This window comes from Moschus berezovskii, chromosome 10 (assembly GCF_049115385.1).
Source record: "Moschus berezovskii isolate FMDL1 chromosome 10, NW_MosBer_1.0, whole genome shotgun sequence".
NCBI lineage: Eukaryota > Metazoa > Chordata > Mammalia > Artiodactyla > Moschidae > Moschus > Moschus berezovskii.
In genome coordinates this window covers 111,129,722-111,200,542 of record NC_142469.1, presented here as the reverse complement: position 1 = coordinate 111,200,542, position 70,821 = coordinate 111,129,722, and the positions used below count along the sequence as shown (strand labels likewise).

General features: G+C 43.0%; 3 protein-coding genes and 1 pseudogene across 8 annotated transcripts; 3 read left to right on the top strand and 1 right to left on the bottom strand.

The window, feature by feature from the left end:
• Window positions 1–14,165: 14,165 nt before the first annotated feature.
• On the top strand, window positions 14,166–20,955 carry PDCD2 (programmed cell death 2). Of its 2 annotated transcripts, XM_055433099.1 has the most exons (6): window positions 14,166–14,499; window positions 15,090–15,332; window positions 15,696–15,827; window positions 17,127–17,230; window positions 19,113–19,226; window positions 20,797–20,955. In XM_055433099.1, exons 1-6 carry the CDS (start codon window positions 14,217–14,219, stop codon window positions 20,953–20,955), a joined length of 1,035 nt encoding a protein of 344 aa, XP_055289074.1. In that variant the 5' UTR covers window positions 14,166–14,216. The 2 variants fall into 2 exon arrangements, with proteins under 2 accessions (XP_055289074.1, XP_055289075.1); XM_055433100.1 differs by lacking the exon at window positions 19,113–19,226.
• A 638-nt stretch (window positions 20,956–21,593) lies between these two features.
• LOC129560867 (ribonuclease H2 subunit B pseudogene) lies at window positions 21,594–22,888 on the top strand (annotated as a pseudogene).
• A 3,471-nt stretch (window positions 22,889–26,359) lies between these two features.
• On the bottom strand, window positions 26,360–44,604 carry TBP (TATA-box binding protein). 4 transcript variants are annotated; one of them, XM_055433105.2, is made up of 8 exons: window positions 44,311–44,604; window positions 36,078–36,306; window positions 34,187–34,560; window positions 31,886–31,973; window positions 30,434–30,525; window positions 29,583–29,750; window positions 28,349–28,443; window positions 26,360–27,669 (listed from the first exon to the last, which is right to left on the bottom strand). In XM_055433105.2, the coding sequence occupies exons 2-8, from the start codon at window positions 36,129–36,131 to the stop codon at window positions 27,590–27,592; spliced, it is 951 nt and encodes a 316-aa protein (XP_055289080.1). In that variant the 5' UTR covers window positions 36,132–36,306; window positions 44,311–44,604; the 3' UTR covers window positions 26,360–27,589. The 4 variants fall into 4 exon arrangements, with proteins under 4 accessions (XP_055289080.1, XP_055289081.1, XP_055289077.1 ...); XM_055433106.2 differs by having other exon boundaries at window positions 36,078–36,303; XM_055433102.2 differs by lacking the exon at window positions 44,311–44,604 and adding an exon at window positions 39,156–39,373.
• A 56-nt stretch (window positions 44,605–44,660) lies between these two features.
• Window positions 44,661–63,164, top strand: PSMB1 (proteasome 20S subunit beta 1). 2 transcript variants are annotated; one of them, XM_055433108.2, is made up of 6 exons: window positions 44,665–44,830; window positions 48,159–48,266; window positions 52,194–52,275; window positions 56,034–56,163; window positions 61,766–61,872; window positions 62,877–63,164. In XM_055433108.2, exons 1-6 carry the CDS (start codon window positions 44,718–44,720, stop codon window positions 63,060–63,062), a joined length of 726 nt encoding a protein of 241 aa, XP_055289083.1. In that variant the 5' UTR covers window positions 44,665–44,717; the 3' UTR covers window positions 63,063–63,164. The 2 variants fall into 2 exon arrangements, with proteins under 2 accessions (XP_088697043.1, XP_055289083.1); XM_088840917.1 differs by lacking the exon at window positions 48,159–48,266 and having other exon boundaries at window positions 44,661–44,830.
• Window positions 63,165–70,821: the final 7,657 nt, after the last annotated feature.

Below are 70,821 nucleotides of genomic sequence, written 5' to 3'. Positions count from 1 at the left end.
AGCTGAAGCCCCAATGGGTCCTCAGTGGCCAGACTCCCATCTCCGTGAACTGAACCCCACAATGTCCCAAAACTGAAATCCCAGTGGGTCCTGAAAAGACCAGACTCCTGTCAGCCTGAACTGAACCCCACAACGTCCCGCAGCTGAAGCCCCAATGGGTCCTGAGGCGACTAGACTCCCGGCGGCAGCCACACGCAGCCAGGTGCTCGGTCAGAGCTGGAACTCCGCTTGGGGTGGGGGCGGGGCGGGAGGCGGCTCCGCGCTCCTGCCAGCCAATGAGAACCGCAGATCTAGCCTCCCTCACTGCGCAGGCGCAGTCAAGCGGAAACTCCGCCCCTCTGGGCAGTTCTGCTAGGTCCATTAAACTATGGAAATTCGAACTGAAATATTGCCAATATCCAAAACTTCTCCAAAATAGTTAAAGAATAATTAACCTGAAACTGTATAGAATGAAATGTAGTCACCAAATTCACTCAAATTTATTAACAGACATTTAAATTTTGAAACTATCAAAATTGTGGACGTAAACATAGAAAATCTACAAGACCCTGGGTTAGGCCTGTATATTATGAACTTTAGCACACAAGGTGTCAGTCCACAAAAGAAAAATATCGTGGACTTTATACAAATAAAGATGTCTATTCTGAAAGACCTCATTCAGAATATCAAAATACAAGCCACAAACTGGGAGAAAAATATTTGCAAAATTCATATCTGATACAGGATGTGGACACAAAATAGACAAAGACCTCTTGAACAACCTTATAAACAATAAGTGAAGATTGAACAGACACCCAGCCAAAAAAAAGTTATACAGATAGTACAAGATAAAAACACGCTCAACACCATACACCATTAGGGAATTACAAATTAAAGTCACGAGCTATCACACTACACACATTAGGCTGCTAAACTCTAAATATATGACAATACCCATTACTGGAGGCTGAGGAATAGCAGGAACGCTCCCTCACTGCTGGTGGGATGCATGCACAGCCACCTTGTAACACAGTTGGGCAGTTTTCTCCAAAGCTAAACAAACTTCACCTTGGGATCCAACAACAGTACTTCCAGTATTTAGGAAACTGCTTTGAAAAATCCATGCCCAAATGCAAACAAAGATGAACTTAGGCACAGAGCACTATCCATAATAGTTAAAAGCTTGAGTAATCAGGGTATCCTTCAATACATGAATGCATAATCAAGTTGGGGTATATCCATGTCAAAGCAAGTAAAACATGCCATTCCAAAATATGCCTCTCTGCTGTGAGGATTGCTTAAGTCCACTTCCATGAAAAGAAAAAAAAAAAAAAAAAGAGGACTGTCAGTAAACTAAGTAGCAATTGCCGTTTTGTGATGGACATTTACAACAGAGAAATCTCTGCATTTAAGGGTTGTCTCTGTTTGCACCAGAAATAAAAGGATAATTAAAACTCAAGTAACTTATCAATGGAGAGGTCCCGATTTAAATCTATAAACAATCATACCCTTCTTTACTGTGTTTTGTGTAATTAACTTCCATAACGGGCTTCTCCCATTCTTCAGGGTCTTGTTTTTAGCTGAAGATGGCATTTAAGGTGATGACTTTGGACATTTCAGGGAGTGACTCAGGTTTCTTTGGTAGCTCCCCTGTATACAGAAGCAATTTGTTGTTTTAGTCAGTAAGTCATTTTCGCCTCTTTGCGACCCCACGGACTGTAGCCCACCAGGCTCCTCTGTCCATGGGATTCCCCAGGCAAGAATACTGGAGTGGGTTGCCATTTCCTTCGCCAGGAGATCTTCCCAGCCCAGGGATTGAGCCCAGGTCTCCTGCATTATAGGCAGATTCTTAACCACAAAGCCACCAGGGAAGGATACAGGAGGTATGCTTCTGTTTTTTCTCCTGGTAATTTTTCTTTTGTTATGGAAGGGCAGAGTGAAAATTGTTTTCCTACCATACACATGCAATGGAGTATTACTCATCAGTAGTAAGGAATGAACCACCAAACCTTGAGAAGCAGGGTTAACTCTCATGTGCACGTCTCTCAGTGAAAGGATACAGTCTGGAGAGACAGCCCACAATGTGACCTCATTCATGACCTTCTAGGAAAAGCAGAGCCACACAGTGTGACCTTAGCCATGACCTTCTAGGAAAAGCAGAGCTGCACAGATGATAAGCAGATCGTCTGCTGTAGGGGGTTCTAGTATTCCCTGTGATGTTTTAGGATGGACATCTGTCACTATGCATTTGTCTACGCTCATCGATTTGTATAGCCCAAGGGATCAAACAATCTATTCAAGTCTAGTTATATAGAGTGTAGGAGAGTCGCAGGACAGAATACACAATGCAACAAAACCTAACCACACTAGAAATGCACGAAAAAGATATCTCACTGTAGGAGATGGGGGGAAATGTGTTGACTTTGGAAATGAATGAACTGATACACAAAAGGCAAAATGGCTTGCACATAAACACTGGGCTTCATTTTATAGATATCTTTCCAGATTGCAGTAGCTAGCAATTCTGAGGCCACTGTACATGTAATCTGAAGAGAAGAAAAGAGTTGACAAATGCAAATGGTGGGGGCCAGGCTCCTCACTGCAGGAGTGGGAAGTTACAGATAATCAAAGAACAAGAGGATGAAGCTGAGCCCCTGACCACCACTCCTTGGGGCTCTGAGTTGTGTCCAACAGGACCACCATCACCTGCATGTAGGTGCTGTAACCCTCCTGGCCCCTCCTGGCCTTTCCCCTTCCTCCCTCTGATGAGTCCAGTGACATTTCCAGCCTGCATCCCTCTCCCAGGCCAGGTGCATCTGTCCATCCATAGCCTCCCCATCTCATCCTGTGGACTAACAGGCCCCTCAAAGACTGCAATCCTGCTGGTTCCCACGTCCAGGAGGCAGCCCCAACTTCTCCTGCTGCTGAGCCCAGACATCTGGTGTAACCGAGCAGGAGCCTATGGGGCCCTCCCAGGACAGACCCCTTCCTGAATCCTTTGCTATAGCTCCTCTCTGAAGTATGGAGATAACAGTATCTGAGGCACACTCAGGGAGTTGTTTTACAGCTGCTAAAAGCCCCACTGAGTGGCAGAAGTTAACTACTTGATGAGCATGAACACATCACCCCCAGAGTGTCCAGTGCCTGAGGATTTGTGAGGTTGGCCGCCTGTTACCTCACCAACCAGAGAACCGTGCACCAGTGAATCACATACTCGGTGACCCCCTCCCTCACGTGGCCTGAAAAACTGCTTTCCTAAGACCCTGAGGGATTTCAGGGTTTAGAGCACGAGTTACCTGTCTCCACGTATCGGTGCCCTTACAAGTAATGCCGCACTTTTCTTTACTGCAACTGGCGTCAGGCGACTGGCTTCACTGCACTTAGGTGTGTGGACTCAAGTTTCCCAGGTTCCCAGTTCTTTGTGCCCCAGGGACTGTCAGCTCCTTCTCCAGGGCATATGGCCAACCCCCACGCTAATTCCCATCTACACCCACGGCCCTTGCCCAAGCCTAATCCCTCCATCAGGCCCCACAAAGCTCCCTGCCCTTACAGTGCGTCTCACATCCCACCCAACATGGTCTTTCTGAAGCCTGAACAAGACCATGCCCCGCTCCTCCCTGTGATTCCCCTCACCTGATGTAGTGAGGCCTTGATCCGTTCCAGGTGACTCCAGGATCCTCATTCTCTCCAGACTCCACGTGACCACTGTCTGTGCCCGTCTATATGGGCCTGTGGTGATCTCCTAAAATAAGGGTTATTTTATATACAGATAATGGGCTGAATGGTGGCCCTAAAAAATGTGTCCCCCCATAACACGGGAACAGGGCCGTATCTGGGAAAAGGGTCTTTGTAGATGGTAGTTAAGGATATCAAGGTGAGGTCATCTAGGGTTAGGGTGACCTTCAATCCATGACAGAGTCCTTATAAGATATGAAAGAGGACACAGACAAGAAGCCTCGTGAAGATGGAGGCAGAGGTGGGAGGGAGGGGCCACAAGCCCCGGGACCCCTGGAGCCCCAAAGCTGGAGAATGCAGGAAGGACCCTATCCTGGAGCCTCTGGAGGGACCTCAGCCCTGCGCCATCTTGATCTCAGGTGTCGGGTCTCCAGGAATGGGGAGGATGAACTCCTGTTGCTTTAAACCACCCAACATGTGGTCGTTTGTTAGAGAAGCCACAGAGAACTCACGCAGGCCCTGCTCTGTAGGATCCTAGAAGTGGGGGTCTCACTAAAGGAAGATGGAGGCTGGATTACAGAACCCTTAGAGTCAGCACTGGGCCCTCAGAAATGCTAAAGCAGTGGCTGGAACCCAAAATGTTGAGGGATCAAGTCTGAACTCTGTCCCTAGGGGTACTGGCTGCACACACCTCCCCGGTTCTTACACCTGTATGTGGCATAGTAAGTTCTAGTCCTGACTGAGGACATTCAATGTCACTGTTCACTTTGCTCATTAAGAACCCACCAGCTACACAGGTGAAAACCCAATTAGGATGCTTGCTACACCAGTGAGCAATTCTGAAGATGGTTGGAGGTGGGGACTTAACGTGCAGACAGCAGCCCTTCCACTCTCCCACCCCTCCTTCACAATCCTGACCCCCTCCTCCACACTCCTGATCCCCCACCCCCACTCCCACAAGGAGGCTCCTCAGGGGGAATCTGGGGGACCACGCAGAGACATCTTGAAGTAAATGCTGCCTGACCCCTAGGCTAGCTGCTCCTGAACATTCTCCACCCATCCCAGTTAAAATACTCGAATATGTGCAAAAATAATTAGAGATACCAAGGGAACAGTTCATGCAAAGATGGTCTCAATAAAGGGCAGAAATGGTATGGACCTAAGGGAATCAGAAGATATTAAGAAGAGGCAGCAAGAATACACAGAACTATACAAAAAAGATCTTAATGACCCAGATAACGATGATGATTTGATAATTCACCTAGAGCCAGACATCCAAGAGTGTGAAGTCAACTGGACCTTAGAAAGCATCGCTAAAAACAAAGCTAGTGAAGGTGATGGAATTCCAGCTGAGCTATTTGAAATCCTGAAAGATGATGCTGTTAAAGGGCTGCACTCAATATACCAGGAAATTTGGAAAACTCTGCAGTGGCCACAGGACTGGAAAAGGTCAGTTTTCATTCCAGTCCCAAAGAAGGGCAATGCCAAAAATGTTCAAACTACCACACAGCTGCACTGATTTCACATGCTAGCAAAGTAATGCTCAAAATTCTCCAAGCAAGGCTTCAACAGTCCATGAACCAAGAACTCCCAGATGTTCAAGCTGGATTTAGAAAACGCAAAGGTACCAGATATCAAATTGCCAACATCTGCTGGATCATAAAAAAAAAAAAAGAGCATTCCAGAAAAACATCTACTTCTGCTTCATTGACTATGCTAAAGCCTTTGACTGTGTAAATCACAACAAACTGTGGAAAATTCTTAAGCAGATGGGAATATGAGACCACCTAATCTGCCTCCTGCAAAACTTTATCCTGGTCAATAAGCAACAGTTAGAACTGGACATGGATCACTGGACTGATTCCAAATTGGGAAAGAAGTATGTCAAGACTGTATATTGCTGCTGCTACCCTACTTATTTAATTTACATGCAGAGTACATCACGAGAAATGCCGGGCTGGATGAAGCACAAGCTGGAATCAAGATTGCCAGCAGACATATCAATAAACTCAGAGATGCAGAAGACACCACCCTTATAGCAGAAAGTGAAGAGGAACTAAAGAGCCTCTTGATGAATGTGAAAGAGGAGAGTGGAAAAGTTGGCTTAAAACTCAACATTCAAAAAACTAAGATCATGGCATCCAGTCCCATCACTTCATGGCAAATAGATGGGGAAACAATGGAAACAGTGAGAGACTTTATTTTCTTGGGCTCCAAAATCACCGCACATGGTGACTGCAGCCATGAAATTAAAAGACGCATGTTCCTTGAAAGAAAAGCTATGACCAACCTAGACAGCATATTAAAAAGCAGAGACATCACTTTGCTGACCAAGGTCCATCTAGTAAAAGCTATGGTTTTTCCAGTAGTCACGTATGAATGTGAGAGTTGGGCAATAAAGAAAGCTGACTGCCAAATAATTGATGCTTTTGAACTGTGGTGTTGGAGAAGACTCTTGAGAGTCCCTTGGACTGCAAGGAGATCCAACCAATCCATCCTAAATGAAATCAGTCCTGACTATTCATTGGAAGGACTGATGCTGAAGCTGAAACTCCAACACATTGGCCACCTGATGCAAAGAATTGACTCATTTAAAAAACCCTGATGCTGGGAAAGATTGAAGGCAGAAGGGGATGACAGAGGATCAGATGGTTGGATGGCACCACTGACTCGATGGACATTAGTTTGAGCCAGCTCTGGAAGTTGGTGATGGACAGGGAAGCCTGGTGTGCTGCAGTCCTTGGGGTCACAAAGAGTTGGACACAACTGAGTGACTGAAGTGAACTAATCTCAAACCACATTAAAAAAAAATAACTTTCCCTCAAAATAAATATAACACAGTCCTTCATATACATAGCTTCTGCAACTATGAAGTCATATAATTATGTATGTAAAATATTGCAAAAAAATTCCAAAATTTCAAATCTGTAAATATTGAATTTCACTTGCAGGCACTTTACATGCCATCTACATTATTTTAGCTATTACAGCTAATCACGTGCTGTGCTAAGTCCTTTCAGTCCTGTCTGACTCTTTGTGACCCTGTGGACTGTAGCCCACCACGCTCCTCTGTCCATGAGTTTCTCCAGGCAAGGACACTGGAGTGGGTTGCCATGCCCTCCTACAGAGGGTCTTCGCAGTCCAGGGACTGAACCTGCATCTCTTGCATCTCCTACACAGGCAGGCACATTCTGTACCAACCTGCTGCTGCTGCGTCACTTCAGTCGTGTCCGACTCTGTGTGACCCCATAGACGGAAGCCCACCAGGCTCCCCCGTCCCTGGGATTCTCCAGGCAAGGACACTGGAGTGGGTTGCCATGCCCTCCTACAGAGGTCTTCGCAGCCCAGGGACTGAACCCGCATCTCTTGCATCTCCTACATAGGCAGGCACATTCTGTACCAACCTAGGAATCAGTATACATTGCACAAACTGCTGCCATCAGCCTCTACTCTTCATGACAGAAGCAGGAGTAAGAATATCAGGAGCAGTTCTCAAAAGCATCTATTGCTTAGTCAAGGCAATGTTATACTAGATATTCCAATTGTTACTGGGACAAGTGAGTTTCCAAGTCCTCCAATTATGATGGGTATAACTAAAAATTATTACAAATTCATGGGATGTGATGGCTACATTATAAATTTGTTCATATTATGGTACTGCTTCAGGTATGTCTACTTCAGCATGAATTAATGGACTTAAAATGATGCCTACTATTCCAGCTCAAGCAACAAATAGTAAATATAAAGTGCTGATCATTGTCATTTGTTGAAAATAATCAACAACTTGTCGATACATAGAAAATGCTGGAGCAAGCCTTGGAATGTCCGTAAAAACCGGTTAGGCCCTCTTTCTCCAAGCCCTGTGATAAAATGCAAATCGAAAAAAAAAAAAAAAACAGCATGAATTTTAACATGGCTTTCTCACTGTTTCTTTCTGGAAGGCAGCAAACATTGACTAAAGCCAGGTGACTGCAGGATTTACCTGTGAACTAAAATATGATGGGATGGAAGCACATCATTCTAGTAAGAATATGGCTTAATTACAGTGTTTGACTTCCATTCACTTCATGTACATAGAGTTCTATAATCCTTTATTAAGGAATCATATAAATCATACTTCCTTACACCTTTGAAATCTCTTGGTCTATATTGACTTCAAAAAAGACATTTAGCCTCATTGTAACAGGTAACATATAAGTGCTGTGGCTATTAAAGAAATAGTTAGATGCTTCTACTGTTTCATACTTCTAATAACATGTAAAATCCTCACTGCAGGCCTCTTGCTAGAAGAATAACTAAATAAAGAATATGGAACTTAATTTACAACAGGGAAATCTCCATTTGTATAGATAAGTCCCTCTCCAAACCAGGAATAGGCAGATAATTAAATCTCAAGTAACTCTTATCAAAGGAGAAATTCTGACTTAAATCTGCAAACAATAATGCCCTTTCTCACTATGTTTTGCATTATAACCTGTCATAATCAGCTCCCCCTTCCCCCAAGGTCTTTCTTTGGTTTCTGAGGATGGCATTTAAGGTGGTGGCTTTGGATATTTCAGCAACTAACTCAGTTTTCCTGCTCCCTGTTATACAGGAGGAATACATGTTATTTAATGTCTGGTTTTCTCCTGATAATCTGTTTTTAGTTTTTCTTTTAAGGGGGATGTCTCAACTAAGAATCTAGAAGAGTAGAGGGAAATTGCTTTTCCTCCCGTACACATGCAATGGAATACCACTCAGCAATAGAAAAGAATGATCCACCAACCCATGGAAAGACAAAGATAGACCTTACATATATATATTGTTAAGTGAAAGAATCCAATCTGAGGGAGCTGCCCACAATATGACCCCATCTATGACATTCTGGGAAAGGCACAGATGATAAGCAGAAGATGGGGTGGGGCAGTTTGAAGGGTCCCATGTGATACTTTAGGATGCATATGTGTCACTATGCATTTGTCTAAGCCCACAGATTTGTGTAGCACAAGGTGTTAATCATAATCTACTCTGATTTCATTATTTTGGACGTAGCAGTGGAATATACAATATGACATTGCATCTAACTGTAATAGAAATACATAGAAAAACCTCACTGTAGGGGATGGGGCAAAAAGTGCTAAGTTAACATTGGAAAATAACAGAATCTGTAGACTAAAGGCAAAATGGAGCTTCCAGAAACAAAGGCTTGATTTTACAGGGTTCTTCCCAGGGTGTAGTAGCTAAGGAAGCTGAAACCTCTGCACATGTCGTCTGGAAAGGAGCAACACACAGACGAAGGGCATATGGTGGGAGCTACGTTCCTCACTGTGAGAGTGAGGGTTACACAAGGGGAGGACCTCTGCCCTGGTGATCCTCAATCTCAGCTTCCTGGGAAAATGGCATGGGGAGTTGACTGGCCAGGGGACATGCACAGATCTTTGCAATGTGAAGGTCCTGCAGATGTAGGAACCTCATGTAAGGTCGAACCCTGGTGGCCTTCTTGGCTTCCCCTTCCTGGTGGCTATCTTGGCTCCTTCTTCCCCTCTCCATCCCCCGCCAGAGGGAAAAAGTCCCGCCAAACCGCTGAGGTATTTCTGACGTAATTACCCTCTGCCAAGATCTATCCCCCTCTTCCTGACCTCCAGAGTGACCAACCCGGTCTAGCTGACCACTCACAATCTCGCATTCCCGAGCTTTACCTTATCTTAGGCCTGTCCAGGTTATATGATGCCACTTCCTGCCCCGAAGGCATAAAAATCGCACCCTGCCTTTGTTCAGGGCAGAACTCCTCATGGCCATTCTTGCAGTCAGTGGGTTCTGCCAGGGAGTGCACTGCCAATAAAGCCTGTTACTTTCCCATGGTGTCTGGGTTATTTCCTTATAGCTTGAGACGCCTGTTTCCGCGACCTTACACCTCACACCTCATCTTTCCACTCATGCCAACTAGAAACACTCAACTCTCAATGATCTGCCAGGTGCAGATTTTAGGCCAGCTGATGCGAAGAACTGATGCTTTTCCCTGATGGAAAAGATTGAATACAGGAGGAGAAGAGGACAGCAGACGGAGAGATGATTGGATGGTGTCACCAACTCGATTGACATGAGTTTGAGCAGGCTCCAGGAGCTGGTGATGGACAGTGAAGCCTGGGGTGCTGCAGTCCCTGGGGTCACAAAGAGTCAGACACAACTGAGCAACTGAACTGACTGAGCCCCCAGGCAGCAACAGGGGTGTAAAGGTCTTGCTTACCCCTAAGTTGTCCCAGAATCCCGGTCTTGGAAGTTGAAATCAGGATTGGGGTGCCTGGGCCTCTGACAAGCAGCTGGTTGGAAAAAAGACCAGTCCTGAGGGCAGGGGTGCCCTGAAGTCTCTGGGCTCTGATGCCCTGCTGGGATTCATCCCTGGTGGGGACACAGGTGGGGCCTACAGTGGTTCCCAGGTGGCACTAGCAATAAAGAACCTGCCTTGAACAGCAAGGAGATCAAACCAATCAATCCTAAAGGAAATCAACCCTGAGTATTCATCGGAACGACTGATGCTGAACCTCCAATACTTTGGCCACCTGATGTGGCGAGCTGACTCATTGGAAAAGACCTTGATGCTGGGAAAGACTGAGGGAAGGAGGAGAAGGGTTACAGAAGATGAGACGGTTGAACGGCAACATCGACTCAGTGGACATGAGTTTGAGCAAACTCCAGGAGATAGTGAAGGACAGGGAAGCCTGGGGAGTTGCAGTCCATGGGGTCACAAAAAGTCAGACATAACTAAATGACTAACACTTACACTTTCTGAAGAACAAATGTATACCTTAATCTGGTTGCTGTATACCTGCAACAAAGACAACATTGGAAATGAACTATATTCCAAATAAAATAACCATTGTTTTGACAAATAAATTGAAATGCCTACTATATTCCTGTCAAGCATTGGTGACAACAAATGTTGGAGACAGCCTGGAGAAAAGGCAAACCTTCTACACTGCTGGTAGGCAAACCACCTCCTTCCAATAATGCTTGGTTTCAGATTTGAATCAATTACCACAGTATGAATTTACATGGACTATGAACTAAGGGTCTGACTATAGCAGACAATATGTGAAGACAATTGTGGTATTCCATGTGTGAGAGTGAATGTTTCTTGTCAGATCTGTAGCTCAATATTTTTTAGATTAGCTACAATGATTGTAGCTAAGTCCTGTTGAGTATGAATGAAATTTGTGAATCAGAAGGTGATCTACATTTCTTTGAACAGTCTGTAAAACTTCTAAGTAATAAACTCTAAATTTCAAATAATGAAACATTTATCTGAAATTTATAGGCTCTTTGAAGGGTGTATTCTACCATGAAAACTTTTCCTCTGTCCTTTTTGTAAGAAATTTTTCATGATAACACTTTTAACTCCTCCATTGTGAATGTTATCATCAAGATAAGCTTGTTCACATTTGTGATGGAGGTGGATTGATCCACTGTGATCGCTCTCTGGTCACATGCCATTCCCAATTTTTACTAATGTCCCTCCATTCAAGATTTTTTTCCTTTTGTACTCATCAAATTCTACCTCTCAGATCTGCATTTACACAGAATGAGAAATTCCTGGCAAGTTCAGATTATGTTAAAACACTGCTTCCAAAGCTTTTTTCATATCAAAGAAATCTGAAAGTGATGAAGCAGGAAGAATGGTTGAGATTTTAAATGATTTCTAAGCCCCCCCCCCCCCACCGAAAGAAACCCATTGAACTAAGACATCCTAGTATATTTTACTGGTCTATATAAATTCATTAAGTTTCTAGCCTTCTGTTATAAAATTGAGAAAAATGACTGGACAAAGTTGCAGCAGATTGGAGGGCTATTTTTGGAATGACTGAAGATGAAAAAGGCTACATGAGTTCAAAGGAGTATGTGTAGGTTGATACAAGGTATCAACAAGTATGTATCAATGCATTGATAAAGTATGCCTTTTCCATATCTGCATGGGAAATAGATGGAAAGACAGTGGAAACAGTGTCAGACTTTATATTTTTGGGCTCCAAAATCACTGCGGATGCTGATTGCAGCCATGAAATTAAAAGACGCTTGCTCCTTGGAAGGAAAGTTATGACCAACCTTGATAGTATATTAAAAAGCAGAGACATTACTTTGCCAACCAAGGTCCGTCTAGTCAAGGCAATGTTTTTTCCCGTGGTCGTGTATGGATGTGAGAGTTGGACTGTGAAGAAAGCTGATCGCCGAAGAATCTATGCTTTTGAACTGTGGTGTTGGAGAAGACTCTTGAGAGTTCCTTATACTGCAAGGAGATCCAACCAGTCCATTCTAAAGGAGATCAATCCTGGATGTTCATTGGAGGGACTGATGCTAAAGCTGAAACTGCAATACTTTGGCCACCTCATGCGACGAGTTGACTCACTGGAAAAGACTCTGATGCTGGGAAAGGTTGGGGGCGGGAGGAGAAGGGGACGACAGAGAATGAGATGGCTGGATGGCATCACCGACTCTGTGGACATGAATTTGAGTGTACTCCGGGGGTTGGTGATGGACAGGGAGGCCTGGCGTGCTGTGATTCATGGGGTCGCGGAGAGTCGGACACGACTGAGCGACTGAACTGAACTGAACTGAAAGTATGCCTCTGTAAACAAAGATAAAACATTTATCTTTTCCTCTTTAACTGAACGTTCCAGAATTTAACTTCAGCTGGTTCCCCTGTGGACTTGATGGTTTATTGTAACCAGATTTCAAGTAATTATACTAATCATTGCTTTGATGTGTTCTCTTTGTTTTAAAATTGTTTATGCTTTCTATCTCTCTGTGTTGTAGTATGATCTTATTATGTTCTAGCAGTATGATGTGTTTTGTCTATTTAATAAGATTGTTGCTTGCATTATTTACTGTGTAAGCAGGTCTCCAACAAATGAATGATGGCTTAAGGTCTTGAAGCAGTTAATATATCAATATGTATACAGATATTTATAATTATATGTACATAGATCATTATAATTATATGTATAGAGACATTTCTAATTATATGTATAGAGATCTTTGTATTTAGATAAGAGATATTTATAGTTACATGTATAGAGACATTAAGGAGTTCAGTCCCGTAGTTTGAACGTTCTTTGGCATTGCCCATCTTTGGGACTGGCATGAAAACAGACCTTTTCCAGTCCTGTGGTCACTGCTGAGTTTTCCAAATTTGCTGGCATATGAGTGCAGCACTTAACAGCATCATTTTAAGATTAGGATTAAGATGTTAAGCACTTAACCAAATCTTAAGATTTGGAATAGCTCAGCTGGAATTCCATCAACTCTATTACCTTTGTTCATAATGATGCTTCCTAAGGTCCACTTGACTTCAGACTCCAGCATGTCTGCCTGTAGGCAAGTGATTACACCACCATAATTATCCCAGTCATTAAGACTTTTTTGTACAGCTCTTCTGTGTATTCTTGCCACCTCTTCTTAATATCTTCTCCTTAGATCCATACCACTTCTGTACTTTATTGTGTCCATCTTTTCATGAAATGTTCCTTGGTATCTCTAATTTTCCTGAAGAGATCTCTAGTCTTTCATGGACCTAACATTCCAGGTTCCTAGGTAATATTGGGAAAGGAGTATGTCAAGGCTGTATATTGTCAACCTAAGAAGAACTAAAGAGCTTCTTGGTGAAAGTGAAAGAGGAGAGTGAAAAAGTTGGCTTAAAACTCAACATTCAGAAAACTAAGATCATGGCATCCAGTCCCATCACTTCATGGCAAATAGATGAGGAAACGGTGGAAACAGTGACAGACGTCATTTGGTGGGGGGGGGGGGCTCTAAAATCAATTCAGATAGTGACTGCAGCCATGAAATTAAAAGACGTTTGCTCCTTGGAAGAAAAGCTATGACCAACCTAGACAGCATATGAAAAAACAGAGACATTACTTTGCCAACAAACGTCCCTCTAGTCAAAGAAACTGTTTTTCCAGTAGTCGTGTGTATGGATGTGAGAATTGAACTAAGCTGAGAGTCAAAGAATTGATGCTTTAGAACTGTAATGTTGGAGAAGACTCTTGAGTCCCTTGGACAGCAAGGAGATCAAACCAGTCAATCGTAAAGGAAATCAGTCCTTAATATTCACTGGAAGGACTGATGCTGAAGCTGAAGTTCCAATACTTTGGCCTCCTGATGCAAAGAACTGACTCATTTGAAGAGACTCTGAAGCTGGGAAAGATTGAAGGTGGGAGAAGGGGACGACAGAGGAGGAGATGATTGGATTGCATCACCAACTCGATGGACATGAGTTTGAGCTCAACTCTCTCCGGGCGTTGGTGATGGACAGGGAAGCCTGGCGTGCTGCAATCCATGGGGTCGCAAGGAGTCGGACCCGACTGAACCACTGAATGGAACTTAACAAAACACCTGACATTTTCTGTTCAGCCCCAGGCAGAGACCGGAAACCGGGTATAAGTGAGCCCGCCCAATCCGGCCCCCCGTGGTCCCGCCCCCTCTGCGCTCTAGTCCAATCACGTCTGGCCCGCCGTCCGCATTTCCGGCGCCAACTTCCGGCGGCGGCGGCGGCGGTTCAGCGGCACGAGTAGCCTGCACACCACGCCATGGCGTCTCCAAGCGCCGCGCCGGCGGAGCTGGGCTTCGTGGAGGCGGCGCCGTCTTGGCGGCTGCGCAGCGAGCAGTTCCCCAGCAAGGTGGGCGGCCGGCCGGCGTGGCTGAGTGCGGCCGGGCTGCCCGGGCCCCCGGAGCTGGCCTGCCCGCTGTGTGGCCGCCCGATGGCCTTCCTGCTGCAGGTGTACGCGCCGCTGTCGGGCCGCGCCGACGCCTTCCACCGCTGTCTCTTCCTCTTCTGCTGCCGGACGCCGCCGTGCTGCTGCGGCCTGCGCGGTGAGCGGCCGCGGCCTCTGCTCGGGGTCGGGCCCCGGAAGCCCTCGGCCTGCCCCGTACCCCGCCGGCCTCTCCCCCGGAAACCGCCCGGCTTCCCCCGTACCCCGCCGGCCTCTGCCCCGGAAGCCGCCCGGCTTCCCCCGTACCCCGCCGGCCTCTCCCCCGGAACCCCGCGAGCACTTGCGGGTGTGGGGGCGTCGCGGGTGGTCGCTCACTGCTAGCCGCCAGCCTCCTGGTTAATTAGTAGGTAATAGGTGTGGTAGGTTACTTTCAGGCAGTAGAAATTGTCACTTTCCGGAAAGGTGGATCCCAACAGGTTTTTCATGTTTCTGTAGTCTGACTTTACCTATTATTCTTAATTTGAATAAACTGTAAGAGCGTACTTAGGTGTGTGAACTGTAAAAGTTTCTCGTTTCTCGTTCTTTTCTCCGTTTCCAAAAAATAAGCTCTTTGCACGGTAAAACTGTCTTCAGTTTTTCTTTTTAAAAAATGAATGTGTTTTTCAGTCCCCCTGTGAAGGCTCAAATACTTGAATTGCTATATTGTTTTATTTAAATCATTCATTAACAGTTCTCCTTCTCTCCCCTTAGTTTTCAGAAATCAGCTGCCCAGGAGAAATGACTTCTACTCCTATGAGCCACCTTCTGAGGATCCTCCGTCCGAGACAGGAGAGTCTGTGTATCTCCAGCTCAAGTCTGGTGCACAGCTCTGCAGAGTTTGTGGCTGTTCAGGCCCCAAAAGATGCTCCAGATGTCACAAGGCACATTACTGCAGTAAGGAGCATCAGAGCCTGGACTGGAGATTAGGACATAAGCAGGCTTGTGCACAGACAGGTCAGTCGATTCTGTTTTTACTTTTAAATATCAGCTCAGTTTCCTCGTGTCTATAGGCCAAATCTTTCATTTTGAGGATAAAGGTTAACATTAGAAAAGGTGTAATAATTTTCAGTGTTTTGGTTAACTAGTGACATGAACATCTTTATAAAGAAGGAGCTGTGAGTTCTCACCCACTCACATCCCAACCATGCCTTAATATAGTCATTTAATGTATGAACCATAATCTAAAATGCTGAAGCTACATATGTTAGTTTCTAAGGAAGACTGTTATGACATGGAATACATTTCAGAAAAAGGAAATTATTTGATTTTCAAAACTAAATGATCACTAATGATGCTAGTTACCTTTTTTTGTTTCAGACAATTTGGACAATACAGTTCCAGATCACGACTTCCTTTTTCCAGAATTTGAAATTGTAATAGAAACAGAAGATGAGATTATGCCTGAAGTTGTGGAAAGAGATGATGAATCAGAGACTATAGGAAGCATGGGTAAGAAATCTGTTTCAAAACTCATTCGTTAAGTGAGTGAATGAATATAACACTTAAAAGGAAGGGCTCAATATGCCAAGAAGAGAAGCACTGAATAACTCACTGGGGAGGCTTCAACCTGTACTTTTAAAATACTGCCTCATTTCAAGATATCCTTTCTGTACTTCCCTTCTTGGCATATATAATGTATATTTTGATTCCTGTGAAGTGTCGCAGGGTGTATCCAGGTGGTCAGTTGGGTGGGGCTGCACAAGATGCTGGAAACTTGGAAAGTTTATCTGGTTCCAAGATTTGTTTCTCAAATTGAGAAACATGAGAGTGCCTTGCAGTGTTTGGTGGGTGGCAGGCGTCCTCTTCCCTGGCAAGCTTCAGTTCCATGATTCTGTCAGTTACTTTACAGTGGTCACGTGCTAGAGCAGTGCCTGTGCTGAGACTCACTAGGAGCCAGCATTTCTCCAACACGTACTGTGTTGTACAGCACATACCATGGGCCTTCTGTGCATGATCTCACTGAGACTTTGGCATCAGAACAATACATTGAAAACAGTACCTCATCTTGCAGTGAGGAATTTGAGGTTTTGGGTATAACTTGTTTGGGCATGTAACTGACCAAAGTCAAGTTTTAGAACTGGAGTTTGAGCTCACATCTTATTGACTTTAGAACTTGATCTCTTAACCACCACAGAATGTAGACTTTTAGAATCTAAATTAAATTTTACATTAGAATGTCAGCTTACTGGCTTATGGTTCACATTCAGGATATCAGAAATACCCTGAGTTACAGAGACTCGCCTGTTCAGGACAGGGTGAGTCAGGTAGCTGGGGTCCAGAGGTGAGAGTGAAAGTGTGAGCTGACCAGTCCAGTGAGCCTGCGACGACTGAGTGAGTGTGCCAGCTGGGACAGCAGCGATGGGGCAGAAGGGAACTGGAGATGGAGTCCGGACAAGTGAAAGACAGTAGGGATTAGAAGGGCTTATGATTTGGGGGTATCCTTTTCAGTGCTGGCTACAGCAGTTCTGAGCCTGGGGGTCTATTCTTAATTTGAAGGTTTAAGGAGAAGCTCTTTAAAGAACCAGCAGAATAATAATGCTTCATGGAGTACCTGGAAAGTCAGGTAGTCTTAAAGCACAGATGTTAATGAACCAAAACAGGGAAAGCCTATAAAAAAACATCAGGCCTTCACTGTCTGATTTAACACTAAGTTGGTTGTTTAAAAACTGGCTTTCCTCAGCATGTGTTTATTGTTAAGACATGTGGGTTATTCCTGTTGCCATAATAGTAATGTTGATGATTTTTCAGATGAAGCACATGAGGAAGAATTGGAATCCATGGCAAAACATGAATCTAGGGAAGATAGAATTTTCCAGAAGTTTAAAAATAAAATATCCCTTGAACCAGAACAGGTAAAATGGAACTTATATAGCTCCTTCTTCTGTTCTTTTCAAGTGGTGTAGGGGTTTGAATCTTAAGTTGGGAATTCCCTGGTGGTCTGGTGGTTAGGACTCTGCACTCCCACTATTGGGGGCCCAGGTTCGATCTCTGGTGGGGGGACTAAGATCCCAAAAGTCATGGTGTGCACCACCTCCCGCCCCCCCAAAAAAACCACACCAGTGTAGAAGTAACTCTTTCTAATAAAGTTAGTCTCTTGTCTATAGGATTCCTTCAAACAGGTGGTCCGTAAGGAAAGATGTTTGCCGTGCTGATCCTTTTAATAGTTACGGAAAGACTGAAGGTTACATTGTGTATCATATAGTCATTTTCTAAAACTGTCAGCAATCAGAGATAAACATCTTTGTTGCCTGTAACACATGGAGTTCAGACAATAATAGGAAGACAGAAAGGAAATTTTTGCCCATATTTCCAACAGGGACCTTTGACTTATAAAAATTAACCTGACACATTAGTAGAGAAATCACTGGCTTTGTGGAAAGAATTATGGGTTTGGTGTTGTGAGGATTCTTGGCTCCTTGAGTTACATTTTGGCCCTCTGATGTAGTTGTATCTACAGTGTAGGGAGAAAAAAAGTGGTTTGAGGGTTAAGGTAGATCATAGACTTACGGTAAATGTGCAGCAGATGTTTCGCTCTGCCTGTTTTCCTCCATTAACTCTATTCCCTTAACTTCCCTCACCATGAATATAAACCACTAAAGACTTTGGAAAATTCCCATAAGCCAGTCACTGGAGCAAATAAATACTCAGGAGCTTATAGGAGAAGGAAATGGCAACCCACTCCAGTGTTCTTGCCTGGAGACCCAGGGACGGCGAAGCCTGGTCTGCTGCCGTCTATGGGGTTGCACAGAGTCGGACACAACTGAAGCGACTTAGCAGCAGCAGCTTATAGGAAGAATAGATCTAGGTCCTAAATACTGAGAAGGTGGTTTTTCAGTTCAGTTCAGTCGCTCAGTTGTGTCCAACTCTTTGCAACCCCATGAATCACAGCACGCCAGGCCTCCCTGTCCATCACCAACTCCCGGAGTTCACTCAAACTCATGTCCGTCGAGTCAGTGATGCCATCCAGCCATCTCACTCTCTGTCATCCCCTTCTCCTCCCGCCCCCAATCTTTCCCAGCATCAGAGTCTTTACCAGTGAGTCAACTCTTTGCATGAGGTGGCCAAAGTATTAGAGTTTCAGTTTAGCATCAGTCCCTCCAATGAACACCCAGGATTGATCTCCTTTAGAATGGACTGGTTGGATCTCCTTGCAGTCCAAGGGACGCTCAAGAGTCTTCTTCTGAGAAGGCAGTTTTTAGCAATGTGTATTTCTTTTTTAACAAGAAACATCTAGGAAAATCACTCAGTTGTTACATAAGATCTTATTATAGTGAAATTTACTTCTGTTGTATTTAAAACTGTATCTCATTTGGTATTTGTTCTTTTCAAAATTGGCAACTAAGGTTCCTTATCTGTGTGAAGGTAAGCAGAGACACTGGGCTGCATTTTGTATTCACAACCTGGTAATAGGGAAATAGAATTATTGTTAGTCTCTTTACAAAATAACTATAGAATTCAGAGTCTAACCATATTGTCATCTAAGAAAAATACTTTTGATAACCTGAATCAGATGAGCTGAAAGCATCACTTTGACGATACTGAGGCAGGCATTGATGGTGCCCAGTGTGTGTGTGTGCGCGCGCGCGTGCGTGCCAGGAGTGGGGGAGGGGCAGACAGGAAACTGGTTTTCAGATAAGCGTTTCATCAATTGTCAGAGTATGTACAAAGTTTCTCGAGATGATCCTCAGGTCACATGAGGTGTTGGTGAGTTAAACTGATCCTAATTGATTTTAGGTTCTCAGATACGGCAGAGGGATTGTCCCGCTCTGGATCTCTGGTGAAAATATCCCTCAAGAAAAGGATATTCCAGATTGCCCCTGTGGTGCTAAGAGATTATTTGAATTCCAGGTAGGATCTTAAAAAGGAATATTTTAGTATATATTTACCCGATTAAATATTAAAAAACTTTGTCAAAGTAATCTATGTGCAAGAGTTCCTATGGGTACTATGTATGGAAGGTGCCCTTTAAGGACAAAGTAGTTTCTGCCCCACCTTACAGTTTGTTCCAAGGAGGGAATTATCCTTTACTGGTTAATCTGGAAGTTATTTCTGCCTCTAACTTGCTTGCTTTTTCTGAGATTTATCAGTTTGCTAGTTTTTAGACATTATCTGCTGACCGACTTCTGCAGTAGTGAGGATTTAAATGTCACCTGTGCCACCTGGACTGTCCCCTGCTTCCCAGTGTGGTTATATCGTTATTTTTAGTGCCTCTGTTGTTACCTTTATAATTTAAAATAGCTTCAGTCTTTGTGAGAGGAGTGTTTTAGAACCCTTGCTCTGTTTAGTCTTGGTTTGTGGATTTGTTAGAACAGATGAATGTGATCATTAAAATAAAATTTTTCTTGCCAGAAAGATTATTAGCATCAGGATCCATTTGAGTTGGGTGGAAACGACTCTTGAACTGTCGATTCACTAACATTATAACGTCATAGTTGTTCTTACAGTTGAAAGGGTAATTTGAGGACTGACCCCAGACAGACTGGAGGGAGCGCGTGTACAGCAGTCTGATCGCAGTGGTGGCAGCACTGCCTCGGACTCATCCCAGGAGACCACGGACCCCTCAGACCCCTTTCTAGTCTAAACAAATGCGTCAATGGATTATCTTTTTGTATTCTACTACAGTAGTGTTTTTCAGAGTCATAGTAACGGCATCTGCTATTCAGGTTGTAAATAACACAAAATAAAAGTTGCCCAGATAGAAGCCTCTGCCCTATTTTTGTGGCATTATTATTAATAAAAAATAATTGGGTTAACAGCCAGGTTAAACAGATTAGCCGATATTATACTTGGGAACTTCTTTCTCAGATAAGAGGACACGAAATAGAAAGAGGGGCTGTAAAGAAACACAGAGCTGCAAAGTATTTTTAGATTGTTCGTAAGTTACCAGTGTAATGTCTGCAACCTCGCTGTGGAACGTGGAGACAGAGCTGGGCGATCAGGACCCCTGCAGCCGCCCTGGCAGGGAGGCCTGGTCTGTTTTTACCAGTGTAGTGTCTGCAGCCTCGCTGTGGAAGGTGGAGACAGAGCTGAGCGATCAGGACCCCTGCGGCCGCCCTGGCAGGGAGGCCTGGTCTGTGGAGACGGCTCTGGTCTGTTTTTACCAGTGTAGTGTCTGCAGCCTCGCTGTGGAACGTGGAGACTGGGAGCTGGCGATCAGGACCCTGCGGCCGCCCTGGCAGGGAGGCCTGGTCTGTTTTTACCAGTGTAGTGTCTGCAGCCTCGCTGTGGAAGGTGGAGACAGAGCTGGGCGATCAGGGCCCTGCGGCCGCCCTGGCAGGGAGGCCTGGTCTGTTTTTACCAGTGTAGTGTCTGCAGCCTCGCTGTGGAAGGTGGAGACAGAGCTGGGCGATCAGGACCCTGCGGCCGCCCTGGCAGGGAGGCCTGGTCTGTGGCTCTGACTGTGCTGTCCTTTTCTCAGGTCATGCCTCAGCTTCTCAACCACCTGAAGGCCGACAGACGGGGCCGCAGTGTCGACTGGGGTGTCCTGGCCATCTTCACTTGTGCCGAAAGCTGTGAACTGGGCATTGGCTACACAGAGGAATTTGTTTGGAAGCAAGATGTAACAGATGCAGCCTAAAGACAATGGTGTAAAGCCTTAAAATATTCATAATCTCTTGTACCTTGCAGTTCCATTTCCAGAACTTTATCCTAAGGAAACAGTTGTACCAGAGATACACAGAGATGTTGTTTTAGGTGTTGTTTACATTGTCTGAATGTTAGACAGAAATGTCCAGTGGCAGGGAATTCAATAAATTCTGGTGTATCTATCTAGCAGGAGGCTGTGATCTTAATGATACAGACCTATATGCAGATCAAGTAAAATACACAGCACCATCTATAATGCCGTCATAGATGGTATTCATAGTGTGAAGTTTTTGTAAAAATATACATGTGTATGTGTATCAAAAATTGGAAAGATTCTAGATGTGAACTCAGCGGTGGAACCAAGAACTTTTTACTTATATTTAAAATGATTTTGGCCGGCGGGCGGCGAGCCAGGGGGCCGGCGGCCTGGGCCCGGCGCTCAATTTAAACTCTGAAATCCGGGCCGCTGGCGGACTCCGGAAGCGAAACGACGTTCGCCCGGCCGGCCGCGCGCCCCGGGCCCCGCCGCATTCCCGGAATCGACCCTTCTCCCGCCATTTGCCACCCGCCTGTTGCCGAGCCCGCGCTCCGAGGGCTGAGGCCCGCGGCCGCCGGGAGCGGACGAGCGGCATGGCGCGCGGCGCGGACGGCGGGGACGGCGCTCGCGTCTGGCAGCACGTGTTCCTGCTCCCAGAATATTTAAAGGATGCTTCAAAGAAGATGAAAAGTGGGCTTGTGTTTGTAAAACTGGCTAACCCATGTTCAGGGGAAGGGAACCATTTACTTGTTCAACATGTGTCTGCCGCAGCTGTTTGAAATAAAAGTTTTCAAGGAAAAAAACCATTCTTGGTTTATAAATGAATCAGTTCAATCAGGAGGTCTTCTTCACTTTGCCACACCTATGGACCCTCTGTTTCTGCTTCTCTACTACCTTATAAAGGCCGATAAAGAGGGGAAGTTTCAACCCCTGGATCAAGTTGTGATGGATGCCATGTTCCCGGATTGCATCTTGTTGCTGAAACTTCCTGAACTTGAGAAGTTACTTCGACACGTGACAGAGGAGAAAGAAATAGACAAGAAATACTACAAGTACAGTAAAGAGAAGACATTAAAATGGCTAGAAAAAAAGGTTAATCAAACTGTGGCAGCATTGAAAACCAATAAGGTGAATGTCAGTGCCCGGGTGCAGTCTACTGCATTTTTCTGTGGTGGCCAGGTTTCCAGCGACAAGGACGAGGATTATGTTCGTTATGCCCATGGTCTGATATCTGATTACATCCCTAAGCAATTAAGTGATGACTTATCTAAATATTTAAAGCTTCCAGAACCTCCAGCTTCAGTGCGAAACCCTCCATCAAAGAAAGCCAAGTTATCAGATGAGCCCGTAAATGCAAAAGAAGATTATACTAAGTTTAACTCCAAAGATATAAAGACTGTAAAGAAAAATAGCAAAATGACTGCAGCTCAGAAGGCTTTGGCTAAAGTTGACAAGAGTGGAATGAAAAATACTGATTCCTTTTTTGGTGCAAAACGTTAAAAAAAAATAGGAAAGATTCGAACCTTTGAAAGTGAAATTGAGCAAAACTATCTGCCTTCTTCATGTCCCACTTTCATCCTTCCTCCTTGCCACCGTACTTCCAAACCCTTAATTACCACCTTTTGAAAAAAGGTAGGATGAGGGCAATTTTCAGATTCACTCGAACACTTCTTTGTATTTGAATTTTGTGTTTCCTGAACAAAATATGGGAAAGTAATTGTGAAACATCATGGCTTATAGCCTTTGGAGTTTTCTTTAGCTTCACAAATTCTTCAATAAACTGACATGTGACAATGAAAAAAAAATAATTAAAAAAATGATTTTTTACTTTTGACTTATATTGAAAAAGAACGAAGATCTTTTTACTTATATTTCTTTTTACAATAAAAATGGGTTACGTGCCTAATTAAGTCAAACTATCAGCATTTTCCCTCTAAAATTTGCAAAATTCAAGAGAAAAATATTTGGGTAAAATCCCAAGAGACATGTATAATAATCAGATGATTGTCACAGGCTCCAGTTTACATGGAAGCCCAGAAGGTGAGAAAATTCTGAACCCCATTTACTAATTGGACTTTCCTGGTGGCTAAGATGGTAAAGCGTCTGCCTACAATGTTGGAGACCTGGGTTCGATCCCTGGGTTGGGAACATCCCCTGGAGAAGGAAATAGCAACCCACTCCAGTACTCTTGCCTGGAAAATCATTCACTAATCACTAATCATTCACTAATTAATACGATGAATGGGATACCCACAAATTCTGAAAGCAGGATCAGAAAAACCAGTAGATTTGTGATCAGAAGAGCTGACTTTGAAAAGCTCTACCTCAAAACTGACCTTAGTCAGCCAGTGGCACTGCTTACAGACCACAGACTGATGGTCTTCTCTTTCCTTCTGCCTGTCTCATAGCATTGCCCACGTGGCAGGTAAACCCAAGTAATGATTTGGAATCAGCCACTGGAATTAATCTGGGTTGGGCCCCAGGGACTGTTGGGCCTAAGGGAGGCCCTGAAGTGGCTTTCAAGTGAGGGATATTGTTTACACAAGTGGTTCCTAAATTAGTGCTAAGGCTCCTTCCCACCCCAAGCAATATACACTTACATTGAGATAATTCCCAGTTCTCTTAGCAGCAGTGAAGCTTGCCCAGCACTAAGGCAAACCTGGAGACATCGCTGTTGATCACTGCTTGAAGACCAACAGCTAATTCTGGTTAACGGCCCTGCTAACCCTGAAATGCACTGCTGCCATAAACACAACTTAGAATGGCGTGGTATCACTTGCTAACGTCACTGACTTGATTACCTCATTATACTTTGATCAGGAAGTCCTAGCCTTTTACTTGGCATCATGTGTATAGTGGTGTTACTACTGCAGTGGTACTAGTCGCTCAGTCGTGTCCAGCTCTGCAACCCCATGTACTGTAGCCCGCCAGGCTCCTCTGTCCATGAAATTCTCCAGGTAAGAATATTGGAGTGGGTGGCCATCCCCTTCTCCAAGGGATCTTCCCAACCCTAGGATCAGACCCAGGTCTCCCGCATTGCTGGATTCCTTACTGTCTTGAACCATCAGGTATGAGTATGTAATACAAAGACGTGTATATAAAACAGTACACGTAGCACTATTTGGGAAACTGCAGTATGGAATCCCATGGAGAGATTGTTAAATACAACTTTCAGAGGGAGAGAATGGCGTTGCAGTCCTGAAGCTAGGAGTGCTAAGTCAGCGAGACTCACCCATAATTAAGGGGACATAGCCTGTGGCTACTGAGAGACAGTATGGCAAGGGTCACACACTTGGCAGGAAGCTCACTGGAGAACTGATCTAGTGGGACCCTCATAGTCCAAACTGTAACTCAGATGTAAGTTTGCCAAAATAGGACAGCACCCTGACTGCTAAGGACTTTTTAAGTGAATTCACTATGATCTATTTAGAGACATCCCTGGATGTCTACATAAGACATTCTTGCAGGTGTGTGGTAATCAGCCAAGCTATTCTTTAGGTGTATATTCCTGCCATGGTCTGGAGATGACAGTTCACAGGGCATTTCCACTTGGACACAGACATCCAAATCATAGCACTGGCTTGGCAGCCATGTCCAATAAAAACAACTAGTTGAAATAACTGAAAAATTTTAAAACAGTAAAAAATTTTTAAAAAGTAACTCAGTTTTCTCTAGAAATGTGAAGCCACAATTAAAAACCTTAATGTTGACCATGCAATGACTGATGCAAGACCCAGCAACTGCTCCTGCAGAGGACATCAAACTGCCACACCTGGGCTTGGCCTGGACACCGCCTGACTAGGCAGCTCACCCCACTGTAGAAAGCAGTGCGTCCACCTCCTTATTCCAGACACAGTGCTGGTCTCATCCTTCAACAATTCAGATTATAGTGAAGAAAAAACCTTTCAGTGCTTCTGATAATCATATTGGTGGTAGTACTCTGTTAGTCTAACTCATCATCCCGTGTCTTTCAAAATTAAGGATTCTCAGCATAAAATACATTAATACAGAGCTGATGGGGGGACACGTGTATACCTGTGGCTGATTCATGTTAATGTATGGCAAGAACCATTATAACATTGTAAAGTAATTCTTCTCCAATTATATTAAAAAAAAATACAGAGCTGACTAAAAGCCCTGTAGTCTGGATTGGATGTATTAATATGAACTCATGAGGCATTTTTATCTTCAGAAGTTTTAAAGGGAAAGAAGTAAGCACTTATCCTGCTATGTGAAGTATATCACTATAAAAAATTTTCCAACAAATAATGAAAAAGTGATTAAAATTTCATCTTTTACAACCTAACGAATTAATGGATCAATGAGGAGACAGTCAGACATTCAGTTCCTAAAACCACTACTTACAGTCTCTACAAAGGGTCAAGCCTTCAGATGCAGCCACCCACCTGCAGGAAACAGAACAGGGGCGTGCTGACTGCACCATCTGGAGTTTGCAGACAGCAAGACAGACTGTAAGAAACTACTCGCCAAACAAGCCTGTAAATCTTAAGTGAGATGGTGGGGGACTTCAGGCATAAAACACTTAAAAACATACCCATTTATTAAAATGGAAGACTAGTCACTATTGGTGTCTGGTAATTACTGTGAAAGGATGATGGTTATAGGGGTGTGTGTCTGGACTGGACCATGAGAAGGAGCTTCTGGGATGGCTCGCAGGGTCTGGGAGGTGGCTGCTGGGGTGTCTGCCTCTGGATAATACGTTATGCGAAACATGTGGTGGAGCATTTTACAACTGTAAGGTGAAGAATTCAGTCAAGTGACTGGAAACATAAATACGTCAATAATAATTTTAAAGTATTCTGAAAAATACCATTAATAAACTATAAAATACTTAGGAATTAACTTTTATGAAATGTAAAAGCCCTAAATAAAAAAAAAAAAGTATGAAACTTTACTGAAGGATCTAAGAGAAGATCTACAGGTGAGGAGGCAATTCTTTCTTGGATAGGAGATACTATTGGAATGATGTCTTTCAGATAAATTCATACATTACTGACATCACTAATGACCTTCTGGACTATAATCTGGCATGGATCTAATAAAACCTAGGATGTATATGTGACTCCTAGAAATGCTGTTACAGAAACACCTGTACTCACAAGTAGACATAAAAGGACGTTCCCTGCTGCACTGTTCATAACAATGAAACACCGCAGATAACGTAAATGATCATAACTTAGGAGATGGTTAAATACAGAAAGGTATGTAAGAGATGATATGACACCATTGAGTTCCATATCATGGAAGTATGTCTGTCATCCAAATACGTGTATGATATAGTGATTACAAAAAGGAGGCTATAAAATCAAACATGCTTTACTGTATTCTCCAAATATAGAGAAAAGCACCCCCAAGGGAAAGAATCTGAACAGAAGGGAGCTGAGGAGACACCAGTCTGTAGTTAACCAGGGAAAACAGAAGGAAGAGGAAGGAAGAAACTTAATCTATAATCTTTCTGATTACATACCTCTGAGCTGTGTGAAAAATAAATTTTACAATTAAAATCACACACATCACATATGATGAAACCCCAAAACTTATACATGTTAACCTGATATTCACGAGCACAACAGACACCCATTTGTTAGTCTGTTGGGCTAATCCAGCTCTAACCACGAAAGCCTCTGGCTTAGAACGCATGTTTGCCACTTAACCTGCTCTGAAACCTGGGGCAGATCCTCAGGTGGGACCCAGCTTGCCCGCCTTGTGTAAGAGCGACAAACCCTGATTACAGGTTTTGTGAGGATTAAGGCATGTGGGAAGTGGAAGGTGCTCAATATGCAGGATGCAATAAACACGTTCTGTGAGCAACTGTGAATTTCACACTTCTGCCATTTTCATCTCAACAGTGAAATGTTGACTGAAGCGAGCAAGCAAACACACTGAGATGGTTTCAGGCATTGTATCTAAAATACAATTTTTTTAACAGTATGATCACATGAATCTTACAAAGTTTCATTTACAACATCAATCTAACACTTTTATAAACAGCATTTATTGTACAGAGTACTCTGAAGGAAGAAAAATATGTACAGCCATTTGTTTTCATTAATACATTTCTATTCTGTCCTGCAATACTGAAAAGGCGGAATGTGTCTGGCACAAAAATAACCCTCAGGAGTTACAAATTAGAAAACAACACTTTTAAAAAAGAGTTTTACTTTTCTGGTAGAAATATAAAAACTGTGGTTTATGGGGAAGAAATTAAACAAAATACAGTCCAATCAATTGTTGAGGTGGCTTTAACACTTAGTTTTGTCCCTTAAACCAACTTGTCAACAGCAGTAAGTGTTTAAAATCTAAATATAAATAACAGGCAGCACTGCCCGTATAGCAGCACAGTTTGAGCCTCCTACAGTGACGCTCCGGTGCTCTCCGTGCAGAAACAACACCCCTTCTGGCACCCCACGGGGGTACACGCGGAGGAGAGCTTCACCTGGTGCTGCACCCTACAACCAGACGTCCATCCTCTACCACATGGGGCCGTCCACAACACCACTGAGTGTACCAAAACTGACTGGTTCAAAAAAAAAAAATGGGTGGGGGAGGCAGGAGTGCACAGCAGCCATTACGTTGTCTTCCTGAAACCCTTCAGAATAGGGTAGATGTTCTCAAAGGCTTCATAAATCTCTGCTCTGACTTTAGCACCTACGAAGACAAGTGGAGTACGAAAGAGTCTGAAATGGCGTTTCTTAACAAAACCACAAAAGCACAATTCTCTCCTTATCCAGAAAGACAGATGCAGCCATTCCATTAACAATGGAATCCCTTGTCACAACCCTATTTTTGTTTTTAAAGTGGTGTTTTCGTAATTTGGCTTTAAAAAAAAATTACCAAAGCAACACCACAGATGACTCCACCTTCCATACCTACAGTCGGCCCATGTGACAGCTGCTGGTCTCTGCACCAGGTCAGAGCCCAGCAGGCCAGCAACTGAGAGTGACGGGGTCTTATTCTCTCAATTGCTGCTTTCAACCAAGCTCTTTTGAATCTTCCTTTGTTGACACAAAATGATAATGCTGAGGAAAACCAAAGTTTTAGACAACTTAAAATACCATCTGTTATGCAATGTAATGCTCACCTCCACCCCTCCCCACTAAGGTGATGCTTCAGTTGAAGGATCAGCAAGGCTGTGATCTGACTTTCCTCAGCTCACTGCCTCTGGTGGATGTTTCCCATCAGTGTTGGGGAAGAGAGAAAACGGGCAAGGCTTCTCCGTAAGTCACCAGTTAACTGTCCCAACACTGTGATATTACTTCTAAGTACTGACAAAATGCCATTCTCAACACTTTCAAAACTTCAACCACTACTTTCTGTTACAACTTACCTGTTAATACAACTTTTCCAGAAACAAAAATAAGGAGAACAATTCTCGGTTTGATCATTCTGTAGATTAAACCAGGAAATAACTCTGGCTCATAACTAGAAGGAAAATAGCAAAAACAATTTAAATTAACAGCTGCTCATGGCTTTAGAAAAAATAAGGACCTGAGCAAGGGAAAGCACTGTGTTAGCCACAAACTAATGAGAGGTGAAGTCCAATTCTGCAAGCAGTATTTGGTCAGTGAGGCTGACTTGTCACTAGCACTTGATTCTGTTTCTAATGAATCTGGATTTCCTGACATAAGAACAAGAGTTTGATAAATATGTTCTGTAGTCTCTGATCTTTATGAAGTTTCATTCTGGACAAGTTTTTATCAACTTAAAAGAGCCCAGTAAATATCCATCTATAAGATCTGCTAGTCACACAGTTTATTTTCTAATCATTCACATCTCATCTCCTTAAAGTGAAATATCTTCTAGCTGCTACGTTTGCTCAGGCAATTTAACCAAAATGACAGAGAAGATACTGGTTGGAGACTGAACCTTGCCCCGTATTATCTGATTAAATGCACTATTGGCATAGTTTTGTTCTAGTCCTAGTAATCTCATTTTGTTAGATTGAAAACAGGATGTATGACCATGTTTAACTTACTGGAAAATTCAAGGCAGGCTTCTCTGAGAAATGGAGATGCTGGGATGGACACATGAAATGTCAGTGGGAATTTCTTAGGTAAAAAGTGACAGAAGAGTGTGCCAGGGATAAAAGTGGGATGTGCAAGGGCCCTGGTGCAAGAGGGGCATGATAAGCCGTGGGGCTGCTGTGAGCAAAGAGGCTGGAGAGGTGGTCAGGGACCACCTGCCTTTGCAGTCTTCTTCAGGAAGTAGAACAAAAGACTCAAACAACTAGGGGAAAAATTGATACAAGAGGTTGTAGGTTTTATTTATTCATTTAAAATGTATTTATTGAGCAATAAAATGATGAAACATACAGAAGGGAATCAATTTCATGCCAGTAAAGGGGAGTTTTGGGTGTCACTGAGTTAAAAGAGAAGTAGGAGGCTGGTGAGAATGGTAGGATTAAAGAAATCAGGAAGACACTCAACAGTAAGTATCCCTATCAGTATATCATTTGTTCTTTCACACTAATTATTTTGCTTAAGTTTTATCATGAACAATGTTTCAATACATTATAAATTAAAATTGTTGCCAAAAACAACCACCATGTATTTCAGACTTACCTACTGAACTGTTGGTGGGTAAGCACAAGGCCTTCTAACCTTATAGGGAACTTCACATCACAGCTCCCCACCATGTTCTGAATCTTGAAGTCCAAGAATTTAGCTGGAAAACCCAATTTCTGTACAACTCTGGCATATTTTCTTGCTGCTAGTCTAGACTGTTCTTCACTAGGAAAGAAAAAGTGAGCTATTCATACTCAAAGACAGCTAACACAATCATTTAGATGAGTAACTTTCCCACGTCCTTGACAGAAAACTGTAGGCCTACCAAAACGAATACCTTTCAATTCAACAAAATTATTGATAGCACCAGATTTCATGAAGTATAATATCAGCATCGCTATTATCATTACTATTGCTGTATTTAAGCCCACAAATTTCTACTGAGATAAAAACCAACAAGTGTTATTTTGATAGATAAATACTGATGAGATTTATACTCAAAGAATGCATACACTAATTCCTCTTTTATGTCATGACTTTCTTTATCCATTCCTAGAACTTATTTGTTGGATAAAATATGACTTAGAGTGCAGGGCTTATGCAACAAAAGCAGAATCAAAGCAGTAACATCACTGTTGACAAAAGGCTCTCAAGTGCAGGGTTACGAATGACAAAACTCTGGCACGCACACATGCTGAATTGTACAGAAATAAGGTCGGAACACACATCCTAAACTAATGCTATTTTTAAGAAATGAAGCTACCACTGTCTAAGGTGATGAGGATCAACTGCTTTAATGAGAAAGCAGCAACAACACTGTATTACAGCAGTGGCCGACCATCGCGCTGCCGTGGCACGGCCGTCTCCCCATGGCACACAGACCAGGACAGTGGACCCGTTGAACGCACCTCTTGGCTCCCGTGCACACCATCTTCCCGGAGCTGAAGATCAGCGCAGTGGTCCGGGGCTCCCTTATTCTCATGATTACAGCAGCAAAACGCTAAAACAGCCAGAGACAACAGTTAAGGAGGTCAGACTGCTAACTTCCATCAGAACTCCACAACAACAAAGAACATCCCAAATAACGAGAAGGACCTGGTACTGAGACAGTTACGACACCTATCATGTATTTCCTTACAGGACTCCCTTCCATCGCCACGTGGCACACATGCTTTTGCATAGGAAACAAATACGTAAACTGTGACGACAGAGGCAGCTGGACTGAGATTTTTGTTTTCTGTCATGCACATCCCAACAACTGAAGATAAATAATATTTGCAAAACTTTAACCGTAAATTTTGTTTTATTAATTACTTTTTAGGCACATCAACTTACAAACCTTTCTACCTCCAGAAGGAATAAATCAGATTACAAGCCTATCAACACACAGTGAAGTGACCTCCCTGTTCCCGTAGACTTTTAGAAACTGCACTGATATATTGGCATTTATATAAATGCAATGGCCTTTCTAAAAATGTAGTATCTGCTACTTAATTACACACAAAAAAATTCACATATTTCTAATGAAGATGACTCTGACAAGTTAGATAGCTTTAACAATTTAAAAACTACCATCTGTCTTCCTTCTAACTTTATCACCATGTAAAAATGCTAGCATTATATTCTAGTTTATACAAGTCCCAGGAAATGTCTAATTATTTTTCATTTCCTAAATTCCTTCTATAGCTTTTTACATTTCCTAATTCCTTTAACTAGTTTTACTGGTTGGATAACTACTATCATTTCATTAGGAAAAAAATATGTAAAATTATGTATTCAACTTAATAAAATTATGATAGACAAAAGGTTAATTCTTATAAGGCTACACTCATACGGATTTGCTATATGCATTAGGCTGCTATCTTAAAATCTGAAAATTTGTAGGTATTTTCTTCTTAATCTTTTTATTATAAAAAAAAACTTGGCAGTTATACAAAGGTAGAAAAATTATTAAACTTCCTCATACTTATTATCCAACTTTAACAATTACTAGTTTTTGGCTAATCTAGTCTCATTCATATGCCCCTTTCCCAATTCTCCAACTGGATTATTCTGAAGTAAATTCCAAGAAGCCTGGCATTCTATTCTATATAGTTTCCAAAACATAAATGGGACCAGACTACGTATTTTGTTCAGTAACTTTACATGAGCCCCGTAAATTAAGTATACTAAGCTTCATCCTGTGGATTGCTATATTCTCAGTCTCTTACTTGGCAGTTCTTCAACAAAAATGCTACACATTTTGCTTTAAATTCTTGTTTTGTTGGTGTCAACAAACTTAAACACAACATATTCTTTTTAATCTAGAGACCTTTGGAAGAAAATATCACTATGGTTTGATACATTACAATTGTTCTGACCTTGGGATTATATTCAGCATTTCGGGCACGAAGTGCAATGGTCTTTAGGTCAAGTTTACAACCAAGATTCACTGTGGATACAATATTTCTGTAAGAAATTTGAAAAAAAAAACATGATTATTTACTGTTGATTATCTAAAAAACACAATCTTTCCTAATTTTTAAAAATTTTTAAATTGCTGACATTAAGTGTTTAAACAAGTACCAAACACCATGCCAACATAATACACAGATAACCTCACTTAGTACTCATAATAAACTATGAAGTAATAACTATTAATATTGCCATCTTCAGATGAAGAAACTGCTCTGTACATACATGGCTCCTAAGTGAGGTATGACTTTCTCACTTCTTTCAAAATAAGTATCTTGGACAAACAAAAATTAAATTATCTCTGACAAAGGAAGGAAACCTTTTTCCTCCAATTAACTCTCAGTAGATCAAGAAAACCAGACGTCGATATTTATTTTGTAGGTCCAATGAACTCTTTTAACTTTCTCTTCTCTCTTTGGGGGCCCCCCACCCTGCCCTCTGCCCCCTCTGATGTCAGGGGGCAACTGGGATTCTGGAGCAGCGCCTCTGTAACTTTGGCTGAGGCGCCTGCACCTCACAGCATGGCAGGCGGGAGACAAAAACTCCCTTTTCATTTCTTAATATTCTTATACATCTGTTTTCTTCTAATCAATTTTACATACACAAGTTCATATAACTTTATCTATTTACTTCATAGAATCGGTAGCAACACCCCGACTACCCTTTCTGATTTTAGTGCTCTGAGTCTTCAATTTTTGTTAGTCTAACTCAGTGTTGATCTTTTTCAAAGAACAAATCTTTTGTTTCATTGATTTTCTCTATTGTTTTCTTTTTCTCTATTTCATCTATCTCTGCTCTAATCTTCATTATTTCCTTCCTTCTTACAGCTTTGGGTTTAGTTTGCTTGTTTTCTAGTTGTAATGTTATTGTTTTGAAATATTTCTTATTTTTTAATGTGATCATTTACAGCTATAAATTTCACCCTTAGTAGCATATTTGCTGCATCCAAATATGTTTTGTGCTCCATGAGGCTTCTGTTAAGTCTATCAGGTTTCTCTGCCCATGGAATTTTCCAAGCAAGAATACTGGAGTGGGTTGCATTTCTTACTCCAGAGGATCTTCCTGACCCAGGGATCCAACCGCATCTCTTGCACCTCTTGCATTGGCAGGCAATTCTTTATACTACTAGTGCCACCTGGGAAGCCCTACATAGTATTTTCATTTTCATTTTTCTTAACTATTTTCTAACTGCCCCTGTGATCTCTGATCCATTGGCTGTTTAAAAGTATGTTATTTAATTTCCACAAATCTGTGAATTTTTGGGGATGCTTTGTGGAATACCAGAAATATTAAGGTGCTGGCAAGAAATGAACACCCCATCTGAACTGGGTATAAATTACAATTTAAACCAAAGGTGCAAACTTAAATAGGCATAGGAGCCAGGTAACTGTGCAAGACAAGAGCATATGGTGTTTACAAAGGTGAACTAATAAGTGCTTATCTTTCTAAAATCATTAAGATTAAAGGTCTCTGTGTAACAGTCAGGATTCATGATTAAATATTACTCAGTTCTAAAAATGATGAGGGATGACTTGCATGAAAACGGAGTGATGCGTTTATTACAAATAACCCTTCATGTGGTTATAAGCTTCCTAAAGGCAGCAGCTATATAATTCTTACTGGCACATATGAGGATATCTGTTTTTCAGGGAGGAGACATTTTCCCTACCTGTCCCTCTACCCCTTATCTGTTACATACAGGACCGGCTTCACATAGGTAGAAAAATCCACTTAGGGCAAGAACAGCCCTCCTCAGCTTGTAGGAAGCTCTTCAAAGGTTTATATGCAGCCCTTATAATAAACAATGAAGAAAAACAAAGGCCACTGTGAATGATGATGAATCTGTGACTTTGCAATTAATCTTTCCAAAGACTTAAAATACCACAAGGGAGAGAGAATATATAAGGCTTGATCTGGTTAATCAGCTACAGCGAATGCTGACAATAATGCAATCAAACCAGACTTCACCGGCCCAAGCATATAAGCACAGCTACCAAATTTCTGAAGATGTTATGAGGGACCTTTACTGGGGGCACTGACTCACTAAGACAGCTTTCCTTCCCTTTCTCAAGTAAGATAAAGCAAGTTTTGATGCAAGATCACCATTAACACCACACAAATAAGTCAATCTCTCTGAGAACAAAGAATAGCAGTGCAGTTGCGGGGGGGGTCCCTCCAGGGCAGGGACAGGACACGCAAGAACTCACTGCAGCTGCGGCACGATCCCGGAGCTCTCTGAGGCTGGCGTGGCAGGGGTGATGGGGGTCATGGGGGTCATGGGGGAGGGATACAGGGGAGTGGTGCCCGGCAAGGGTGCAGTCGTAAGAGTCTGTGAATGGAAGAGCTGTGGCGTCTGGCCCGAGGGCCCCTGGGTTGCCTGCTGGGACGTCGACTGCTGGACGGCTGCCACTGCCGCCTGCTGCTGTTGCTGCTGCTGCTGCTGCTGTTGCTGCTGCTGCTGCTGCCTTTGCTGCTCCTCCAAAATAGACAGACTGTTGGTGTTCTGAATAGGCTGTGGAGTCAGTCCTGTGCCATAAGGCATCATTGGACTAAAGATAGGGATTCCAGGAGTCATGGCACCCTGTGGACAGTTAGAGAACAATGGGTTAGGTTGGCTGGTGTCAAGTGTCTGCAGAACTTGGCTGGTAGAACTGCAGGTGAGATGGGCGAAGACAGGTACCATCAAAGAACAAACGGGGCTAAGCTGTCATCTCACACACCACTTTCTTCTTCGCCACAGCACAGCAGCATAGTAGTTAAGAGCTTAGGATGTGGAAGCAGACCTAGCTGTGAAATTCAACGAACAACACATGAGAATTTAGGAAGATGCTTAACCCTTCAGGCTCTAGAGGGTAACAATGGTCTAAGACTTTGAAAAGCTTGAGAATTTCTATTCTTTGAAAGATACCATTAAGAAAATTAAAAAGTAAGCCACAGATTAGGAGAAAACATCTACCATACATACATCTGAGAAAGAACACGTATCCAGAATAAAGAAGAATCAAAATGCAATAAAACATGAACAAACAGACCAATAAAAAATGGGCAAAAGATGTGAAGGACATTTTACAAATGAAGACACATAAACAGTTAATAAGCAGTTGACAAAATGCTCAAGATCCTAAGTCAACAGGAAAATGCTTTTACTTTTAGACTCAAGTGAAAACAGAAGTGCTGCTGAGGGTGTGGAGCAACGAGAACTCTCACACGCTGCTGGCGGGACTTGAGAACATGCAGGGTACTTTCTTATAAAGTTAAACACACACTTACACAATGACCCAGCCATCCCACTCCTAAGTATCTACCCAAGAGAAATAAAAACATACCAAACATGAAGAATATACACATACAGCACCTTTATTCATAATTGCTTCAACCTAGAAACAACCCTAATATCAGCAACTGGAAAACAAACTGTGGTATATCCACACAAGAGGTCCACTTGGCAATAAAAAGGAATTTGCTGATATATGCAAACATTATGCTGGGCTAAGATGACAGACACACAAAAAGCACATACCAACCGGTATGATGCCACCTGGACGATATTCCAGCATAGACAAAACTATCTCTAAGTCTGGAAAGTGGATCAACTGTTGCCTGGGGTAGGGGCGTAACTGTAAAGGGGCAGAAAGGGATTTGGAGGCTAACTGAAACGTTCCAGGACTTCCACAGGTGCATACACTTTTCAAATCACACACTTAAAATGGGTATTTTTATTTAACACACGTTATTTAAAAATTTTAAAAGCAGATATGTTATTTGTAACCTTAAACATAAAAAGGAAAAGATAAAGCTAGAAAATAAATTAGGTTACTTCCGAAATCAAACACTATAATCACTTGGACCATTTTCATAAGTGTTTATCAAAAGATTAAGTCTTATAGACAAATATATATTTTAGCTTCCAAACTTCCCAAATTACACGCTATCACGCCTATTAAAAATCTAAAGGAAATTCTCAATGAAATAAAGAAGACTTAAAAAATTGTAAGTCCATTTCCAACAACAGATGGCTTAATTCCCTTCCTTCCCTTGCACAACATCTCTAACAATGCAGATTCTGTCCTATGTGTGCCCTCCCTCCAGCTGCATTACCTGAGGGGAGGCCAGGCCCTGGGCATAAGGTGGGAGGCTATTGTTCTGATCCATGATGTTCACCTTCTTGGCAAATCAAAAACCTCTGGACTGGAAATTGCCTCAGCATTCAGTCTTTTCCTAGAGCATCCCCAGCACACTCTTCTTGGTGACTTCCTCAGCTCTATGGGTTATCTTCGTGCACAGCTCTATGGGTTATCTTCGGGCACACAAAGAAACAGTGGTGCTGCTTTGAAAAGATGTGAAGTTTAATGTAAGAATACAGGTAAGGTATACAGCCTTATAAATCAGTTTCGTGGTTATACAAAAAACAAATTTAAAAACCCAATCAAGCTATTCTGGAATCCATTTCCTTTTACCTTACAAAGCTGAAATCTTATTCCTTCCATGTTTTTCATGACTGCGTGCAAAACAGTCAACAGGACAAAAACTTTGTGTGTTCAATTTATAGTCTTATAATGTTAAATGTTAAGGTACATAACCAGCATTCAAAAGTTTTGGGGAAAAATATCCAAGGAAAATGAATTCCTAAGGAAACTGTCATATCTGAGTAGAAATATTTATTATGCACTGTATACATGGTACTATAAGGCTGAATTTAAGTTTTTAAATATTTCATTCAGTTTTCTATCCTCTATAATGTCTTGGGCATTAAGTTTAATAAATTTTGAATTGTATCCAATACACTTTAGCATGATCATTTATTGAGAAACTACCTTAAATAAATAACATATTGTGATAGAAGCTGTACAGACATAAAAATAAGACATCATGTTTTTATATATGTAATACATTTATCTCTTCAGAGTACACAAATACTAATATGCCTGTACCCGGCTTTCCTTAAATCTTCTCTTTACTGGCTACATATCTGAAATTCCTTTTAGGTTAAAGAACTGAGTGACTAATGAAAGACCTTTTATTCAGTTTAGTTCATATGGACTCCTACTGTGCTCAAGGTTGCTGTGACAACTGACTGATTCAAACAGGACTGATTAATACCTGAAGAACAGCATCCAGTTATAACACAGTAAGCACAGGATAAATGCCAGCTATTACTATTAGATTTCAGTTTAAATGTTACCAATCCAGTAAGATTTTCTCACACAGAACACATAGATCTTAAAGTTATAAATTACATGTCAAAGACGCGCATGTACCTCAAGCACCTACTTGTATAAAAAAGCACTCAGAATCTGGCGGTGACTCTGAAAGGACAAAGGACTCTGAAGACTATATATCCTACATACCCATCAGTGGAAAGCAGACCAAACACAGAGAAAGATGCTTCCGAAAACAGACATAAGAAAATTATACTCTTTTGAACACTGTTATTCTATTACAACAGAGTGCTTCAAATATAAAAATTAAGAGTATATATATATATATATAGTCCCTGGCATCAAACGGTTCAATTTGTATAGGATGTGCAAATTATCACTGCAAAACTTAAATGCTATAATAGCAGATACACACTATGCCAAACCCCTTGAGTGAAGAAACCAGGAATATATGTTTTTGAAATCTCTATACTTAGTACAGTGTCTGACATATAATATGTTGATAATGAATGAACGCATGCTTTCGTTTAGTAGCTAGGTCATGTCCGACTCTTTTGCAACCACATGGACTATATAGTCCACCAAGCTTCTCTGTCTGTGGGATCTTCCAGGCAAGAATACTGGACTGGGTTGCCACTTCCTTCTCCAAAAGATCTTCCCAACCCAGGTATCGAACTGGTGTCTCCTGCAAATGCAGGTGGATTCCTTACTACTGAGCCACCGGGGAGGCCCCAAATGAATGCATACACGCTACAGAAAAGAAGGCAATGTTAACTGCCAAGTGTTCAGAAGAGTATGTTTATAAAGTAAGGACCATCTAACTTGGGTCTAGCAAGGTGAGCAGGAATTTACATTCAGCATTTCAGGCAGAAGAAAGGTCAAGCACAAAGAGACAAAAATTGAAAGAGCATGCAAGCAACAAACCAAGGTTGACTGCATGGAATGTTCCTGCAGGGAATGAGACAGCAAATATAAGTGGGGCCACGTTATATTACATAAGCAATACAAGCAGTGACAAAGTTTTGAAGTGCACCATGAGTAGATCTACTGTGGCAAGAGTACGAATGAACTCTAAAAGAGAAAACTGGAGGCTGGAAGTTCGCTTTAAGAGTCACTGCTATGGCTGAGGCAAGAGATAATGAGGGCAGGATTGAAACCACTCATTTATACAAACAGTTTGATCCAGAAACTGGTGGCTCCTGACCCCGTTCTGCAAACTAAGTCTAGAGAAAAACTCTGAGGAGGTAGCTGAGGCCTAATGTTACCACTGTTTAGAGCTCATCTCTAATTCGAAGTGATGGTACGGACCATCCTTCCTCCCCTGTGTCCTTAAAGCCGCACAGTTATTACTGCACTAACTTATGCTCAGAAAAGAGAGTTGTTTGCAACATCTCCTCATCTTTTGGTAACTGAAGCGTCAAATTTGATATTTTGGGGAGATAATCACTGATAAGGGAAAAGAATCAATAAATTCTGCATAGTCTCCTCGTGTCTGCCTACCTCAATCAAGAATAATCTCTTCAGAGACGCCTACCTAGAGTATTACATGCTAAAACCACACTGTGCAGGGCCTAGAGAGGGACACCTTTGTATTTGTGTATTATGCTCTAACGTGCCTGAAGTCTCCGGCCTCTGACAAAACGTTAAAAAGTCTCAAGCGCAACTTTATTATAAAACTACCCCTGTTGGTAGCAAAACAGGTGGGCACAGGCCAGGGTGAGTATGGGTTTCAATGCAGAGAATCAGGGACGGCAGGGCCCGGGGTGAGCGGGACCGCGCAGCCGCAGCCCCCACCCGCACGCGGCGCCCGCGCTCGGGCAGGGAGGCCGCCCTGGAACCGCCGCGGAGCGCGCCGGGAGGGAGCCCGGCCGGGACAGGGCGAGCGGCGGACAGAGCCAGAGGAACGGCCCCGCGGTCTCCGGACCCACCCCGCGCCTCTCCGCTCCACCGCCCCCGGGGAGTCGCTGCAGCGACCGCTCTGCAGCGATTCTCAGAGAGACGCTAACAGGGTGGTTACCTGGAGTCCCTGCAGAGACGACTACCGGTCAGAGAACGCAGCTCCGCACCCAGCGGCCCAGCGCCCGCCACGGCGACCCTCCCAGGTCCCGCGGGGCTCCGGCGCGCGATGATGACGCCACTTCCGCCCGGGGCGCCCGCGGCGTCAGCACGCTGCCCACGAGGGGCGCCGGCCGTGTGAGTGTGGGCGCCGTGCGACTGCCTCTGACTCCCTCGGATACTCGACTGTAGAGAAGCAAGAGGCGGGGCGGGGCGCATCTGGCTTCCGGGAGAGGCCACCCTGCCAGAATATGTTGATTGGTCGCTGCTGGATGTAGACAAGATACTGACTTTTAAATATTGACTGTTTAAACCAACTAGAGGTGTGACACTGAGCAAGTTACCAGACCGCTCCACCTCAGTTTCTTCATGTATAGGATGGATTGATAATAGCGCTTGTCCTTTAAGAACAATGTGAGAAGAATTAAGGAAATGCATGAGCAGTGCCTGGCGCGCGGAAAGCGGTGTTAGCTATTCTCAAACATGTGGAATGATAAAAAAAAAAAAGATAGCCTGCTGCCATCTTATGAAGTCTTTTCACATCTGTCACAAGAACTGTAGGTCAAGTTAGACCCCAGCGGACCTCTCCTAAGGTTCAGTTCAGTTCAGTCGCTCAGTCGTGTCAGACTCTGTGACTCCATGGACTGCAGCACACCAGGCTTTCCTGCCCATCACCAACTCCCAGAGCTTGCTCAAACTCATGTTGATCGAGTCGGTGATGCCATCCAACCATGTCATCCTCTGCCGTCCCCTTCTCCTGCCTTCAATCTTTCCCCGAATCAGGGTCTTTTCCAATGAGTCAGTTCTTCCCATCAGGTGGCCAAAGGATTGGAGCTTCAGCATCAGTCCTTCCAATGAATATTCAGGACTGATTTCCTTTAGGATTGACTGGTTTAATCTCCTTGGAGTCCAAGGGACTGTCAAGAGTCTTCTCCAACACCACAGTTCAAAAGCATCAATTCTTCGACGATCAGCTTTCTTCACAGTCCAACTCTCACATCCATACGTGACTACTGGAAAAACCATAGCTTTGACTAGACAGGCCTTTGTTGGCAAAGTTATGTCTCTGCTTTTTAATACACTGTCTAGGTTGGTCATAGCTTTTCTTCCGAGGAGCAAACGTCTTTTAATTTCATGGCTGCAGTCACCATCTGCAGTGATTTTGGAGCCCAAGGAGATAAAGTCTGTCACTGTTTCCACTGTTTCCCCATCTATTTGCCATGCAGTGGTGGGACCAGATGCCATGCTCTTAAGTTTTTTGAATGTTGAATTTTAAGCCAGCTTTTTCACTCTCCTCTTTCACTTTCATCAAGAGGCCCTTCAGTTCCTCTGCACTTTCTGCCATAAGGGTGCTGTCATCTGCATATCTGAGGCTATGTATATTTCTCCCAGCAATCTTGATTCCAGCTTGTGCTTCATCCAGCCCAGCGTTCCTCATGATGTACTCTGCATATAAGTTAAATAAGCAGAGTGACAACATACAGCCCTGACATACTCCTTTCCCTATTTGGAACCAGTTCATTGTTCCATGTCCGGTTCTAACTGTAGCTTCTTGACTCGCATACAGACTTCTCAGGAGGCAGGTAAGTTGGTCTGCTATTGCTATCTCTTTAAGAATTTTCCACAGTTTGTTGTGATCCACACAGTCAAAGGCTTTGGCCTAGTCAATAAAGTAGAAATTGATGTTTTTCTTTAACTTTCTTGCTTTCTCTATGATCCAACAGATGTTGGCAATTTGATCTCTGGTTCCTCTGCCTTTTCTAAATCCAGCTTGAACATCTGGAAGTTCTCAGTTCAAGTACTATTGAAGCCTGGTTGGGAGAATTTTGAGTATTACTTTGCTAGCATGTGAGATGAGTGCAATTGTGCAGTAGTTTGAACACTCTTTGGCATTGCCTTTCTTTGGGATTGGAATGAAAACTGACTTTTTTTCAGTCCTGTGGCCACTGCCGAGTTTTCCAAATATGGTGGCATATTGAGTGCAGCACTTTCACAATAGCATCTTTTAGGACTTGAAATAGCTCAGCTGAAATTCCATCACCTCCACTAGCTTTGTCCGTAGTGATGGTTCCTAAGACCCACTTGACTTCACTTTCCAGGATGTCTGGCTCTAGGTGAGTGATCACACCACTGTGGTTATCTGGGTTGTGAAGATCTTTTTTGTACAGTTCTTCTGTGTATTCTTGCCACCTTTTCTTAATATCTTCTGCTTCTGTTAGGGTCATACCGTTTCTGTCCTTTATCGAGCCCATCTTTGCATGAAGTGCTCCCTGGCATCCCTAATATCCTATGGTTCATTTAGGCATAATCGCAGGTTGTAATGCTTGTTAGCTTGCTTCCTTTGTACTTCACATCGTCAATGAGGTTGTGAGCTCCTTAAGGATAGTAAAGATTTTACAGAATTTTTGTATCCAAGACAGTGCCTGAATAAATACAATACTTCTCTGTCCATAAGCATCAAAGAAAACCCTTTTTTTTACCCTTTGTTTACAGTAAAGGATAGGAAAAGTTTCACTTAGAAAAGTCCTTTTCAAAAATATTTTTCTGCTTCCAGAATTGCATGTATATTATCAGGCAGTGAAGAGGAACTAAAAAGCCTCTTGACGAAAGTGAAAGAGGAGAGTGAAAAGGTTGGCTTGAAGCTCAACATTCAGAAAACAAAGATCATGGCATCTGGTCCCATCACTTCATGGGAAATAGATGGGGAAATAGATGGGGAAACAGTGGAAACAGTTTCAGACTTTATTTTTTGGGGCTCCAAAATCACTGTGGATGCTGATTGCAGCCATGAAATGAAAAGATGCTTACTCCTTGGAAGGAAAGTTATGACCAACCTAGACAGTATACTAAAAAGCAGAGACATTACTTTGCCAACCAAGCTCCGTCTAGTCAAAACTATGGTTTATCCAGTGGTCATGTATGGATGTGAGAGTTGGACTGTGAAGAAAGCTGACCGTCGAAGAATTGATGCTTTTGAACTGTGGTGCTGGAGAAGACTCTTGAGAGTCCCTTGGACTGCAAGGAGATCCAACCAGTCCATTCTAAAGGAGATCAATCCTGGGTGTTCATTGGAAGGACTGATGCTGAAGCTCCAATATTTTGGCCACCTCATGCGAAGAGTTGACTCACTGGAAAGGACTCTGATGCTGGGAAGGATTGGGGGCGGGAGGAGAAGGGGACGACAGAGAATGAGATGGCTGGATGGCATCACTGACTCGATGGATATGATTTTGAGTGAACTCCGGGAGTTGGTGATGGACAGGTAGGCCTGGCGTGCTGTGATTCATGGGGTCGCAAAGAGTCGGACACGACTGAGCGACTGAACTGAACTGAACTGATCAGGCAGTCCATTCTATAGTCAAAGGCTTGCTTGCTTTTTTAATTAACATTTTAAAATTGTAAAATATTATATTAATATAAAGAAGTATATAAACGTGTACAGATTAATAGATGGTATTAAATCAAGTAAGGGCAGTACATGAACCAAGAACTTCCAGATGTACAAGCTGGATTTAGAAAAGGCAGAGGACCAGAGATCAAATTGCCAACATCCATTGGATCATAGAGAAAGCAAGGGAATTCCAGAAAAACATCTACTTCTGCTTCATTGACTTCGCTAAAGCCTTTGACTGTGTGGATCACAACAAATACCAGACCAGCTTATCTATCACCTGAGAAACTTGTATGCAGGTCAAGAAGCAACAGAACCAGACATGTAACAATGGACGGGTTCAAAATTGGGAAAGGAGTACATCAAGGCCATACACTGTCACCCTGCTTATTTAACTTATATGCAGAGTACATCATGCAAAATATGGGGCTGGATGAACCTCAAGCTGGAATCAAGATTTCCTGGAGAAATATCAACAACCTAATATATGCAGATGATACCACTTTATGGCAGAAAGCGAAAAGGAACTAAAGAGCCTCTTGATGAGGATGAAACAGAATGAAAAAGCTGGCTTAAAACTCAACATTCAGAAAATGAAGATCATGGCATCCAGTCCCATCACTTCATGGCAAAGAGATGGGGAAAAAGTGGAGACAGTGACAGATTTGATCTTCTTGGGCTCCTAAATCACTGCAGTGACTGCAGCCATGAAATTCAAAGACACCTGCTCCTTGGAAGGAAAGCTATGAACAACCAAGACAGTGTATTAAAAAGCAGAGACATCACTTTGCCGGTAAAGTCTGTATAGGCAAAGCTGTGATTTTTCCAGCAGTCATGTACATATGTGAGAGTTGGACCATAAAGAAGGCTGAGTGCCAAAGAATTGATGCTTTTGAACTGTGGTGTTGGAGGGACTCTTGAGCATCCCTTGGACAGCAAGGAGATCAAACCAATCAATCCTAAAAGAAATCAACCCTAAATATTAATTGGAAAGACTGATGCTGAAGCTGAAGCTCCAATACTTTGGCCACTTGATGCAAACAGATTCATTAGAAAAGACCCTGATGCTGGGAAAGAATGAGGGCAGGAGGAGAAAGCGGGGGTGGGTGGGGGCGACAGAAGATGAGATGGTTGGATGTGACTGACACAATATACATGGGTTTGAGCAAATTCTGGGAGACAGTGAGGAACAGGGAAGCCTATCGTGCTGCAGTTTACGGGGTTGCAAAGAATTGGACACGACTTAGCGACTGAACAACAGCAACAAAGGGTTCCCCTGGTGGCTCGGTGGTCAAATCCGCCTGCCAATACAAGTGACACAGGAGATGGGTGTTCGACCCCTGGGTGAGGAAGCTCCCTTGGAGGAGGAAATGTCAACCTACTCCAGTATTCTTGCCTGTAAATACCCCATGGACAGAGGAGCCTGGTGGGCTACAGTCCATGTGGTCGGCAAAGAGTCGGACACGCCTGATGGACTGAGTAGGCGCACATTAAATCAAGTAAAGAAACCCAGCATTGCACTGCATAGCACTACGACCTCCAACCCATCCCGAGCCAAGCAGAGCCTTTCCCTCTAGCCAAAGTCAGTTAATTTTCTTGCTTTGGCACATCCCTCAGTTGCTTTATCCACTCTGCAATTTATGGACATTTAGCTCATTTCCAGTTTGGGGCCAATAAGAACATCTTTATGAACGTTCTTACACGTCTTTCTGGCCAGGGTACATACCTCGGCGTGAAACTGCTGGGTCATGATGTGTGTGTTATTTTCAACTATATCAAGTAACGCCAGTCCCTTTTCGAAATACGGCTGTACTAATTTACACTCCAATAGAGTCTTCCAGTTTCCGTTGCTCCATAGTTTTTCCAATTTCTTTGTAAGCTCAGAATTTAAAATTTCTATCCATCACGAGTGACTTCGAATGTTTGCCTGGAAAAGCAAGCCTGTACCTCACAGCCAGGTTTCTTCGAAGAGCGGGGGCCGGCTACCGACTGGAAGGCGAGGGCTCCGTCCTCCAGGAGCAACGACTGGCGCGAGATAGAGCGGCCGGAGGCAGCGCCGCGGAAACCGGAAGCGGCACGATTTCCGGTCGAGGCAGCCATCTTGCCGTGAGACAGCAGGAGCGGAGCTACGGGATGTTGTCCTCCGTTGCCGCGCACTCGGGTGCGGGCCGAGACCTCGCCATGGAACCTCACAGCGCCGTGGGCCCTTTGCAGCTGCGCTTTTCGCCCTACGCTTTCAACGGAGGGTAAAGCCCCCAGAGCCGCCACTTTCTCTTTCTTCCTCCATATCCCTGCTTCAGCCTGTCTGCCCGGCGCTGCCCCTGCAGTCTCAGGCCTCCCTCTCCGAGGTTGCTCGGCTAGGTCCTGTTCTTCAGGGCTTCACCTTACAGGCCGGTCACTGGATCTCGATGTTGACTGCCAGCTTTACGTAGACAGCAGATAGAAATTGACACCTGACGTGCGCTCTGGAAGAGCTTTAAAAATGAAGCTAACGATTCCTTTCTGCCTGAACGTGTTTCTCGAGCCAGCAGGCACGGGACAGGTTGAGCATCTGAGACTAAAGAGTTAGGGTTGATTGTCCATGTGATTAGATGTAGTTGTGTCTAGCTAAAAGGTTTAATCAAATCACCATTTCGAGTTGTTTTGAACAATAGGATTACTTGGGCAGACTTAGGTTCATTGATCAGTGTTTATTTTTAAAAGTTAGCATAAGTTCAGGGAAAAAATACTCAGAAGGGGGACCTTTGAATATGTGTATTCTTGCATGTTGTATTTAAGTTTTCGTTTTCTTTCTTTTTTTTTTTTAATTTACCAGCATTATCTTAATACTTTTCCTTGATAGTGCACTAAAAGAACTAGGGTTGTGGAAAGACACTCTCTTTAGGACTCTGTGTATTTAAGCATCGTTTATAGTTTACCAGCCAAATTTTGTACTTTGAAACGTACACACCCAGTTAATTAATCTGGTAATCTTTAAGGACCATCCGATGACCAGATTAATTATTCAGGTCCTTACGGGTTTGAAATTTTAATGTAGATTTTTGGGATATTTGCAAAGAGGGTTCAGTTCAGTCGCTCAGTCGTGTCCGACTCTTAGCGACCCCATGAACCACAGCACGCCAGGCCTCCCTGTCCATCACCAACTCCCGGAGTTCACTCAAACTCATGTCCATCGAGACGGTGATGCCATCCAGCCACCTCATTCTCTGTCGTCCCCGTCTCCTCCTACCCCCAATCGCTCCCAGCATCAGAGTCTTTTCCAGTGAGTCAACTCGTCGCATGAGGTGGCCAAAGTATTGGAGTTTCAGCTTTAGCATAAGTCCTTCCAATGAACACCCATGATTGATCTCCTTTAGAATGGACTGGTTGGATCTCCTTGCAGTCCAAGGGACTCTCAAGAGTCTTATCCGGCACCACAGTTCAAAAGCATCAGTTCTTCGGTGATCAGCTTTCTTCACAGTCCAACTCTCACATCCATACATGACCACGGGAAAAACCATAGCCTTGACTAGACGGACCTTGGTTGGCAAAGAGGGTGGACGTCTGTGATTTTAGCCTTGTCTCTGACACTAAAGAGCAGTGTGATCTTTGGTACCTACCTCTCAGCTTCTTGAACCCAGATTTCCTTATCTTCCTTAGCTACTCATAGTTTGAGGGAAGAATCAAAAGAGAAGCATTTTGTAGGTTGAAAGCAGGTATCTTTTTAATCCTCATGATGACTGTTAGATGATATATACCTCAATTTTACAAATGAACTTGGGCCCTTAGAAGGTAAATTTTGTTAATCATAGTGCTGGTGTGAAGTTGAACCCCAGGACTTGAATCTGTATCTGTGTTGCTATGAAGTTTATAAATGCTTTTATCATTGCACTTTGAAATATTTTCTGTGACAACTAATGAAGTGGTGGGATCACAAAATGAGTTATTAAATCCATTTCATGAGACAGTTGCAGATTCTTCTTGAGACTTATAAGGTATTCAGTGTATATTACTCACTTTCTAACCTTTGTAATCCAATTACTGCTGCAAAGTTAGTGCTTATGGCTTTCTGATATAAAGTAACCTTTTCTTAGTCTGTGTTCTTTACCTTTAACATTTATTGCTGGCTCTTGGGCAGCCTTTGCTTCTACAAAATAAGACTTGGTCCTGTGTCTTTTTCTAGTCTGACTGAAAGTGGTTAAACTCCAAGTGATGAGCCTGTGCATTTGTCACTGAGTACTTTAGGATTATGCCATTTAACTAAGTCAACCTTTAACACAGGAACTGCTGATATCATCAACTTGATAATTTGTCCAAGGTCACAGAGCTTTAAGTGGCACAGACAGGTTTCGGGTAACTTCAGATTCCAGGTTCTCGGTGATCATACGTATGCCAGAGGGATCATAGCTAACAGTTAACTGGACGACCAGTTATGTTTTAGGCACTGGTATAAGGCTTAACAATTTAGTCCATTTAGTGCTTGTCACACCCCAATAAAGCAGGTACTGTTGTTTAGTCCATTTAATGCTTGTAACACCCCAATAAAGCAGGTACTGTTGTGATCCCCGATATGTGTTTGAGGACATCGAGGCCTTGAAAAGTTAAGCAGTTGACTATCTCATATCTTCTAAGCAGGAGAGCCAGACTTTGAACCCACACAGTCTGCTTTTAGAACTCATCCTCTCGGCCTCCACTGAACAGAGCCACAGAGGGAAAAGGTTGTTCTTTGTTGGTCCATTTTCCAGCAGATGCTTGGGTGTCTCCTGAGTGCAAGACAATTATATAAGGACTTGGGTATAAAGAAATTAAAAACATTAAGTCCCGGGACTCCCCTTGTAGTCCAGTGGTTAAGACTGCCCTTCCAAGGCATGAGACATGGGTTTGATCCCTGGTTGGGAAACTGAGATTCCACATGCTGTGTGGCGTAATCAAAAAATAAAGAATAATAATAACCACGTTAAGCCCCTCTTCTTGAGCTCAGATATCTTGTGTTGTATCACTGTCTACACCTCCCCCAGCAGGCAGGATCATGGCCTTTGGCCATTTTATAGTGTCAGTAATTGTTTAATGATACATATTAATCAATAATATATTTAATTTTTTGATGATGGTGATAATTTAGTGATATTTGAGCATAGTCGCTCAGTCGTGTCCATCTCTTTAGCGACCTCTTGGACTGTAGCCCATCAGGTTTTGTCCATAGGGATTCTCCAGGCAGGAATACTGGAGTGGGTTGCCATGCCCTCCTCCAGGGGATCTTCCCAACCCAGGGATCGAATCTAGGTCTTCCACATTGCAGATTCGTTACCAGTTGAGCCACAAGGGAAGTCGGATGTTTCTGTCATCTTCTGCTAAGGAACCTTTGCTCTGATTTGACTTGTGTTTTTAAGGGAATCTTTAAAATTTTTTTTTCCAGATGACTTGTAGCCAGGGATCCTTTCCCCTGATCTTTTCCTCTTCCATCTGAATCCTGCACTTGATTATACCTAGTAGATTTTATCTCAGTATGTGCTATGGAGCATTCTCATATTGGGAAAGGTGTTATTAATGTCCAGAGGAATTCATTAATTTTGTTTTTCCTTCTTTTCCCCTCAGTACTGTATTGGCAATTGCTGGAGAAGATTTTTCAATTGTTGCTTCTGACACTAGATTAAGTGAAGGGTTTTCAATTCACACACGGGACAGCCCCAAATGTTACAAATTGTAAGTAAATATTTCTAAGGACATGTTTTCAGCACATTGTGATGATTCAATGCTGCTAGAGATTCAGGTTTTAAATGATGTGTTTCATGAATTTTTAGATTGCCTGTTTGGAGCTTAGCTTGCATTTTTGTTAGAAAATTATTTTCTAGTAATTCAGTATGTAGTCTTTGTGATATTTGCCATATTTAGGTACCAGTATTGTTTGGTAACTGAAATATTTTTTACTCAACATCTTTTAAACTATTTCAAATATACAACAAAAGTAGGATAATTTTGTAGTCAATGCTCGTATACTGTCATGTAGATCTTATCAGAATTTTATTGTTACTGCTTTATCATGTGTATTTTAATCCTTCTGTGGGTCCTTTAATATATTGGATTCTGTTTTAATCTGTGCCTTTAAAAAAAATAACCTAAAACATTCAGTTTACCCATATCTTAAGCAGTTATATCCATGGTTCACAGTTTTAGTGGGTAGCTATGTTTTTTCTAAAACATAAGAAAATAAAATCATGTGTACTGGGGGTGGGGGGAATTTGCATAAACTAACTAAACGCACGTTACATGTTAGCAGTGGTTTGTATTTAACGTTTTTGGACACCGTTGGAAATGGTGGTCACTCTTAGGTTCGTACATAAGCGCTTCTTAGTCCTGAATTCTAGCAGGAGTAGACTGATAAGGTTAGGGTCCTTTGGGTGGGCCTTGTGGTGCTGCAGGGCAGGCCCAGCCCACATCGGAACCTAAACAACAGCAGGCTTGTCTTCATCTTCCCAGTTTCCTTTCTGTCCACTTCCATCTTTTGATACCCTTTTATCTTCTCTGATTTGTAGCATGGTGGTGGTTTAGTTGTTAAGTCATGTCTGACACTTGCGACCCCATGGACTGTACCCCGCCAGGCTCCTCTGTCCATGGGATTCTCCAGGCAAGAATACTAGAGTGGGTTGCCATTTCCTTCTCCAGGGGGGTCTTCCTGACCCAGGAATCAGACCCTGGTTTCCTGCATTGCAGGCAGATGATTTACCAACTGAGCTATCAAGGAAGCCCTTGTAGCATACCCATGCAACAACTTTTGTCTTTTAAGATGTAACTTTTATAAAGTGAAAGTAGTAAATATCATGAATAAAACTTAAATGTTATAGATACTGTACTTGTACAAGATTCTGCTCATCTTTGTAACATTCTGTTTTAGCTTATATGCCTCCTAAGTGCGTACTCTCTCTTTTAGTGAAATACTTCAGGTATATGTAGAGAGAACAGTATTACTTCTGTGTTCCTGTCATGCATCTCAGGCACTGGGGTCACACATGAATTGCTTGCATGCTCCTAATCCCATGCCCTTTTGGGGCCAACCTAGAGCCTAGCCCACCTCTTTCCCCCCTTGTTTGAAACTTATATTTACTGTTTATTCTTTGCAGAAAAACTCTTCTTCATTTAGGTACCTGGATATTTGGTAGAAGCATTTTGAAGCTCAGATTTTGTCTTCCCCTCTTGGTACTATCAGCCTTTCTTGGTAGTACAGGCCGTGAAGCCTTATGGTATATTGGGGTCTTTGGCTCACTGCAGTGAGGTTGATTATAGAGAGATCAGGAAAAATGCTGGTGATGACCCTAGAAGTGTCAGTGGTCTCCCCAGTTGGACAGGTATGTTTTGTGTGAATCATTCTTTTATTTCTGAAAGAAAGGGCCTCTGCTGATCATTTCTTGATGAGATGGGTTTAGGTTTCCTTATAAATATTAAGACAATTAACTTTTGAGGCGTCAGTTCAGTTGCTCAGTTGTGTCCAACTCTTTGTGATCCCATGGACTGCAACATGTCAGGCCTCTCTGTCCATCACTAGTTCCCAGAGCTTGCCCAAACTAATGTCCATCGAGTCAGTGATGCCATCCAGCCATCTCATCCTTGTCATCCCCTTCTCCTCCTGCCTTCAGTCTTTCCCAGCATCAGGATCTTTTTCACTGAGTCAGTTCTTTGCATCAGGTGGCCAAAGTAATGGAGCTTCAGCTTCAGCATCAGTCCTTCCAATGAATATTCAGGACTGAATTTCTTTAGGATTGACTGGTTGGATCTCCTTGCAGTCCAAGGGACTCTCAAGAGTCTTCTCCAACACCACAGTTCAAAAGTATCAGTTCTTTGGCGCTGAGCTTTTTTTATGGTCCAATTCACATCTGTACATGACTGCTGGAAAAACCATAGGTTTGACTAGATGGACCTTTGTCGGCAAAAATACACAAAAATTTTATTAAGTACTCTCTGGTGGGCATTTGGGTTGTATTTGGTTTGTTTTGGAGAGTCGTTAAAATAATATGTATATTTACACGTGAACCTAGAGCTTATCTTCGCAAACTTGCATGAGTGTATTTGTAGCAGTGTAATTTTTGAGTGAAAATGATGTGCATTTAAGTTTTTAGTAGATGCTGTCAAACAACCTTTCTAAAGAGTTGGATCAGTGTACACTCTTTCCCAGTTTCTGAGAGTACCCGATTTTCACAACCTCACTAGCATTGTTATTCTACTAGGCTGAAATCGTCTGTTGTTTAGATTTTAATTTATGAGTGGCATGGAGGCTCTTTTATATGTTTATGGTGACTTGTTTCTTTTTATATGACTTTCATATAATTTAGGGGCTTCCCTAGTGGCTCAGACGGTAAAGAATCTGCAGGAGACTGGGTTTGATCCCAGGATTGGGAAGATCCCCTGGAGAAGGGAATGGCCACCCACTCTAGTATTCTTGCCCGGAGAATTCTATGGACAGAGGAGCCTGGTGGGCGACAGTCTATGGGTTTGCAAAGAGTTGAACACAACTGAGCACTAAAACTTTCATTTTCATGTAACATACCTGTCTTTCCATCATAGGTTTTTTTTGTATTGAGGTATAATTGACATTTGGGGGCTTCCCAGGTGGTGCGGCGGTAAAGAGTACACCTGCCAGTGCAGGGAGTGCAAGAGATGCAGGCTTGACCCCGGGTCAGGAGGACCCCCTAGAGCAGGAAATGGCAACTACTTCAGTACTCTTGGTTGGAGAATTTCATGGACAGGGGAACCTGGCAGGCTGCAGTCCGTGGGGTTGCAAGGAATTGGACATGACTAAGCGACTGAGCACACGCATACATAGTTGACATATAACATTTTAATACTCTCAGGTATATAGCATCATGATCCCATATTTGTATATATTGCAGAATGATCACAATTAGTCTGGTTAATATCTGTCACCACACAAGTTATAACTTTTTTTTCTTGTGATGAGAACTTCTAGGATTTACTCTCTTAGCAACTTTTAAATATACAATACAATTTTATTAACTATGCACATTATCCCCAAGAGCCATTATGCTGTTAATGCATTTCATATTTTTAGGAACTGTTTGTAGAATAAGGAAATTAAAAGTAGGCTTGGTCTGGTCGTGTATACTACAAATATATTTTGTTAGTTCTTTCTTTTTCTTTTTGGCTACACTGAGCAGATTATGGGTTCCCAGTTCCAGGAATTGAACTTGGGCCATGACACTCCTAGTTTTTTTTTTTTTAATTCATCATGTTTTTTATAGAAGTTTTCATTTTATATGCAGTCAGATCTATGAAACTTTCTGTGTGGACATGGGGTTGTATTATATGTAAACTGACTGCTCTCAACCGAACCTTATTAAAGAAATTTGATCATATTTTCTTTAGTGCATTCATACTTGCATTTACTCTCGTAAGTTTTTATCCACCTGTAATTCATTTGGGATAAGGGGTGAGACTTCCAGATACATGAATCCCCCCTCCATGTGCCTACATGTCTTGAGTAATTTTAAATTTAAAATTTATTCACCAAATGGGAATGGGAGTTTGTGAGTTTTAAATTTAAAATTACTCCAGACATGTTTTGCTTTACTGTCAGGCCAACTGTTCCCTGAAATGTGGTGTGTTGTTGTTTTTTAACAGAACAGAGAAAACAGTCATTGGATGTAGCGGTTTTCATGGAGATTGTCTTACCCTGACCAAAATTATTGAAGCGAGACTAAAGGTAAATGCTTTTGTACGTGTCTACACTGTTGAAAGCTAATAACAGAAGTTCTTTAGATTCTTTTAAGCATATATCATGGCTGTTGCTAGCTAGAGAAGAGCTAGCTTCGCAGGTGAACCTTTACCACAAACGACATGGTCTTGTTAATACAGCCATCGTCAAAGTTGCATAACGTAGAGTGACAGCAAGCTCCTTTCTGTTAAAATACATGTACAATATGAAGTGAAGGGTTCTCTCTCCTTTCTGAGGTAGACTGAAAGGGGTTTCTTCTGAAGATGCTCTTCTCAGAAATGAAACAAATCAATTTCTGCAGAGGAGGCAGGCTTTTAGACCGGAGCTTGGTTTGAAACACCATCAGCCAACACATCACACTTTTTTTGACAGCACTGTACTCTTAGCATGAGCAGAAGGACAAGCCAGCTGTTTGGACTAGAGGCACAGTCATTATCACTTAAGCCCTGCCAGTCTTTAGTTGACAGCCAGCTGAGGAAGGAGATCAGACCCAGGGTGCATGGGAGTGGAAGAGAGCGGGTAGGGTGAGGGAGAAGGAAGAGAATAAGATAGACTGACCTGCAGTGGAGCCTTCAGAGGGGCTGACGCTGCACCACTCGCGTGTCTCTGGGAGCGGGGGTGTTGAAGAACAAGGGAACTGACTTGACAGAAGCAGAGGCAGGTCTAGATGTTGATTCTGGCCTGTGTATATTAGCAGCGTTTGCTTCAGATCTTTTCAGGGAGAATAGGATAGGAGTAGTTTGGGCTGCACTCATAGATTTTATCAGTAATGACTCTCTTCTTAGTTTGTAAAGTACAGGGTTAGGGTAGGATTCTCAGTCACCATATGTCAGTACTCAGAAGTGTAGCTCTGTTTCTTAGTTACATAGCTTGGTGACGTTTTAAAATATCTATTGATGAAATTTACAGTATCAGTATTATATCAGTTTTCATATTTAATTTTCTAGGCTATAGTAATATTTAGTAGTTGGTAAGTTCAGCTGGTACATGGAAAGGTTAGCAGGGTTGATGTTCTGTTTTGCCTGCTTGTGGATAGCCCTTAAGATTACGAGTAAGGTTACTGGAGTCATGTAATGAATTTAACTGACACTTACCTATTTTAATGATTTCATTGAGTTATTTGCCAATTGTTAACATTTGTTTAAAATCTATTGATATTGAAAGCTGTAGTGACTTATGTATTGACATTTATATGATTCCTAATATATTTTGTAAATGGCATTTAGAGGACAAAAAGAAACCTGATACGAAAAGTAGTATTTTGTTAATAAAATTTGAAAAAGGTACAGTGAGTTCAACTCAGTGCACAGTACTTGAAAATTTTCTTTCACATGTTGTTGTGTAAATGGTGAGGTGAATAAATATTGGTGCTTGGTTTTGAAATGAAATGAAGACTGTTCTTTATAATCTTGGGAAAAAATGTTTCTATACATCAACTTATATAAGTAGCCCATTTCTCATCTTTCTTCAGTATTTTAATTGTCATTGTTAGATTTCATAGCAGTTCTTAGGTTTCTCTTTAGAGATATTTGCTGTGGCTGACAAATTGGTGAACTTAAATTTACTTACTGGATAATTTAGGATTGCCAAGGATGTAGTAAATCTGGGATCAGAAATCACTGTCAGGTGCTATTTTGGATACTTCTGTTCTCCATGGTAGATGCTCTAAGGATTAAGACCCTGCCCTCTGCTGGATTCATACAGAGTAGAGCTGCCCCCGTCTCTCACAGATACCCTCTCTGAAAAGAGAGAGGCTTGTCTGAGTCTGATCAGGAGTCAGTCATTTGGTTTTTGTGGCAACTGTTTAATCTGCCCTAAACCAGGACTGGAAAAGGTCAGTTTTCCTTCCAATCCCAAAGAAAGGCAATGCCAAAGAATGTTCAAACTACTGCACAATTGCACTCATCTCACACGCTAGTAAAGTAATGCTAAAAATTCTCCAAGCCAGGCGTCAGCGATACATGAACGGTGAACTTCCAGATGTTCAAGCTGGATTTAGAAAAGGCAGAGGAACCAGAGATCAAATTGCCAACATCTGCTGGATCAACGAAAAAGCAAGAGAATTCCAAAAGAACATCTATTTCTGCTTTATTGACTATGCCAAAGCCTTTGACTGCGTGGATCACAATAAACTGTGGAAAATTGTGAAGAAGATGGGAATACCAGACCACCTGACCTGCCTCTTGAGAAACCTGTATGCAGGTCAGGAAGCAACAGTTAGAACTGGACATGGAACAAGACTGGTTCCAAATAGGAAAAGGAGTGCATCAAGGCTGTATATTGTCACCCTGCTTATTTAACTTCTATGCAGAGTACATCATGAGGAACGCTGGGCTGGAAGAAGCACAAGCTGGAATCAAGATTGCCAGGAGAAATATCAATAACCTCAGATATGCAGATGACACCACCCTTATAGCAGAAAGTGAAGAACTAAAGAGCCTCTTGAAGAAAGTGAAAGAGGAGGGTGAAAAAGTTGGCTTAAAGCTCAACATTCAGAAAACTAAGATCATGGCATCTGGTCCCATCACTTGATGGGAAATAGTTGGGAAAACAGTGGCTGACTTTATTTTTTTGGACTCCAGAATCACTGCAGATGATGATTGCAGCCATGAAATTAAAAGACGCTTACTCCTTGGAAGGAAAGTTATGACTAACCGAGACAGCTTATTAAAAAGCGGAGACATTACTTTGTCAGCAAAGGTCCATCTAGTCAGGGCAATGGTTTTTCCAGTAGTCATGTATGGATGTGAGAGTTGGACTATAAAGAAAGCTGAGTGCCAAAGAATTGACGCTTTTGAACTGTGCTGTTGGAGAAGACTCTTGAGAGTCCCTTGGACCGCAAGGAGATCAAACCAGTACATCCTAAAGGAGATCAGTCCTGGGTGTTCATTGGAAGGACTGATGTTGAAGTTGAAACTCCAATACTTTGGCCACCTGATGCAAAGAGCTGACTCATTTGAAAAGACCCTCATGCTGGGAAAGATTGAGGGCAGGAGGAGAAGGGGACGACAGAGGATGAGATGGTTGGATGGCATCACCAACTCAATGAACATGGGTTTGGGTAGACTCTGGAAGTTGGTGATGGACAGCGAAGCCTGGAGTGCTGCGGTTCAAAGAGCGCTGCGGTTGCTAAGAGTCGGACACTGAGTGACTGAACTGAACTGAAGTGTGCAAACAGACACTAACAACATGTTATGAATGAATGAGACTGTGTTCCAGTGAAACTTCACCGAAATAGGTGGTGGGCTGGATTCGGCCCACGGGCTGGATTTTCCCGACCACTGTCAGCTTGCAGAGTGGAGAGCTGAGTTTGGAATATCCTCACCGAAATAGGTGGTGGGCTGGATTCGGCCCACGGGCTGTATTTTCCTGACCACTGTCAGTTTGCAGAGTGGAGAGCTGAGTTTGGAATATCCTCTCCAGGTTGCCTCATGTTATCTGTTTGTGTGTATTTACTCTTGAGTTAAGAGGGCCTGAGATAAGGATGGCATGGAAAGGAGCCATCTGGAGAGCTGAGGGCAACTTGGCGTTCTCTCCCTGAGAAATGTCTGTAGTCCCCTCAACGATAGGACATAATAAAATACTATTTTGTCTTTGTATTATTGTATTGCTTAATCATGAAAGGAACAGGCGTCCTTTCCCATTTCACCAGGAGAGGCTTTCAGTCTTTTCAATATGCTGTTCATTGTTATAGTCTTTAGTATATTCTGCCTCTACATGCCTGTTGGTTTTGTTAATAATTGCAGATGTACAAACATTCCAATAACAAGGCCATGACCACCGGGGCGATTGCTGCGATGCTGTCTACAATCCTGTATTCCAGGCGCTTCTTCCCCTACTATGTGTACAACATCATCGGGGGGCTTGATGAAGAAGGTAGGATGTTTCCTTTCCAGGTGATGGAGTGGATAGCATTTCTTACCTGTGTTTCTATCCAGAGCTGATAAAAACCATCTTGCCCAGCAACTTTATTTTCTCATAATTAAGGCAGTGAAGAAACTGAAGCTAAAAGGGAAGTAAAGGGTAGCCCAGCGAGACACAGCAAGTCGTGTGTTAAATGAGTACTGGGCATTCAGTTCTTTTACAGGTATTTCTCAAGATCTTGCATGACTTCAGTAGTAGATACTTAGCATTTTAATCTCACGGAAAGAAACTTGACTTGGAGAATCTTGACCTAAATATGATTTTAAGTAATGACACTTCAGTAACAAGCATATTTGATTTCAAAAAGTTGTTTTGAAAGTAATGTGTAAAAGAAATGCTTTTCCACCAGTGTTCTTGGATCATTTTTGAAACACCTCTTTAATTTTCTGTCAGAGTTGAACCGGGGGGCCAGGGAAAATCAGCGTTGTTACTTGACATTTTCATGCTCGTTTTGATCAAAAGTTGTGTTACCCAGAAAAGGCAACAGTGTTTTTCACCAGATCTGATTTAAGTGAACTTTTAGTTGCTTCTAAAAATTAAATACAAAAAAAATAAAAATCAAATACAGTCTCCCAGGACAGATCTGTGTCCTGGGAGTAGTTTAGAGTAGTCCATTGTAAAAAGAGGGCTTTCCTGGTGGCTCAAATGGTAAAGAATCCGCCTACTATGTGGGAGACCTAGATTTGATCCCTGGGTTGGGAAGATCCCCTGGAGGAGGGCATGGCAACCAAGTCCAGTATTCTTGCCTGGAGAATCCCATGGACAGAGGAGCCTGGTGGACTACAGTCCATGGGGTTGCAGAGTTGGACCCGACCGAGAAACTAAGCACAAGCATGGAGATTGTGAAAAGAAGGTACGGAAATGTCTGAGGAGAGATGGTTGAAATATCTGTGTCTTTCTTTCTTTTTATAAAAAAATTCTGTTTCTGGCTGTGCTGGGTCCTTGTTGCTGTGCTGGCTTTTCTGTGGTTGCAGTGAGGGGAGGCTGCTATGTGCTGTGGTGCAGAGGCCTCTCATCTCAGTGGGCTCTCTCGTTGCAGAGTACTAAGAGGCTCTAGGTGTGCGGGCTCCGGGCTCCCAGGCTCCGAAGCACAGGCTTAGTAGCTTTGGGACATGAGCTTAGTTACTCTGAGGTTTGTGGAATCTTCCCGGATCGGGGATCGAACACATGAACTCCTGCATTGGCAGGCAGATTCTTTACCACTGAGCCACCAGGGAAACCCAAGTGTGTCTTTCCGAGAGGGAAGGTTTTGGGTCAGAAGGAGTCAGGTTCTTTTCATCTTCTCTCTAGTTTTTACTCCTGTCCATTCCCGTTCACAGATGTTTTTCTTTCTCCCTTTCTCTCAACCCCACCCCTTATGTGACGTATAGGAGCGTTCTGATCACTTTAGGTTGACAGTTTTTCCAGACTTTCATATGTAAAAACAGAAAATACAAAGCGTAGAAATGGTGAATAGAAGTTAGTTACCCCTAACCTGAGGAATTCTAGCCACAGGTTAGCTTGCCTAGCACCCAGCATGCTTCTGGTGCTTTTTTTTGTACTGATTTTTAGTCAGAGGATAATTGCTTTACAGTATTGTGTTGGTTTCCACCAAACGTCAACATTTACCCATTACGCTCCCACTTGAGCATCCCTCCCACCCTTCTAGGCTGTTGCTGAGCCCGGGTTTGAGTTCCCTGAGTCATACAGCAAATTCCCATTAGCTGTCTATTTTACATATGGTAATGTGTGTTTCTGTGTTACTCTCCCTGAACATGCACGATCTCCTCTGGTGCCTTTTTTAACTTCAGTTATGTCTGACTTGAATGTCAGGCTAATAAATTCAGATTTTACCAATATGAATAATAGCTGTTACTGAATTTCAGCAGGCCAGACAGTGTCTTTCAGTTTTTCAGTGTCACTGATTTGAGAAACCTCATGTATACTGATTGGCAGAGCTCAGGTTTGGATCTGTTTGACTTCAGAGCCCTAGGCTTTGATTTCCACGTGCCAACACTCTAGCTTGCTTTGATGGTATTCTCAGGCTTTTCTAACCTCTTTCTTTCTCCTAATCTTGTCTGGTTTAATTTGATTTTTATTCCTAAGAGGAATTTCTGTGTGTAGTGAAACAGTCCTTTGCCTTTTCCTGTTTCCCAGGACAGTCGGCGCTTTCACTCCCATCCTTTCCTCTTTCGTGGTTTATTTCTTTGTTTAGTGGAGTGCATTGCTAGAGAAATTTCTGAAGAAAGGTATCAGGAGACCTTTTTGAGTCTTTGCTTTTGGAGTCTTTTCTCTATCTTACTGTCTTTTGCTTTTAAAAAGAATTTTCCCCCACTTGTTGTCTAGCTGTTTGGGGTTTTTTGTTCTGCTCTGAAGATTTTCTGAACTTCAGTGCCTTGTTCTTTATGGAACTCTTTCTGTTTACGCCATAATTAATTTCTAAGAGCTTTTTCTTAGTTTCTAGCTCCTTTTATTTTTTTTAAGTATCCTGTTACTGCTAGATTTTGGGGGTACTTCCTTTGAAAGGTTCTCTGCATTTTGTCAGATTGCTTTTTTGGTCTTGTTTATTTTGGCTGCACTCTTCTGTGTTGGAGGCTTCCTTCAAATTTCTGATTTTGGCTGTCCATTCGTACTGAAGAGTGAGCATCAGAATTTGGCCGTAAAGGCATGTGGTGGAGTGGCTCATCAGCTCTCCATTTAACACTTCTGCTCTTGAATTTACCCTGTGTCTGTGTCTAAGCCTTGTGCTTCCAAGTCCCGAGCCTCTGTTGAGTCTTGAGATTGTTTCCTGTCTTTTGTGTTGGAGGTGGGCTGTGTTGCTAATGGAGACCCTCAAGACACTGGGTTGACAGCTGACTGAGCACAGTCAGCAGCTATTGCTTAGACCTCTGCCTTCACCTCTCCAGTTGCAGTCATGACCTCTTTTAAAAGAATCTTCCCCCAAGTCAACGAGGACTTTGGTTTTTCTATAATGAAAACAGTAATGCTTATGGAAGTAGTCAAATAGTATTGGAAGATACAAAGATAAAAGTGGGACTCCTCCAAAGCCTGTCCCTAGAGGTAATAACTGTTAAACTTCTTGGTATGCGTATATGCTTTGCACTGTGTAAGTAGGCTGTAGTTGGCATGTTTGGTTTTCCTTGACTGTACAGTGATGTATTGTCACGGGGTAGATTTGTGCTGATGGATAAAGACGTGGGTGATGATTTTATGACTAACACATGGGGTGGAGCCGCACCAGAGTTTCCCTGCTAGTCCTCTGAGAGTCGTTCACATTGTTCCCAGTTTCCTTAACATAAACAATATTATGCCTCCCTGTATGTAAAATTTTGTGTACTTCTCCTATTATGCTTATCTCCCTGGAAAAAATTCCTGGAAGTTGAGTTTCTAGGTCAGAGAATATCTGTGTTTTCCATTCTGCTGATACCACATGCTTGCCCATCAGAAAGGGTCCTGCACTCACCAGCCAGGGGTTTGAGTACCATTTTTGTCTTTTGTTTGGGGTTTTCTTGTTTTGCTTTGGCGTCCTAACCAGTATCTGAATTTTAACACATCTGAAGGTCTTTGCCTAGTAAACACGTTGTTGTAATTTATATGTGCTCTTTGTTTTTGTTGAGTTTGGGTGTCTTCATGTTTATTGCCCTTTCCATTTCTTTTTTGGAGACTGACCCATGTATTATCGCTTGTTCCTTTATGTGCAGGTTAGTCTTTTTCTTGCTGATTTATAACAACTGTTTTCAGCTTGTGTTACAAATGTCTCTTGCTTTTTCTAAGGGGTCTTGGAAGCCATGGTCTTGGACATATTCTACTCTTTTCATTTTCCTCAAAGCTGTTGTGTGTGGTTTTCTGAGGTTGGCTTCCCTTGGGTAAATCTTTCTGCGTATATGTAATTTCATTTATTTGTGTATGTAATTTTGGCTCTGCTGGGTCCTTGTTGCTGTGTGGACTCTTCTCTGGTTGTGGCGAGTGGAGGCTGCTCTTTGTTGCCGTGCTTGGCCTTCTCCTTGTGGTGGCTTCTCTTGCGTGGAGCACGGGCCCAGGGTGCGTGGGCTCCTGGGCTCTTTAGCACAGGTTCAATAGTTGTGGCTCTCAGGCTTGGTTGCTCCACAGCATGTGGGATCCTCCTGGCCCAGAGGTCAAACCTGTGTCTCCTTCATTGGCAGGTGGATTCTTTACACTGAGCCACCTAGGAAGCCCCTTGGGTAAATTTTTTGGGACTTACTTGTGGCCTCTTGGCCTCATGAAAGATAACATGAGGTTTGGGTTTATCTTTTGTCTTTTTATCCTTTATCCTTTGATTTTATCCTTCATAGCCCTTTGCTTATGTGTTGAAGTTGGTGAGCTTGCTTGCTGCAATCTGGGTTCTTGTTCCAAGCTTACTTCTAGCAGAACACTTCTTCAGGTTCTCTCAGAAAGTTCTCTTTAAAAATTATAGTGACATGTGTTCTTTGTAATAAACTCAGTATTAAAGTTTATAAAGTGATTCCCTTTCCTCGTCTCTAATCCCACAAAAATGAATAAGTACAGTCACTTACTAATCTTTCTGTCTGTTCCTGTATGCCTGTATAAATGTGTGTGCTGTTTACCTAATGCCTTGAAATTAAAATGAAACTGTGCTATACACACTGCAGAGCTCTTCCTTTGGCTCGTCCGGTGGATGTGTCCCACAGCTTCTTCCTAGGCTGTACGTTGCTGTGTGGACATAGCATTCTCTGCTGATAGATTTTAGGTTGCTTATAAATTTTTGATCTTTCGGAGATAAATAAGTGATCCTGTACATACTGCTTTGTGTGTTTATGTAAGCATTATTTGTAGGTAAATTTTAATTCTGTACATGAAATTATTGCTGGATCATAGGGTACATACTTTTATAGTTCGATGGATTCTGACTCCAGTGGCATGACAGTTTATACTTACTTCAGGAGAGCCTGAGAACCCATTTACCTACTCCCTGACAGGTCTCTGTTGTAACTGTCAGAAGAATCAGTGTACTGAGATTCTGTTTTTCTTACCCCCAAAAAAGCACTAGTGTTTTATACTGCTAGTATAAAACAAGTGATTACATTTTAGACAAATCTAGCCTTTTGAATGTGACATTTGTGTTCTTCTGGAATTGCTTCTTTATTAAATTGATTTTTTATGGTACTGTTGCTAAAGAGTGTGCTTACCGTTAGTCTAAAAACACATAATAAGTTTTGCTTCTGCTTATATTTAACACTAGAAGACTCTTAAATTCATGTCTGTACTGCAGCTGCACCAGTTAGTTGTCTAGGAATGTTGTGAGGAGTTTGGTGTAGAACTTAGAGCAGCAGCTGTGGCCAGTAACACCCCGTGCCGCATCGCGGTAGTCAGTGACAGCAGCTTGAGGAGTATGAAGCTCTTCAGTGCTGTCGTGGACAGGAGTGGGCAGGAGGGCCTCCAGCTGCGTTCTGAGGGGAGGGGAGGAGCAGACCGCGCTTCTCAAATGTTAGCCAAGTTGATAGTCCATATTGTGTCACACTTTGATTAGGTTTATTTTACCATAATTTGGGGATGTTGTCAGGAACCACTCTTACGGAGACTTTTCTTCTCTAAGGGAAGGGAGCCGTGTACAGCTTTGACCCGGTAGGGTCCTACCAGAGAGACTCGTTCAAGGCTGGAGGCTCAGCCAGTGCCATGCTGCAGCCCCTGCTTGACAACCAGGTGAGGAGACTGCATCCGGGAGGCGGTGGCTGAGCCCAAAGTGCCTGCCTTTTCCTGCTCCTCATTAGCCAGGGGACCGAGAAGTGAAGGCTTTCTGTAATTAGCTGCTGAGCTTGCTTGGCTGACTGGCCTAACCCACCTCCTTGTCTCTGTTCTGCTGGTTCTCCTGTGGCCACTCGCTTCTGTGGTTCCAGCTTCTTCCTTGTTCTCGTGACTTGAGGGGCGCTTCTGTCTGCAATGGTTGCTCCATGTTTTCACTTCTGTTTTTGCCATTTTTATGTGGAGATCATGAAAATGCATTTCTCCCCCAGTCTGTCCATTTCTGTCACCTCATTTTGTATTATAACTTCCATGTATATTTTTAATTTTTTCCCTTTTCTGTTACTGCTGGCTGCATTCATACCTGCATGGCATCTTGCCTGGATCATTGTGTTAATTTCCTAACATCCTTTTTGCCTCCTAGCTTACTTCCCTGTTTCATCCTCCTTGCTTGTTTGAAATGTGTGCAGTTACTTCTGCTTATTACTTATCTGCCACGTTTCGTGTCGCTCTGTATTCCACTCAGATCCGTGAAATGTGTGTCCGGTCTCCAGGCCTCCATCTGGAATGTGCCTCCATCCTTAACTCCAGTTTGTCTGTTAGGATTCCGCTCCTCAAATGCATTTCCTGCGGGGGCTCTCGGGGCTCTGTCTTCTAAGTTTCGGCACATTCTGTAACCTTACTTGGCTTTCACGTGTTCACCCCTGTACTGTGTGCTTCTCAGCTTTCACGTGTTCACCCCTGTACCGTGTGCTTCTCAGAAGTGGGGCCTTTGTCGTAGTGGATGCTTGTCAGGTGTCGGGTGGGTACTTCAGCCAGGTCTAGAAACGTTTCACCTGGGGGACATTTTAAGTTTGTGTGATGTATTATTCATTTTGACTCCTGAGACCTGTGAAAGCTTTGGGGAGACTGGACCTCCTTTGCATGATCACACGATGCCTCATCCAAGTTTCCTGTCCCACTAGGTTGGTTTTAAGAACATGCAAAATGTGGAGCATGTCCCTCTGTCCTTGGACAGAGCCATGCGGCTCGTGAAAGATGTCTTCATTTCTGCTGCTGAGAGAGATGTGTACACTGGGGACGCACTCAAGATCTGCATCGTGACCCAAGAGGGCATCAGGGAGGAGACTGTTCCTCTGCGGAAGGACTGACTTCTGGGCCCTTGTCACTGATGAGCTCAAAACCGGCTGAGTTTGTACCTTGAAACTGTTGGAATAACTTGTTTTATTAAAAAATAAAACCCCAAGCACTTACTTTGTTATAACTTGTCTTCTTTCAGGACAGAACTAGGAAATAGAATTTCTTTTTCCTTTCATTTTCTTCAGTCTTGTATTTTTCTGTCATCCAGAGCTAAGCGGACTGTTTTGGTCAGTTTATCATCTTATGATAGCCCATCTTACAAAGAACATGTTTAGAATTTATTTAGTTCGCCTAGCTTGCCTTGATGGGCAGATTACCTTTAACTGTCTCAGTTTCATCGAGACGTTAGTTAATGTAAGTAGAGTATGCTAAGATCTGTCATCCCTGGAATGGCTGTTTTGGAGGAAAATTAAGAAATGTTAAAACTGAGACCAAAACTTGGATAGAGCTAAAGTTTTTGCTTTAGAACTATTAAGTACATTTTAACTCTATTACATATAATGTTGGAGTAATTTTTTTGATGTTGAACAAATTATTACGGTAGGGGGTGTGATTTGTTTTGTGGGCTAAGAAAAATGGAATTTTACTGTTGACCTTATGTTAATTTAAGTGATCAAAAATCCCTAGTGGATGCATATTTGAAATTTTGTTCAAGAAATACTTGTTGAATACTCTCCTAGGCAGCAGAGTGCATTGGTGACATTCATTTCTCTTACAACATCACAACTGAAAACCAGACTGTTCCATTCAAAGTGTATTTGTCATGTTTATTATATCAGTTATGCAGAGAAGCAGAAGAAATAGGATATAGATTTATTATTAGTCACTGGCTCACATGGTTCTGGAGGCTGAGAAGCGCCCATTACCCATTGTCTGCATCCTCAAGACCCAGGGGATGTGGGTGTGAGTTCCAGTCCAAGTCTAAAGGCCTGAGACCAGGAGGACTGACGGGCGTGAGACCCTGTCTCCAAGGACGAGAGAAAACTGTGGTCCCAGCTCAGCATGAAGAGAAAATGAGTGGATGGTGCCCACCCAATTTAGGGAGGGCCAGCTTTTACTCATCCAATTCAAATGCTAATCTCATCCAGAGACCCTCACAGACACCCAGAAATAATACTTAGCAAGATATCTGGGAACCCTGTGATCTAGCCAAGTTGACATAAAATTAACCATTAAGATTGTCAGCTATAGGTATATTTTATTTTTTGTTTCAGAGGATTTTCTGTTGATTTAATTTTTCACTGGTTAAAATTATAAATTTGTGCCTAAACTTTTCTATTAGGTCTTCACCTCCCAAGGTTTCTAGGACCATTTCCCCCCAACCATCAGGTGCAAAGTATGTTAGCCTAATATTCCTCTAGACTAAACGTGGTTTCCCTGAAGGCCTTGTCCAGAATGTGCTAGACATGAAACCTCCTAGAGCTACCTCTGACTCCAGTTGTTTGAGTGGCTTTTATATTTTATTCAGTTACACGTGCCCACCTGAAAAAGGCAGCCGTTGAGCCTTTGATAGGTTGGAGGAGTAATTTGCTTTTACAGTTAGCCAGACTCTTAAGATTCCAGTGCCAGGTGACACTAGTGGTCAAGAACCCACCTGCCAGTGCGGGAGACATAAGTGAGGTGGGTTCAATTACTGGGTCGGGAAGATTCCCTGGAGGAGGAAATGGCAACACATTCCAGGATTCTTGCCTGGAGAATCCCATGGACAGAGGAGCCTGGTGGACTACAGTCCATGGGTTTGCAAAGAGTCAGACACTACAGAGCAATTTAGCATGCATGCAAGATTCCAGTGAGAAAGCTCAATTATGTTGAGTCTTGACTTTATAGATGTTACATTCCTGCCTGCAGCGCAGAACTGAAAGAATCTGACAATACTAGAAATCGTTAGGGGAAACAGCACTTACTCCAGAGGCGTCAGCCATGGCTCGATTTACACATGCTGACTCGGAATGCTGTGTTTGTTTTTTCTTTCATCGTCAGAGCGGAGATGCTGTTTTGCAGTCTGCTCTACAGGGTTTCCCAGTGGGGAAATGCTGGCTAAGCTGAGCCTGTGATGAGCAGGGGCCACATTTCCTGCTGTAACTGTGAAGGCAGCAGGCTGAGATGTGACTGTGCAGGCCTACTTGAGAGGAATATGAATTATTTGGTAGGAAAATGGTCTTTATTTCTAAGATGCCTGTCATTTCCCTGAAGGGTTTTCCAGCTGCTTTTCTGTCCCTGTTTTTCAGGAGAACCCTTCTGACTCCAGGATCTCCCATCCCCTCTGTGAGTCAGGGCGTGACTAGTGCACCCGTATATCGGAGCTGACTCACTGGAAAAGACCTTGATGCTGGGAAAGATTGAGGACAGGAGGAGGGGCAATGAGATGGCTGGATGGAATCTTCGACTCAGTGGACATGAGTTTGAGCAAACTCAGAGAGAGCGAAGGACAGGGAAGCCTGGTGTGCTGTAGTCCATGGGATCCCAAAGAGTTGGATGTGACTCAGCAACTGATCAACAACAACATATTAGAATTTCATAGAGCACTTGTTAATAAATTAATTCCTGAGCCCACCCCAGATATACTGGCCTAGTTTCTGGACTGGGATGTGAAAATATGCATTAGAAAACTAATACCCAGGTGACACATAACATAGTTTGAAAACCCAGGAATCAAACCTGGGTCTCCTGCATTGCAGGCAGATTTTTTTTTACCAACTGAGCTACAAGGGAAGCCCTAGGAGACTTCTAATGAGGGACTGATAGAGGTTTGACCTTGTGCAGTTAAGAGAGGCTGGTTAGATGACCCATGAGTGTTTGGTGCTGGAGCCTGAAGTCCGAGTGCAGCAAAGGCTCCTGGGAAGGAACAATGGGTGTAAAGGGAACTCAGCCAAATTGGAAACTACAAACTGGGGCGTGAGGGCATCCTACCAGCCTCACCACCTCCAGATCTCTCTAGCAATGGCTGCAAGGGGCTGAGTTCCCTACACCCAGCACAGCAGCTAGGAGCAGCTGGAGAGGGTCTGGCAGAGCTGACGGCACCGCCACGCCCATCAGAGGGGCACAAAAGGAAGACAGCATTGCCCATCTGCCCATGTTGGCAGGAGCAGGCCCACACCTAGCAGGTGGGAAGGACGTTTAGGTTCCACCCACAGAGGAGGTGGCAACTGTGCCCATGGACAGTTTGGACCACAGGGAACCTGAAGGCAAGGAGAGCAGAGGGATAGGAACCTCCTCACATTCTGCAGGTCAGGACAGAGGGTAGGAGAGAACTGTTAACCTCCTGGGGCTTGTTTTCTCTCTTGGACAGAGAAGGGCTCCCAGTGTGTCTGCAGCGACTTGGTACATCCAGCGGAGGAAGGGGCCCTGACAACGCCGGCCACCGTTGCCCTCTCTGAGCAGATGCCCGGCGTCTGTTACGAAGGCATCCGTTCTCTCTCCTTGCGTGAGATCAGCTGCCCATGTGGCTCTCCGTGGTCTGAGTGACTCCGTGGAGTGTGTATTCATCTTTGAAAATGTTTTTTTCCTATAATGGGAACATCTCTATTCAAGAAAACAGCCTGGGAAAACAAAAACAAATCAAACATGGGGTGTGAATGGATATCCACAGGGCTGACTTGGAAAGTATAGGTGACTTAGGGTGTGATCTCACACCTTGTCCTCAAGCAGATGTAGAGCCTGTGCCTTTTCTGCAGCGAGATGCTTCTGGAGGGGCCCTGCTAGAAGCTGTGGGTTTGGAAGAGGAGTTGGCTGTGGTCTAGGGAGGCTGTGAGACCCTCACTCTTCAATGGATGTCTGCAGGCCACTCTCTGAGGCCACTGGATGGCAGTGTTGTTTTGTCCGGCTGGGTATCCCACAGCTGGGGGCCTGGTGTTCTATAAGGAAGTGGTTGCTAGTCCAAGATTTCCCAGTGCAGACTGCTGAACTCCTGTGAGAGCCCTGGGCCTGATGGTAAATCCTTTTCATAACCTGGAAGGAGGGTTGCCTTGCTATGTGCTAAATCCCTTCATCCTCATATCAAAGTGGAAAAACAGGAGATAAACCCAGCACAGTTGGTAGTAATTTGTACTGGCAGAGATAAATCGAAAGTTGGTAAGCAGTGATCTGTATGGGAGGTCCTGGGCAAGGTGTGTGGGTGGGAGGGAGAAAACATCAAAAGACAGCTTCTTTGGAAACGGGGACTTCCGGGGTTTACTCAGGCAGCTGTCTGGTGGCAGAACTGAAATTAAGACTCCGCATTCATTTTATTCTCCTGGGCCCTCTCTCTGGGTCTTCTGCCACCAGCAAATCCTTTTATTTTTTGTACTTGAGTCTATTCTTTCAAATGGACTCTTGAGGACCTGAGTCTACCAATTCTGCTGAGACCCTTGGTTGAAGAGTCTGTGTAGGTGCTCATGGTAGAAAATACCCACAAAGCCATGAGTACAGTCTCCCCTTAATGTAGTTCTAAATCCCAGCAAGTAGACTGCTTACTTCAAGTAGTAACTGCATCCCCAAGAAAATGCAAGAAAAGACTTGCTTTTCTTGCATTTAATTTAATGCCTTTGGCTTAATAAGAGTTGGCCTATACTGCTTTCCTTTTCCACTGGCAAGGAATACTTCTATTTTCCTTGAGTATCACAGGTAATTTTGCCTTTCTTCTCTTTTGCTCAGAGAGAAACCTAGTAACTCTGAGGCTTACCTGCCTTAACTGGAAAAAGTATAAAAAGGAAAAAGGAAAGTCTGCCATTATAATGATCACGTTTTTTAAGCCAAAGGTTGAAACATGCTGTAATGTAGGGTCTGACCAAATAGTTCAGTTCAAGGCTGTCCTGCAAATATTAGCACTTGTAATAAAAGTTCTAAGAGTATCTGCTTAGTTTTGTTTTTCTTTCCTAACACTTATTTTTAACTATTTCAAAAACTGCACCTGGATTCGTTTCCTTCGTTCTGATAGTCTCATTTACTTTTGAACTGTGGAGAACCACGTGGCTGGCCTCGAGGTAGGAGACAGTGCTGGTCGATTTGTGCTGATGTGCTGTTCTCCCTCTTCATTTAGGGTGCTGAGAGCATTCACCACACACCCTGAAACGCTGGTTAGCTTCTCGGGAGATCAACTCAAACTCCCGCTCTGCTATCACTATTTCCTGGGAGGGGTGTTAGGTAGTCTCTGGAGCTTGCAGGTTGTAGACGTGGAGACTGCCAGGAGACCTGCCAGCCATCGTGCTCCTGGACTTGGGGCTCTGAAAGGCTTTAATGCCATACGGCATTTCCCATCTGTGGGTTCCTTGTGAACCTTTAGACCTCCATAATGACCATTTATCATTAAAAATAAGTTTGAGGTCAAAGTTTTGTAAATCTAGAATTCTATGTATAATGATTCCTTTTCCATTTTTGCCAACCTCCTCAAAATACTTTGAGTTTGGATGCTACCTAATAACACACCTAGTGTAAAAAATCTGATCCGTAACTTGATTTGAGCTGGCAAAAAATTAGTTTGTTTGACAGAGTATCTCACTTTTAGCCAGCCCATCAATAGATATACCTAATCATTCCCTAATCAGTATCTAATAAAGACTTGTTTTCATGAGCCATAAGTATCAGGGTGGGGGGCAGATAGGGCCAGGATGGAGCTAACTGCAGAGCACATGCCTGCTGCGTGTGAGGATTTTCGGGCAGTTAGGTGATGGCATGGCCAGGACACTGGTCTTATCTGTTGAATTATGAAGCTGAAAGCCCAGCCTTTTTAGAAAGACATGTAAAGTCTCTGGTTATCTGGAGAAAATCACAGAGAATTCTGACTTCCTTCAAGCTTCACAAAGGTGAAACGAGTTTTAAGCTTGAGCACACATTACAAAATACTACTAAAGGAAATAATAGTGAAGAGTGTAGAGTTTCACTCAAAAAACGTGGTAATAAATGCTGACAGGCAACATGTCTGCCACACAAAAATTAAAAACTCCAGGGAAAATCACCAATGCCTTTTTTATTCCACTGGAAATTTGCAGTAATGTCAAACATCAACACTTCAAAAACAAGAAACAAACTTTTTTTTTATGGTTTTCACAAATCAGAGGAAACAATTAACTAATCTAAACTTACCAGGAAGTTTGGTGAAGCTTATTGTTCGATTTCCCTCATAATTCTATAACAAAAATATGTTTTTGATTTTATACTGGACAAACTTTGATATGAGCTCATTTGCTCAAAATTTACAGTGGGTTTTGAGCCCTCCTGGCACTCGGGTGCCTCATGTTCTGGGTCTTCTATTTGACATGGGTGTGGGTGCTGCTGCCTGGATTCGGTAATTCCCCAGAGGGGTTAGCCTCAAAAGTGCCAGCTCGCTTTGGTTTATTACAAGGTACAAACTATTTTTTCCTTAAATTCCTCAAATGCCTCATCCGTTCACGTATTTTATTATGGAACATTTCAAATACATACAAAAGAAGTTGGGAGACGAGTGTTACGAAACCCTACGCATCCTTCACTCACTGCAGGAACTACTCCTGACCACTGTTACGTCATTCCCTCCTCTCCCCAACCCCACACACCCCAAAGTATTTTGAAGCAAATCCCAGACGTCCTATAACTTCATCTCTAAATTTTTCAGCCATCTAAAAGATAGTGGATCACAATAAACTCTGGAAAATTCTGAAAGAGATGGGCATACCAGACCACCTGACCTGCCTCTTGAGAAACCTGTATACAGGTCAGGAGGCAACAGGTAGAACCGGACATGGAACAACAGACTGGTTCCAAATAGAGAAAGGAGTACGTCAAGGCTGGATATTGTCACCCTGCTTATTTAACTTACATGCAGAGTACATCATGCGAAACGCTGGGCTGGAAGAAGCACAAGCTGGAATCAAGATTGCCGGGAGAAATATCAATAACCTCAGATATGTAGATGACACCACCCTTAATTCAGAAAGTGAAGAAGAACCAAAGAGCCTCTTGAAGAAAGTGAAAGAGGAGAGTGAAAAAGTTGGCTTAAAGCTCAACATTCAGAAAACTAAGATCATGGCATCTGGTCCCAACACTTCATGGCAAACAGATGGGGAAACAGTGGCTGACTTTATTTTTCTGGGCTCCAAAATCACTGCAGTTGGTGATTGCAGCCATGAAATTAAAAGACGCTTACTCCTTGGAAGGAAAGTAATGACCAACCTGCTGCTGCTGCTGCTAAGTCGCTTCAGTCGTGTTCAAATCTGTGCGACCCCATAGATGGCAGCCAACCAGGTTCCGCCGTCCCTGGGATTCTCCAGGCAAGAACACTGGAGTGGGTTGCCATTTCCTTCTCCAATGTGAAAAGTGAAAGTGAAGTCGCTCAGTTGTGTCCGACTAGTAGCGACCCCATGGACTGCAGCCCACCAGGCTCCTCTGTCCATGCGATTTTCTAGGCAAGAATACTGGAGTGGCTTGCCATTGCCTTCTCCGATGACCAACCTAGACAGCATATTAAAAAGCAGAGACATTACTTTGTCAACAAAGGTCCATCTAGTCAAGGCTATGGTTTTCCAGTGGTCATGTATGGATGTGAAAGTCGGACTATAAAGAAAGCTGAGTGCCAAGGAATTGATGGTTTTGAACTGTGGTGTTGGAGAAGACTCTTGAGAGTCCCTTGGACTGCAAGGAGATCCAACCAGTCCATCCTAAAGGAAATCAGTCTTCAGTGGTAGGACTGATTTTGAAGCTGAAACTCCAATACTTTGGCCACCTGATGCGAAGGGCTGACTCATTTGCAAAGACTCTGATGCTGGGAAAGATTGAGGGCAGGAGAAGGGGGCGACAGAGGATGAGATGGTTGGATGG

Excerpts from the sequence above, each read along its gene's own strand:
- PDCD2 (XM_055433099.1), top strand. The coding sequence starts at position 14,217 with ATGGCGTCTCCAAGCGCCGCGCCGGCGGAGCTGGGCTTCGTGGAGGCG. Across the intron at positions 14,500-15,089 it reads GTGCTGCTGCGGCCTGCGCG|TTTTCAGAAATCAGCTGCCC; the intron begins GTGAGCGGCCGC and ends CTCTCCCCTTAG. Across the intron at positions 19,227-20,796 it reads AGAGATTATTTGAATTCCAG|GTCATGCCTCAGCTTCTCAA; the intron begins GTAGGATCTTAA and ends TCCTTTTCTCAG.
- TBP (XM_055433105.2), bottom strand. The coding sequence starts at position 36,131 with ATGGATCAGAACAATAGCCTCCCACCTTATGCCCAGGGCCTGGCCTCC. Across the intron at positions 29,751-30,433 it reads GTGTGCACGGGAGCCAAGAG|TGAAGAACAGTCTAGACTAG; the intron begins GTGCGTTCAACG and ends TTTCTTTCCTAG. Across the intron at positions 27,670-28,348 it reads TGGAAAAGTTGTATTAACAG|GTGCTAAAGTCAGAGCAGAG; the intron begins GTAAGTTGTAAC and ends TTGTCTTCGTAG.
- PSMB1 (XM_055433108.2), top strand. The coding sequence starts at position 44,718 with ATGTTGTCCTCCGTTGCCGCGCACTCGGGTGCGGGCCGAGACCTCGCC. Across the intron at positions 48,267-52,193 it reads AGCCCCAAATGTTACAAATT|AACAGAGAAAACAGTCATTG; the intron begins GTAAGTAAATAT and ends GTTTTTTAACAG. Across the intron at positions 61,873-62,876 it reads AGCCCCTGCTTGACAACCAG|GTTGGTTTTAAGAACATGCA; the intron begins GTGAGGAGACTG and ends CTGTCCCACTAG.